General features: G+C 47.7%; 1 protein-coding gene and 1 long non-coding RNA gene across 10 annotated transcripts in view; both read right to left on the minus strand.

Annotated features, from left to right (window-relative positions):
• Positions 1 to 2,903: 2,903 nt before the first annotated feature.
• On the minus strand, positions 2,904 to 17,400 carry POU3F3 (POU class 3 homeobox 3). Of its 2 annotated transcripts, XM_063338946.1 has the most exons (2): positions 16,291 to 17,400; positions 2,904 to 4,259 (listed from the first exon to the last, which is right to left on the minus strand). In XM_063338946.1, the coding sequence occupies exons 1-2, from the start codon at positions 17,347 to 17,349 to the stop codon at positions 3,981 to 3,983; spliced, it is 1,338 nt and encodes a 445-aa protein (XP_063195016.1). In that variant the 5' UTR covers positions 17,350 to 17,400; the 3' UTR covers positions 2,904 to 3,980. The 2 variants fall into 2 exon arrangements, with proteins under 2 accessions (XP_063195016.1, XP_063195026.1); XM_063338956.1 differs by lacking the exon at positions 2,904 to 4,259 and having other exon boundaries at positions 14,285 to 17,400.
• Positions 17,401 to 47,818: 30,418 nt separating this feature from the next.
• Positions 47,819 to 70,993, minus strand: part of LOC134517507 (uncharacterized) — a 199,618-nt gene continuing 176,443 nt past the window's right edge. For 7 of the 8 annotated variants that reach the window (XR_010071653.1, XR_010071652.1, XR_010071655.1 and 4 more), the window contains one exon: positions 67,084 to 70,153. This is a non-coding gene — a long non-coding RNA (uncharacterized LOC134517507). Of the gene's footprint in view, positions 49,484 to 67,083; positions 70,154 to 70,993 lie in introns of those variants that run through there. The other variant, XR_010071654.1, reaches the window with a different exon arrangement.

Below are 70,993 nucleotides of genomic sequence, written 5' to 3' on the forward strand. Positions count from 1 at the left end.
GTTTATGTCCGGAAGTTTCGGGGCAGCCGGTCGGTGGCCGCCGCCGGGACCCGCCGGAGCGGGACGGCCCCGGGGACGCGGCGCTGCCCCTCGCCCGGCCCGGCCGAGGAAAGGGAGGGGGGACGGGGACAGGGGACACGGTGCTGCGGTGTGAAAGCAACCGACACGCAACTTCTTAAGGCGGTGACCGACTCGCCATCTCTCCCCCGACCGGTCCCGAGCAAAAAGCTGCCGGGTCTCCCCAGCGCTGCCGCTGAGCGTGCAGGCGAGCGCCTCGGGAAGGGGTTAGGGCTGTCCCGACGCAAAGGCCACCCCCGCACCCCCGCCCCCCCGTGCCTGCCGCCGGGCTGTGAACTTTCCGGTGGGGTAAGTTCTTCTTTAAGAAAGCGAAGTGTTCTTCCTTATGCATATTTCAGGCCGCTTGCCCGCAGTGCCCAGCTGACGCCGGGGCTGGAGGCTCACACGCCGGACCCGAATCGCAGGGGAGTAAATCATCCACACTTTAAACGCACCCTCTGCCAGGGCTCCGCTTGGGAGCCCCTTGCCATTGCTCTAAACACATGTAAGTCAGAACCCGGGGGGGCAGGAGGGGGAAGCTGGGAGGAGTGGGGGGAGGCTGAGTCTAGTTAGGGAGAGGGGCAGGCTTATTTTGCTCATTCCCATCACAAAATAAAAAGAAAACAAAAAAAAAACAAAAAACAACCCAACCTGATAATACAGTTTCCTTGTCCTTGGACTTTTTTTAACTTTTTTTCTTTATTACTTTTTTATTTTTTTCTTTATTACTTTTTTCTTTTCCCTTTCTTTTTTTTCCTCTTTTCCCTTTCTTTTTTTTCCTCTTTTTCCTTTCTTTTTTCTTTTCTTTTTTCCTTTTTTCCTTTCTTTTTTCCTTTCTTTTTTCCTTTTTTCCTTTCTTTTTTCCTTTCTTTTTTCCTTTCTTTTTTCCTTTCTTTTTTCCTTTCTTTTTTCCTTTCTTTTTTTCCTTTCTTTTTCCTTTCTTTTTCCTTTCTTTTTCCTTTCTTTTTCCTTCCTTTTTTCCTTCCTTTTTTCCTTCCTTTTTTCCTTCCTTTTTTCCTTCCTTTTTTCCTTCCTTTTTTTCTTACTCTTTTTTCTTTCTCTTTTTTCTTTCTCTTTTTTCTTTCTCTTTTTTCTTTCTCTTTTTTCTTTCTCTTTTTTCTTTCTCTTTTTTCTTTCTCTTTTTTCTTTCTCTTTTTTCTTTCTCTCCTCTCTCTTTCTCCTCTCCCTTTTCTCCTCTCCCTTTTCTCCTCTCCCTTTTCTCCTCTCCCTTTTTTCCTCTCCCTTTTTTCCTCTCCCTTTTTTCCTCTCCCTTTTTTTTTGTATTATTTTCCGCCCAGCCCAGGGGCTCCTGACTCCCCTCAACATGCGTGTGCCCCTAAAGGTAGCCGAGAGGTGGGGGTTCGGGGCTTCCTCCCTCCTTTTGCCCTCCACCAGAGCGCTTTGTCGGGTGCGCAAATGTGCGTGTGAGGAGCGGAGAGGGGCGCTGGGAGGGTGAGTGAACCCCTTGCTTCAGCCGGGGGCGGGGTGGAGGGGGAGGCCGGAGGGGACCTCTCCTGTCACCGAGCATCAGAGGAGCCCTCCGATGGGGCTGAGGGTGGGATCCCGAGCAGCCTTTTCAATCTGCGGCGACTGGGGGGAGCCCCCCGGGGGTGCGGGAGGAGCCTCCCGGGGGTGCGAGAGCCTCGGAAAAGCTCCCCGCCCCCCTCCCTCCACGGACAGCCCTATATGCGTGTATAGTTCTGTACGTGTACCGAAACAGAGCGTATGGGAAGGTCAGACGGGGGATCTTCCACTGCAGCTCGAAGTGGGAAGGAGCAACTTTCAGTGCTGTGCTCTTAGCGGTTTCCTGCCTTTTAAAGTGAACTTGTTCGAGTGTGTTATTCAAAATGTGGTTCAGTAGTTATGCCTTCAAATTAAGTTGCTTCTCGGTCCTCATTGGGAAAAGCAGACATGTGTCCTCAATTGTATAGTATAAAAAAAAAAAATCTACTAGGTACTTTATGATTCCATCTGGAGAAATTAAAAGCCCAGAGCTGTAATGTTTATTCTTACATAGTTTACAAAAAAAGGGGGAAATGTGTGAGACACATGTCTCCAAATATAACCAAAGTGCTTTCCCTTCTGGTTAAAAAGTTGCATGCAAATGTTTTCATTTTAGCACTCCCTGCCACCTGTACTTCGCAGGGAAACTTTTTTTGGCGTTAGTGATGGAGCACCAATAGTACTTATTAATGAATTAATTATTATTATGGCTGCTGAATTGACTTAAAGTGCTTTGGAGGCCAAACTAATCCATGTTAATCAGTTACAATTAATTGTTTCAGCTGCTGTTTTAAACACAGTTTCAAAGACAGAGGCGAGAGGCTGTGCATGGGTTGCGGGGGGTGTGTGCTCCGGGGGCCCTCCCCGGGCCCCAGCCCTGTGCCCAGGGATGTACTTTTGGGTTGCGGGAAACCGGCTCGACTTTGTCCCGGTGCCCGCGTCAGGTCACGCACAAAGGTGCGAGGGGCGACTTGGGTGACAAACTCCTCTTTCCCTTGCCGAAAGCTGCGAAGATTAAGGGACTCCCGGGCTCAGGAGAGCGGAGTCCCGGAGGGAGATTTCCCTCTGGAGTTCGCATTGTGGAGAAGGCGGCTGCCGTGGGCTTCACACTGCGCCGGCTTTGCTTGGGTCGGGGGCTTTTGTTTTGCCGGCAGAGGCGAGGCGACACCGGTGGGCAGAGGGGCCGAAGGGTGCTCTGCGGGGAGCTGAGCCCTCCCCTCCCCGCAGGCTCTGCGGAGAGGGGAGAGAAGAAAAAAAGCCCCCCCGAGGCGACAAGCGGCAGCTGGGCCGGGCTCTGTGCGTGCCGGGGGGGACAGAGGGGCGGCCGAGGGCAGGGAAAGCCAAGCAGGCAGCCGAGACACCAAGGGGATGGTCACCGCTTGCCCTGCCGCTCCCCGGCCGCCCCCGCCTGGCCGGCGGCGGGGGAAGAGCCGGGGAAGGGCAAGGCCGGGGCGGAGGAGTTGGCCAAAGCCTGGGGAAGCCCCCGGGGGAAGATGGTCCGAAACGGGGACGGGGGAGCGAGGGCCGGCGTTTGGCCAGGAGGTCGCAGGGCGGCCCGTTTGTGCCCGGCACGACGGCTGCGGGGAAGCATCCCCTCCCCTGGGGGTGACAGGCGACAGCAGAAAGGGCCCTGGCTCAGGTGGACCCGGCGATGGCTGGGGTCTGCCCTGCGGGGCCGGGGGCCGCGCTTCCCCGGGGGGGAGATGGCGGCGGGGGGGCCTAGGAGCCCAGCTGCCCCTCTTCTGCTAGGGAAACGGGCTTTTCCACAATAATAACGAACCCCCCTCCCTCCCGAAGTTAGGGGCGGGAGGGAGGGAGAGCGGCGGGTTTCCCTGGGGGAAGCCGGTGGTCCCCCCCCGGGGCTGGGCGCCGCCGCGGCGGGCAGGGGCACCCGCGCCGGGAGGGTTCCTGGGCCTCCGGCGGCCTCGGGGGTGCGAAACTACCCGGGGGGGGGGCACCAGGTGTCACGAAGGACTGCTTGTCGTTAGAGACTTACGCTTCGCAAAAGTAAAACTCTCCCCCCACCCCCAGCATCAATGTGAATTTTTTATTATTTTTTTTTATGTCAGCCCGCAGAATGGCAATTGGGAAACTGTACTGCCTCCCATCCTCTCTGGAATTAGGTTGCTGGGATTTTTTTGCGGTTTGATTTTTTTTTTTTCCATCTCCCACTCCGTCTCTTTCTCAAAGATTGACTTTTTTTTTTTTTTTTGCCTTCATCCCATTGACTCTGCTCAGCTTTTGCTTAAGACGGGCAAGCAAAAAACCAAACAACCCTCCCCCCATACGTGCAAACAGACGTTTCCTGGAGAGCAGTAAAACAAACAAACAAAAAAAACTTTTACCTGCAAGAGAAGATAAGTGTACAAAATTATACACACACGCACCCCCTCCCGTCCCGTATCGAATACAGCTGTAATTCAATGGAAATTGAGGGAAGAGATGCATTTTCCACGTGGGAACGGAACAAATAAGGTGGCAGCGGGCGGCCGGGTAGGTAGGACACCTGGTTCCTGCCCATCACGCGTGGAATCGTTTTCTCCAGCTGGGACGGGTGGTGGTGTTCTCGCAGAGGTGCAGGAAACAAATCCTCGGCTCTCGTCTATCACAAAAGCAGGCTGCCTTTGATGCAACATGCGTATTAACCAACTTTCTCCCCTTCCCTCCCTGTTTTTATTTGTTTCCCTTGGTTGCGGGACCTAGGTGGTCAAAAAAAAAAAAAAAGAAGAAGAAAAGAAGGACTTGCGTTTGTGGCGGCACTTTGTCGTCGGGGCAGCTCACCCGCATTAGATTATTGCCGGGGATTTATTTGCATGCAGCTGCAAACCCACAACCCGGCTGCTGACCGCTGCGCATAAAGGGCTGCCGGGGCCGGCCCCTGCCCGGCCGCCGCGGCTCCCAGTGGGGGTGGCAGGAGGATTTGGGGGTGGGTTTGCTCCCGACACAGCCCGGGGGAGGGGGGGGTCACAGAGCCGGCAGCGGCCGGGTCCCCAGTGCAGGCAGAGGCTGCAGGTGCGTGGGCGGGGGGCAGCAGCCCCGTCCCGCAGCCCCCCTGCCCGCCGCCCGGCTGGTGTCTTCCCCCACCCCGCCCCCGCCCCGCCAAGGCAGCCGCGGCTCCCGCTGGCCTTTGCGCACAAACACCTCCGAGAAAAGCTTTCCCTAATGCCTCTGTCCCGGGTAAAAAAGAGCCGGTGGCAGATCCTCGGGATTTCTTAGGGTTATTTTCAGTGCTTTGAAATTTGCACTAATGCTGGTGTTCTCCCCCCCCGCCCTTCTCCCCTCTCTTCAGCCCAGTAGCGTCTGGCAGCGTTTGAGGAGGTAGCCCTTAATCTTTGAAGCAAGGGCTTTACGTTCAAAAAGCCTCCTTCGCTACCCCCTATATCCCCCCCGCACACCACCACACGCACCCCCCACGTTGCGAGGACGGATTTGGCTGCATCTGGGATGGATGCATCTGTCTCCTGAGGCCTCCGTCTACCTCGGGCCACGCCACCAGCTCTCCTTCGTCTTGTCCCGGAGAGCCAGGCGAAGGCACGGGGGTTGCCGGGGCTTGAACTTGCTCACCTCCGAGCGCAGCGGGAACAAAAGCTGCCCCCGCGGCGGGGCCAGTTCGCTGGCGGGGCCGGCTCGCTGGCGAGCCCCGCGGCAGCCCTGCCGTGGCCTGGCCCGGCTCCCCCCTCACACCCCACGCAGGGAAGGACGGGGGCACACCGGCCCCCCGCAAACTTTGAGTGTGGGGGGGGACATCCTAGCCGTCCCTCTGCCCCGACGGCCAGCACGGGGACGTAAGAGAAGGGGGAGACAAAACTGGATGAGGGGAGCTTAATATATTTTTTTTTGGCAGAGGAAAGAGACGTTTTCACTCCACGCAGGCTCCTTCGGCCGGGCGTGAGCAGGGTCGGGGGCGCTGCTGCGGGCGTTTCTGCCAAATAGAAGGGGCTACGGAGAGAGCGGTCGGGAAGGGCAGCACCGGGTGGGCCCTTCCACGGGGAAAACCGCCCCTCCAGGGCGAACCTGGAAAGACAATGGGGATTCCCCACACACACACAGACACGCTCGCCCATCACCCCCGCCTCCCTCGCATCCCCACGGCGGTGCGTGGGGCTGTCGCGCTGCCCCCGGGCCAGGCCACACGCCGCGGGGAGGGGGTGAATCCCTTCTGCCTGCTGGACGGGGAGGAGGGCAAGGGGGAGGGCAGCCCACCCCGCCGGGCCGCCCCGTCTAACGCGGAGCACCCCCGCTCCCCGGCAGCGGGAGAGGTCCGCCCGGGCTGGGCAGGCACAGGGGCGCTCGGTCCCCTCGCCCTCCCCTGAGCACGGGGGGGGGGGGGCGGTCTCCAACCCCTTTTCCCCTGGAAACTGGGGACCTGGGGGTGCTTGCGCAAGGTGGGCCGCGCCCGTGGGTCGCAGCGGTTGCCGGGGAGTCCCACGAGTGACCAGGAGAAGTGGAGGGAAAGGCAGGAGGGGATGAAACCATACGCAGGCTCCGTGCGGAGCTGGGGGGGGGGGGGGAGGGGGGCGGGGGGGGAGATGTGCGTTGTCATCTTTGTTTTGGTTGTGTTGTTTTCCACGGGATCTGGGACAATGGCCGGAGTGGATTATTCATTCCCGTAGGCAACACTTCCCTGTATGGGCTTCAGGACGCAGTTGGAGGCTCGGGAACAAAGCGGGCATCTAATGTCAAGGTAGCTGGTCCCCGTCCTTTGTTTATGCTATTGTTAATGACGGGGCTCACTCAGCCCTGGCCTCAGCCGTGCTCCGTGGCGTTAATATTGGCTTGAGAGAATAGGCAGGACAATTGAAAACCCAAACCAAAACCCCAAACAACAGCAGCATCCAGCTCAAGCGCAGTTCTTCAGGTGAAACACGCCTCTTCTGGGCTACTGAGAATTATATTGTCATTTCGCCTGGTATCCACAGAAATACACGTACCGTTCATAAGATTAAACACGTCCGTATCCATCATTAACACCTAGGGGAGACACTGTAACCCTGTCCTTCAGTCCAAAATCAAAAGGGAAAGAGCATTATTTTCAAATACCCACTAGTAGAGCACGAGGGAACCCTCACCATGCTAAAAAAAAAAAAAAAAAAAAAGAATTAAAAAATCTAACAAAATAATTCTTTTAATTACGATAATCTGAACGTGGCAGAAACCTGAGCGTTTATCGACTCATTTTCTTCTTCTCGAGGTAGCGGATGGTATTTAAAGTTCAACATTTCACGCAGCTCCTTGTTTCGTTTAATTTCCTCGACAATCTAGGCGATTTCAGCAAACTGAGTTAAGAATTTTGGTACACACTTGAGTATGTATCTGCATAAAATACAGAAGGCAGCAGAACTGGGGAGAGGATATTTTATTATTTTAGGAAGAGAAGGGAGTGTATGCTTGCATGTGCGTGGGGATGCGTGAGAGAGAGAGAGAGAGAAATGGAGAGCCTTGCGCCTTACATTTGGTTTGTGGCTTTAGTGTGGACTCTGGAACAAATATCTATTAGGTTTCTCTGAGAAATGTCCCACTCGGGCAGATGGGCCCCTGTTTTCAATGAGAGCTCCAGAAGACGAAAGAAATGTATGTTACTCCAGCTCAATTCTTCACCAACCCATTTTTTTCCCCCCTTTAGAAAGATTAGTTTCAGCTCTGCTATCCTGGGCCCATTTTCTGCCGGGGAAGGAATATAATAATGATCAATGCCCAGCACTTCTCATTTCTTTTGTACTTGGTAAGTATTCCCAACGTCTGGAACTTGGAGGGGAGGTGGAGACATGAGCCCAAAGTCAGCTTCTGAGGATGTCCCCATTCTCTGGCTCTCACCAGCACTCACACAGAGGGGGGAAAAAATCCAACCAACCAAAGCAACCCACACAGAAGACCCGCCAGCCCCCACCTCCCCTACAGCTACACACTTGCTTTTTGTATTTTAGCTGCCTGCTCGGTGAAGTGGTTTCACATGCATCGGGCTACCTGTGTTTATGCGACCAGCTCAGGGTGTACGTTAGTACTCCAATTGGAAATGGAGCCTGGAGTTGTTGAGCAAACAGTTCCCGCTCGACTGTAGCATGGACTGAATGCTGTATAGTCAGCTCTATGGAGCGCTGGCAGGGAAGTAGCACCAAGCATTTCCAAAACTAATAACAAAAAGGTTACTATATATAAAACGTTTATACAGCCCACACTGCCTCAAGTTGTTTAAATTTCGGTTTGATGCACATAAATATAGCAGCCATGTGGTTCCCCATTAGCCAGTCCCTGCTTTTTTAAATCAATTCATTTCAATTTGAAAGGATGGCCCCGGACGCAAGACAGTCAACAACCTTTTGGCTTTCTCCACTCAAAGTGGACCTCAGGAAGAAATAGCGTCTGTCTTTGTCATTTCACACGCGTATCTCGGTGCCTTGACATTGTGTTTAAGAGCAGGCCTACTGCCAGTGAGGGTAACAGTCCCTAGCTGGTTTCCCCTTTCTAATCCATTTTCCCCCTTCTCGTTTCAGGCTCCTTCTGAGGAAGAAATAATTCTGCTGGGACCCCATGTCTGGACTTTGGAGGGCATGGTGCAGCGGTCTCATCTGAAAGCACCGTCCCTGCAGGTAGAAACTCTCCTCTGTATGATGTGCCTCACAAGAAAGGCAGTGAGAGGATGCTTGGAGTGACCAGGCATCTGGCATCAAGGAGCAGCGCTCCACGCTACTGCGGATGAAAGTTTGTTCTCAAACCAGACCCTTTGCAGTACTCGTTACTGGTGCCGAAACGGTTCGAACCATCCCCACTCTAAAATAAAGATCTCCATTCTGGTATGCCAGCGAGCTTGTCTTGCTAAACTTTCCCTGTTTGCATTGAAGGTATCGAGCTGATGTAACGCTGCCTTTTCACCCCACTGATGTGCGCAGTAGGAACAATTCAGAAAAGTTCTGTTTAGCTTTTTTTCCCCTGGTAGAAGAAATGCAAGCTATCAGAAACAAGCCTATGTTTGAAGGTACAGTTTTCAACATGTGAGTGGGAAACATATGTACTGGCACAATTCAACCACTCTGTAAGGGCTGTGCTCGGTTTTTGGCTTTTAATCTCAACTCTGTTAGAGAGAGAGATGCAAAATGGAAGGGAATGTGATTATTTATGCTGTAGCCTTGTGATACTCATCCTATAACCGTTGAGGAGAGAAGCAAAACACTCTGCTGAAGCTTTGGGTGAGCCTGAGTTTCAGGGGGACTCTAGTCGTCACAGATTCTCACTTCACTGCCTTTCTTCCCTTGGTATTTGTTATACGGGATTTTTTTTTTAAATTTCTTTTTGGTCTGCTGTTCTACGTTTTAAAGTGAGTAGAGACTAAATCCTGCTGACAGACCGAGATCCCTCCATCACAAACTCACATTTGGAAAATGCCTACCCCCCCTCGACCACCCCCCTTCGAGCCATCCTCCCCCTTTCAGGGGAGAAAAGAAAACCTTAACAGAGAAAAAGAGAAGGGGTGGGGAGGAGGGGGGATGAGGGGGGACCCCCTGATTCCTCAGTGACCTGCACAGCTCTGAGTTCCCTTTCCCCTCCTGCAGATAAACCCCGTCCGAAAAACAAACAAACAAACAGAACAAAACCAAAAAAACCCAAAAACACATGGCTGAACTTTTAACGTGGCTTGGGGTTTTTACAATTCAGGCTCAATTCTAGCGCTTTCAAGGGTCAAAAAAAAGAAAAAAAAGGAAAAAAATTAAAAAGAGGGGAGAGGGGAGAAGAAAGTTTGGATTTAACTCTTTGCTGCTAAAAAGAGCACCACAACTAACATACCAGCCATCAGCCAAAGCAACCAGCGGCCCCTGCAGCCAGTCGGTGCCCGGTCCCAGGGGCGGCCAGCCCTTCCCGCGGGCAGTGGCCCGCACACAATGGCGGGCGAGCAGAGGCGGCTCCGGCCCCGGCCCCGGCCCCGGCCGCCCGCACCCTGCGCGGCCGCCGCGCCCGAGGGCTCCCTGCGGAGCAGGGCCCGCATCCCTCCAAACGCTGCGGGGGATGTCAGCCCTGCCTGCAGGCTGCGGGGCTGGCAGGACAGTTTTTTGGTACTGCTAAAGGCATACACACACACACGCAGATATATATATATATATATATCTCATACACACACATCTTTATATATAGATTTATATGTAGGTGTCTAGTCTATGTTTAAATAATCCTATCTATACACACAGTCCTCCTCTGATGAGGTCATTCTCCCATATATACGAGATTGGGTGCCTGATGCCAGAATCTAACGCCAAGATCTTATCTCCACCGATCTAAGAGCAGTATAAAGTAAACGTTAGCAGAAGGGGAAATAAATTTGGGAGAGAAACATTCAACAAGGTGTCCCTGAAGGCTTCTCTCCTGCCCTCCCCAGCCGAAGTACCCACGCACTTGATGCCAAAGAGAGCCATTTCGGCGCAACAGACTCCTGCTTCAGAGCAAGGACAGGCTGCACCCCGGATCGTGGGGCTGTGCCCGGCTGGGGCTGCACCTTGGCATTTTTAATTCCCCCCCCGCCTTCCCTTTCCTGAGCGATGCTCGCCTCTCTAACGCTCTGGTCGTCTGCAGCTTATTTATTTTTCTTTCCCCCCCTCCCCTGTGGCTCCAAATGTCTTAATGTTTTTTGATTTCAGGAAACTCAAAACGGAAGGGGGGATGCTACTTGAAAGTGTGACTCGAAAAAAGGTTTCGCTTTACAGCCATCAGTAGCACCAGGAGACAGCTCCATTAAAAAAGTAGTTTTCCACTGCTCTTGAAAAGCCGTTATTTTTTACATCGCTTTTAGGAAGATAGATTAACAAAACATCACATTTCAAGCCACTCTGATCTGTAATTAAATGGAGGAGCCGGTTTGTATTCTCCTATGGCTTTTACAGAAGTTGCAGTGATCCAAAGTCAGGTTGCTGTGTCAGAGTGGCATTTTTATTAATGAGAATACAAAAAGCTTGCATATTCTTAGCCCGGCTTGAATTTAGTTGCTAAGCAACCGCTGTATGGTAATTCATCCGCGAAATTTAAATCTTGGAGAAAGGATCCTGCGTTTTGCTGAATGGTCGCCACGAGGAAAACAACTTGTGGGACCCGCAGCAGCTGCCGCCGCCGCCGCCGCCGCACCGCGCCGCCCGCCCGCCCCGCCGGCTCCCCCGGGCCGCCCGCCGCCCCGGGACGGCCCGTCGCCCGCCGTCACCACCGCCCCGGCCGCCCCTCCGGGGCCGCTCCGCCTCCCGGGCCGCCCCGCCGGGGAGGGAGCCCGGCCGGGCACCGCCAGCCGCCCCGTCGGCGCTGCTCCGGACCGGTCCGGCCACGCGTGGGGAGACGCGGAGTCTCCCCGTTTCCCCTCGCCAGGCGCGGCCCGGCCGCCCCCGGGGAGGAGAGGGGGGGACCGGGTCCCGGCGCGGCCCCGACGGCGCGGCCCCGTGGGCGCCCCCGCGTCCCCGGCTGCTCCTTTGGCGTCGGGGAGGACGGGACTTTCCCCCGCTCGGCCTTCACCCCTTCGCTTTTTTTGTCTCGCCAAAGCCTCTCAGCCAAAAAAAGCTCCCCACTGCTGTGTCATTGACACCGCGGGCCCGCCGGCTGCCCCCCGCTCCCCTCTCTCCCGCCGCCCATTGAAGGCTGCCCCCCGCTCCATTATTCCAAACTGCAACTGAAAATACCGGTGGGGAAACCACCTCCCCGCAACCTCCTCCTCCTCCACTCGCTCCAGCCATCCGCCTCGCCACAGGCCACCAAGCTCCGCTCGCCATCCCTCTGCTTTTAGCCAAATCCGTCCCTGTCCTCGAGCGCTCGCTCCGCGCCTGCCTCCGAGGCCGCGACTTGTTGCGTCCCTTTTAGAGTTTGATTAATTACCCTGGAAGTTAAGCGAACTCAAGTACATGTGGCGAAGAAGCTCACGCCTACAGTTTGGTCCAGCAGCCTGCCGGTTACGCGGCTTATCTTTACCCTCTCGTGCAAATCGCAACAAGCATCTCTGCGCCTCAAAAAGGCGCATCCCTCTGTGAATATACAGAAGTATCGCTTTGGCTGTAGCTTGAAGATGTTGATCATTTATTACAAAAATAAACGAATAAATACAACAATATATTGTTGCTTTCAACAGGATAAATATTTTACAAATATATAATTTAAAAAAACAAATTTAATTGTTAAAATTATTTAAAATATTACACTTATTGATAAAATTATCAATAGTATATACTGCATTTCATATTAGAACCAATTATTCTCTAAACGTTCCATTGAAAACCATTCATACAAAACAAGTTATGAGCATTGTAATGTGCAAACACGAGTCACTACATTAAAGCATAAGAATTCTGTAAAGATCCGATAGGAACCGCTGCGTTTTTGAAACCAAGGTAGAGCTCTTTCCTAAATTCCGGAAAATACGCGGATCAACAGCAGTTAGATGACTGTTTTAAATACACCTGAAAATGATTTATTGTGTACAGACTCGACGGGGGGAAGGATGGGATGTGAGTGAGAAAACTGGGGCGTAGTAGAGGACCGCAGGATACGAAAATGTAAACTAAAAATAATCACATCTCGGGATTACCCAGACTGATCAAACATAACTTTGTAAAACATTTGTCTTTCCTTTAGGCAGAAAAGAAAAGAAAAAAAAAAGAGAGAGAAAAAAAAAGAGTAAGGAAAAGGATGCCGACTCAGTTACCAAGCACAGAACACTGATATTATAAATGAATACAATTACTAAATTCATTAGGAGATCTGGCGATATATAACAATATTTTCATTATTTACACGTGTAACAATATAACCCTTAGCGCAAACCCTCTCTCAGTTATTATCTACCTCTTGTTATCTCACAGACTCACAACCCTGAAATTCCTAAATACATTCAAAGGATTCAGTTTCTCGGGAAGGGGCGGGGGGGGGGGGGCGGGGGGGGGCGCCCATGGCCTCACTTTTTTTTTTTTGGTGCAGAACAAGTCCAGGGAAGGGGCAGGTTTTGCCGGTCCCTCCAACCACACGTTCCTCCTCCAGCCTGAACCCCAGCTTTCCTCAGGCAGCAACCCGCAAAGGTGGCTTTTTTTTTTTTTTTTTTTTTTAAATAGAAACCAGCCTAACGTTATTTAGCTCTTTGTTGCCATCCCTAATCCGGCAACTAAATCCCGCTCCGAAATTTAAATAGACCTTCTGCTCCGGCTCTCCTAAAACCGCTCCCCTTCGCCTGTGAAGCCAAGAGGATCCCACCACGCGTGGGGACGGTACCCGGGCACCCGCAGCGCAGCCCGGCGCTGCCCGCCGCCTCCCGCGCCCGGCCTTTCCCCTCCCCAGCTGCCAAATTAGCCAGGAGCTTTTGCTAAAACGAACAAAAGAAAGAGCGTCCTTTACCCTTTCGGGTTTTCTTCCCCTTTGTTGGGTTGGTTGTGTTTTTTTTTTTCCCACCCCCTCCCCTTCTCCCACCCCTCCCCATCGCCCTTTCCTCCGTGTCAGTGGGGCCTTTCGGATTTCACAAATCAAACCGACGGGGATATTTACTACGAGCTGGTGTTAAAATAATGCATCCCGGTGCACGGCTCTCAGGTTGGCTTTGATTTATGGACTGACACAAGGCCTATCTGAAAGGAAGAAACGTTTGTTGGTCCCTACAGCAGTTTTCTGGGGGTTTAACCCCCTGCCTCAATAGCACGGAGATAAGCAAGGCGCGGGGGGGGTGGGGGGGGGGCGCGGAGGGCGCGGAGGAAGGGAGGGAGAAGAAGGTGAGGAAGGAGCCATGGACGAGACGGATCATAAAAGAAAACCTTATTCTCCGGTAGACTATCAGTGGGGGCGGGTGGAGGCGTTAGATGGCAGCTCTCAGTTCCCACAACCTCCGCGCTTCAAAATGAAGAGAGTTGGAACGGTCATTCACTTGCCCCTATATCGCAATAAATTATAGCGGGTAAATATGACAGGCCAGCTCGGGCATCTATCGGCATCTCCGACGTTACTAACACACGCATGTGTTTGCAAAGAAGGTATGGCAGCGCTACGGCAGAGTGGAGGAGAAAACTACACTACATCACTTCACACCCCATAGAAAAACCCTTAAAACAAGAACAACAACAACAGCAACAGCGACAACAGAAATGGGAAACTGGGCGGACCGCACGTAGGATGCTGAAAGTGTTATTCTATATATCCTTTTTTTGGGGTGAAAAAAACCCCAACCTTCTCCTTAAATCATAAAGATAAATTAAATACAAATATTTATACAGACATAAACCGCGTCAAAATAAATTATAGCTTAGCCCTCCCCCCCCCCTCCCCTCGCAACCTACCCCCCCCCCCAAGCCTCAGTTTGGAAAGAGAGATAACAAGACCGAACTTTTGGAAACGTCCCTGCTCTCAGCATCGGCCCTTCGCGATCGGCGGGGAGGCTCCGGCATCGCCCTCGCCGCGGGTGCGAGCCTGAACCGAACCCACACGGCCCTTCCTGAGACAAAGGTGACCTTCGGGTTGAGCCTTAATCTCGCCTTCCTCCCCCGTGACACGGGGTCCCCGGGTGGACGGGAGAAGGGGTGTCCCGGCGGAGGGACGGGCGCGGGGGGAGCGCCGCGCCGCGCAGCCCGCGGCGGGGATGCCGGAGGGGCGGCTCTGCCAGAAGCAGAGGGGTCGGACCCTCCGTATCCCCCCCCTCTCACTTCAGCATTTGCAGTATTTCCCTTCAAAGAACTTTTTTTTTTTTTTTTTTTTTTTAAGACACAAGTGTTTATGCATCAGACACAGACTATTTCATTCTAACAAATTTATTTTCTCAATCAGCTCTTACGGAATCACTACTCAAATTAAATTACAATCAAATTATCACATCAAAAGATACCCTTATTACCTAACAACTGTCCATATTTTCATTTCATTTTGATTTGTGCTCGTCTGAAAAAAACACGTAATACAAGATCTGGGGAAAAAATAAATTACCGTTTTGCAGCAGTTCATAGGTATTCTGAATAAAATATTAAAAGAAGTCATTTAATGAAAATATAAAGCAAATTTTTTTTAGATCAACAACGGATCTAACAATTCTATATTGCCGTCTTTTTGAAAAGTCTGTTTATTAAAACCTACCAAAAACACTGCTTGGAAATGGCAGTATTATATAATCACATCCACAGCACCCATTCAATCAAAGTTGGCAACGGATTTAGGAGAGGAGAAGTTCAGATAAGTGCAGCTGCAGATGCTCAGTCCTTCTAAATCCCTTTATCTGAATCAGTCCAGAAATAAAAAATAAAAATATTAATAAAAAAAATATTAGCAGTGGATTTTTTTTTATGACTCTTCCATGATGATTGGCAGCCGTCAGGAGCAGGACTTTGACAGCCTTAAATTATTTCCCTTTCTCTCGCTGGTTCCCTTAATTCATGCAAAGTCCTTCTACAGAGCTCGAACTTTAGGGACCAACAACCTCTCCTTCTCCCACCCTCCCCCCGGCGTCTGTCCCTCCCCCCTTTCTCCTCAGGGTCAGTTTTTCGGCGTGCGGGCATTTATTTCCATATTTTTGTTCTATAGCTATACCTATATATATAGATAAATATATATATATGTATTTGCTTCCCTATGCAGTCTGCTTGTTTTTAGTGCTGTGTGCATATTTTATTTTTTTTTTCTTTCCTGGAAAAAGTGGCCCCTTTCATTTTGCAGAATATATAGATATATAGATATATATGTTTTCAGAGTGGATGTCTGCCTTGCACCAAAATTCTACGGTTTGGCCAAGAAAAACAGGGTGCTGGAATGCAGCAGGCACCCTCTGATTAACCAGATTATTTTGCTTCTGCTTCCCTTTTTATTTTTTTGGATAGCTCCCATTCAAAAAAAGAAAACAAAACAAACAAACAAAAAAAGAAAAGAAAAAGGAAGGGGGGGAGAGGGAGAGAGAAAGGAGAAAAAAGTTTCCGTGATTCATAGAAGAGAGCCCTTTTGGGGATAGGGGGGAGAGTGCGGGGAGGGGGGGCGGAGGAGGGGAGAGAAGAGGTGCAGACATCAATGATGTTCCTCGCTGCGAGAGGGGGGCTAATTTGGAGAGTGAAAAATAAAAATAATAATAATAATAATTAAAAAAAAAAAAAAAGCCCAAGCCCACCCACCCAAACCCTCTCCCCGCAACCAACCCCCCCCCCCGGCACATCTGCAGTTTTGGTGCATTACGCATCTCCACCCCGTTTTCCCAAACACGGTCTAAAACGCTCTCGCTCGGATCGACCTTCTCCACCGCTCCCTGTCGGTATCGATCTTATATATATATATATAGATGCACGCGGATATCCATATATATATAAACACAAGCAGTCTGAACGAGCCTGGATCGTGTGTGTGTGTGTGTGTGTGTGCGTGCGTGTGTGTGAGTGTGTCTGTGTCAGCGTGCGGCTGTGCGCGGCGGCGCCGGTTGCCGGTGGCGATGCCGGTGCCGGCGGCGGTGCCCGGCCCGGCCCGGCCCTGGCTGCCCCCGCGCCCCCGGCCCGCCCGCGGTGCCCCTCACTGCACGCTGGTCTGCAGTCCGTGGTGAGGGGGCGGCGTGTCGGAGTTGACGGTGCCGACCTGGGAGTAGACATCGTCGGGGGTCTGCTGCTGGATCCCCGGCGGGGTCATCCGTTTCTCTTTCTGCCTCCGATTGCAAAACCAAACCCTGACCACCTCCTTCTCCAGCTGCAGGCTGTCCGCTAGGTTCGTAATCTCCTGGGCGGAGGGCTTGGGGCATTTCAGAAAGTGGCTCTCCAAGGCCCCCTTGACACTCACCTCGATGGAGGTCCGCTTCTTCCTCTTCCTGCCCTGGGCGGCGATCTTGTCGATGCTGGTGGGGCTGCCCGTGGAGGAGTCGGCTTCCTCCAGCCACTTGTTCAACAAAGGCTTCAGCTTGCACATGTTCTTGAAGCTGAGCTGCAGGGCCTCGAAGCGGCAGATGGTGGTCTGCGAGAAGACGTTGCCGTAGAGGGTGCCCAGCGCCAGCCCCACGTCGGCCTGGGTGAAGCCCAGCTTAATCCGCCGCTGCTTGAACTGCTTGGCGAACTGCTCCAGGTCGTCGGAGGTCGGCGTGTCCTCGTCCGAGTGCGGGTCGTGGCTGTTGACGCCGCCGTGGTGCGGCGGGTGGTGCCCGGGGTGCTGGTGGTGGTGGTGGTGGTGGTGCCCGGGATGCTCGCCCAGCTCCGGCGTCTCGCCCCGCACCAGCCCGGGGTGCACCAGGCTCTGCCCGCCGGGGGGGGGGCTCAGCATGCCGTTCACCGTGAAGCCCCCGGGCTGCGAGTAGAGGAGCGACTGCTGCTGCTGCTGCCCGCCGGCCATGGAGGGCAGGTGGGCGGCCGCCGCCGCCCCCCAGGCCGCCGGGTGCCCCTGGTGCGGGGGGCCCAGGTGGGGCGGCCGGTGGTGCAACGCCGCGCCCGAGTGCAGGTCGTCGCGCCCGCCGCTGCCCTTGACGTCGGGCGGCGGCGGCGGCTGCTGGGGGCTGCCCGTCATGCCCACGGGGCTGCCGGACCAGGGCGAGCCCGCTTCGGCGGCGGCGGCGGCGGCGGCGGCGGCGGCGGCGGCGGCGTGGGGCAGGGCTGTCACCCACTGGTGGGCATGGCTCAGCATATGGCCGCCGTTGCTGGCGGCCATGGCGCCCGGCATGAAGTCGCTCTGGACCATCTTGGCCGCCGGGTCGCCGCGGTAGCCCCCCGCCACCGAGGTGACGGCCACGCTGCCCGGCTGCATGCCGCCGCCGCCGCCGCCGCCGCCGCCGCCCGAGTCGGCGTGGACGATGGAGCCGGCCGCCAGGATGCCGTTGCCGGGGAGGTAGGGGTTAGAGGTGGCCGCGGCCATCCCGCGCCCGCCGCCCGCCGCTCGCCCCCGCCGCGCCGCCGCCGCCGCGCCGCCGCCGCCACCGGCTGCCGGGCGCCCGCCGCAAGCGCCCTTGCCCGGCGCTGCCGGGGCCGCCGCCCGCGCCGCCGCCGCCGCCGCCGCCGCCTTCCCAGCCTCGCCGGGGCGCCGGGGCGCGGGGTTCACCTGCTAGCGCTCCGCGGCGCGCTCTCCTCCGCCCGTCCGTCCGCCGGCCGTCCTGCCTCCGCTCCGCGCCGCGCTCGGTGCGGTCGCCGGCTCTCGCTTCGCCTTTTTTTTTTCTTTTTTTTTTTTTAAAAAAAAAAAAAAATCGCTTTTCTTTTCCTTTTTGTGTTTTTTTTTTTTCCAAAAAAAAAAAAAGAAATATTTAGCTGTACATATATTTATTTCCTCCGCCGCCTTCTCGCCCGAGTTTGCTGCTCGCAGGGAGGAAACCAAACAAAGGCTAAAAAGCGAAAAAGAGGGGGGGGAATCAAAAAGCCCCCGTGCCTTCTCCCCTCCGCTCCCCTAGGAGTACATCTCCACCTCTCAGCCTTCCCCTCTCAGAGTGAAACTTTTCCTTTTCTTCTTCCTTTAAGGCTTTGTGTGTGGGTATATTTTCCTTTTTTCTGTCTCTCTTTCTCTGTCTTTCTCTCTCTCCTCGGCTCCTCGGTCTCCTTTTGCTCTTTTATTTGCAAGTTTTGTTGGTGTCCTAAGAAAACTTCCTGTGATGATGATGGTGGTGATGGTGGTGATGATGCATTTCTCAAAGTTGTGCTGCTGCTGGAGCACTTTGTCCCCTTTGAAACAAGAGTCCTGCCGGAGCCTTCTTGCTAGAGTCACGCTCTGGATAAGACATTTTTTCTCTCTACCTTTCCTTTAGGCGGTTGGAAAAGGAAAAAAAAAAAAAGTAAAAAAAAAAAAATTAAAAAGTTGAAATTTCTCGTTACCTCGCGAATTGTCTCTCTCCCTCTCCCGCTCGCTCGCTCTCTCGCTCGGTTTGTTGTTTTTTTTTTGGTGGTTGCTTGCTTTTTTTTTTTTTTTGTTGGATGTTTGTTTTGCTTTTTTTATTTTAATTCCAGCAGTTGGTCGAGGGAGGAGGCGGAGGAGGAGCGCCTTGGCGGAGAGGTGTGTGTATGTGTGTGTGCATATATGGTATCCTTTATACACTAACTCCAGCGGGGAAGTTGGCTGCCGGGCTGGCAGCGCGCACTGGCGGTGCCGGAGTCCCGCCGCTCGCCTCTCCCCGCCTCCCTCCCCTCTCCCGGGCCGTGCCCGCTCCCTCCCTCCTTCCCTCCCTTCCCTTTCCCTCCCCTCCCTCCCTCCCCTCCCGCCGTCTCCCCGCCGCCGCCGCCACCGCCCGGCCCCGGCCGTGAGGAAGCCGGCCCCGTCCGCCCCTTCCCATTGGCTGCCCGCCCCGTGACGGACAGCCCGCCGCCGGCCGCGCGGCCCCCCTTCCGGCCGTTCCGATTGGCTGCTTTTTAATTTAGGCAAAGTGGCGTCGTCGCTGCTCCGGCGTTCCGTCCCCCCGTCTCCCCCCCCCGCCTTCCCGCATCCCTCCCTCCATCCTTTCATCCCTCCTCCCATCCCTCCATCCCTCCGCCTCTTAACTCTTCCCGCCCGGCAAGACACACACGCACCTCGGCAGCTCTCCCGCCGCCGGCTCGGGCAAGGGGCGAGCGGTAATAATTAATAATAACAACAAAAACAATAATAATAATAACAACAACAACAACGGCGCCGGGCGGCGGTGGGAACGCACACACGCATCCCTCCCCCCACCCCCGGCACTGCCCGCACCGCCACCCGGACCTGCCTTCCCCCCCCGCCCCACGCCGCCCCGGCTGCCTTTGTCCGCCCCCGGGGCCCCGGCAGCCCCGGGGAAGGGGCCGCCCCGTCGGCGGGGGAGGCGGCGAAGGGGAGAGCCCGTCGTCCGGGGCTGTGTCGCGGGGAGCCGGCCCGGCGGCGTGAAGCGCCGCGTTATTCTTTCTCGTCCGGCGGAAAGAGTTAAGGGGGGCGGGGGAAGGCGGGGGAGCGGGGAGAGGCGGAGGGGGGGGGAAACGCGGACTCGGGGGGGGATGCGACCGAGCGGAAACGCCGCGCACAGGCAACCTCAGTGAACCACGGCAAAAAAAAAAAAAAAAAAAAAAAAAAAAAAAGAGAGAGAAAGTGGCAACAAAAACAAGGGCAAATTGAACGCTCCTTGGGGGACTGCCGGTGCAATAACACCGCTCGGACATCCAGGGGACGCGGCGCTGCCGGCTGACCGCCACCGCGCCGTCCCACGCACGCCGCCCCGCACACGCGTCCCTCGGGGCGCGGCGTGGGCATTCAAACGGGGAGTGTGGTGTGTCGTGTGTCCCCCCCTTCGCCTGGCCCTGCCCGCCACGCTCCCTCCCCCCTCACCTCCGCCTCACGCCGGATAATTCGCCCCCCGGGAGCGACGAGCCGCGTCCCTCTGGCAGCGCCCTCCCTCCGCGCCCCTCCGCGCCCGCGGAGCCAGCCCCGCTGCCCGCCCCGCGGCCGGTCCTCGGGGCTCCGTCCAGCCCCCGGCTCGCCCAGGCAAAAAATACCATGGTGGGTAGGTTTAGAAAAACCATTAAAGTGTCGCGTACGGATCTGAAGGGCACTGGTAACTAAACCCCAAACATAACGATTTTTTTTTTCTTTCTTTTTTTTTTTTTTGTTCCCATGCGTCCTCCAAAGGTTTCTTTTTTATATATAAAAGATCCAACACAGATTTCATTGAATAAATCTGAGATCTCCAGGTGCAGACGTTTGAATAGTCAGTGCCAGAACCCCATGTTTTCCTTTCCAGCCGATTTTGCTTGGATCAGGCTCAAAAACCGAGTGAGTCTCGTGGTTTTGTTTACACTGAATGGGGAGGATAGGAACGGTGCCATGGGGCCGTCTTTCATTAATATACAGTGAGGATTTTGTCTAAATTACTGCTATGAATTTCACAGTACACGCTTTCAAAAGCCGTCTCAGGTGGCCTGATGAAACGTGATAGCGCCTCTGCAAACAGATCTACTTTCTTAATAAAAAAGGAAGGGGGGGGGGAGAAATCCCCCCAAAATAAAAAAAAATAAAAAAATGTATACCCTCATAACAGCGACAACAAAAAATAAAGCTCGAGCTGGAGTAATGTCTTTTATTTAAAAAAAAAAAACAACCAACACACACAACCACAACAACTTAGTTCCCCAACTCTTCCCACCCCCTCCCTTGCAGAGTGTGATTGTTTTGTCTGGAAAAAAATCCAAAGTATAACAAGGGGAGAACAGTTAGTGCTGATTTTCATTTGCATAAATTTTCATATATTTTGGTGAAAATAATAGACTAGTGGAGAGCGGGGCTTAGTGGAGTCAGTGCAAAGGAAAATCTTAACATGGATCGTTTCGCTGGAGTTGAGAACATGCTTTTTTCCCCCTGTCACCTTATTAAAATCAAAAATTAAAAAATAATTCTCTAAATCCTGGAAGTATGATCGGTAAGTGTTTTACATTTTTTTATCTACTTTTGTTTTCTTTAAAGTCTTCTGGATATATATTTTCAAAAGCTTAGGACAAGACAGGGAAACCCATGGCAACTGGCTGGAAGGAAACAGGCTTAAAAAAAAAAAGGGAAAGGGAAAGGAAAAAAAAAATCCCACCAGCAACAAAAAGCACCTTAGTGAAATATTACATAAAAAGCATGGAATGAATCCAAAGCTCAAGGCAGCAAAGCAATTCTTCAGCGCTGGAAAGTCTTTCTGGTTACTACTTCACTTTTCTGGGCACTGTTAATTATTGTAACACCATGACTCGGGAGTTGGGGGGGGGGGGAAGGAAAGCTCTCGAAAATATTACAGATTTGTGAAGGAGAGGAGAGGCAGAGATGCGGGCTGTTTTCAAACGCTGCTTCTCGAAGCGGTGTGGTGGGGGGGGAGTGGGGGGGGATGTCTGCCGGCGGGTGGGGAGGGGGCCCGGACGGTGCGGCGGGAGGGAGCGGGGCCGGAGCCGAGGCGACCCTGCCCCGGTAGCCGGGCACCTGCGGGCAGCGCCGGTGCGGACGGACGGGCGCGGGGGGCGGGGGGAGAGAGGCCGGGGAAGGTGCGGAGCGGCGGTGCACGCAGAGGGTTAATATTGTAACTAGGGAACAGACGGTTAAGCACAACATCTAGAGCTCTGTAGTGAAAGTCCATCAGAAAGAGTATAATCAATCAAAACTAACCAGGACATCCCTTCATTTTATTCTCCAAGGAGATTGGGGCTGGAGGATTACAGACCAGATTTCACTTTGTTTCTCTCTCCTGACAGTCTTGCCTGTCTCCCCGCTTTCCCCGAATCCCGTCTAATTGAGAGGTATAGGCTAATGATCTGAAACTCTTTTATAGCGTTTGGGTCAGTGTGATAAATAATGTGATAAATAATGTAGGATGAAATTAGTAGGCCAGATACCGCTCCTGAAAACTTTACCGAGGCTTAAATATCCCATTACGTGACTTTCATTTGTTTTAATTTTGCCTTGTTATTTGCATAATTTTTTTTTTTTTCCTCCCCCCGCCCCCCGTCTCTGTTGCTGCTCTTTTGGATACACAATAGCTGGTGATCATTGTAATTTCCTAGAATTAGTTACTTCTTTGGAAACGGTCGATAGTCAAATCAATAAAATGGCTTGTAAAACTAGGGAGGTATAGGTTTCAATTTGGGGGGGAGAAGAATCGCTCATTTTCCACTTCTTGTTGACGTGCCCAGCGTCTCTTTTGACTGGGGTTAACTCTGTGTGCTCCATCGGAACAGATGCCGTATAGAGCTGCTCCCTCAAGATCATTTGTTTCCTTGATGGGGGAACATTTCTGAGCAGAACATATTGGTTGCCATAGAGAAAGAAATAAAAGGAAGAACACTAGTCACATTAAGCTATATGTTTGTGCACTGGGCTTTAGATAAAAGGACCCCAGTTCAAGCCAGAGAGAACGGGGCCAAACCCGAGCTTCTTAGCTTCACTAAAACTAGCTTTATTTTGTTTTGGACTTTTACGGTTGAAACATGTAAGCTAATTTTATTGGCTGTCGTTAATTTTATACGATACGGCTTGCTGAGCAAAATCAACTTTCGCCGCGCTTCGCCAGGCGCCGGCCGCCCGCCAGGGGGCGCCCTGCAGCACCCCAAACTCTCTCTTCCCCCCTCCCCCCCCCCAACTCTCCCCCTCCACCCCAGTCCCGTCCGCGCCCGGCCCGGGGTGGGGGCAGCCTGGGGCTCTCCCTGTCCTCGGCCCCCGGTCCTCGGCCTCTGCCCCGCCCCCCGCCCGGGAGAGGGAGCCCCGAAACTCCCGGGGCCGGCGGGGCGGGAGCGGAGAGGAGCGGCGGGGAGCGGGGGGTATCGGGGGGGGGGCGCTGCCAGTTCAAAGGCCGCCCCAAAAGTGTCGCAGTTGGTGCGATGCCTCCAACGGACCCGAGGCCTGCGAGGGAGCGAGAGCAGCTAACCAAACACAGGCACGGGCACGCCGTTCGGGGTAACCTGAGGTGCCACGCGGGTTTTATTTTTTTTTTTAATTTTTTTTTTTTTCCCCGTCCAAATAAGGCGCTTAAAGCCTCTGGAGATGCAATAAAACGACTCGGGTTTTTTTTTTAGATCATTTAATATTTAATCGCCGTATTAAACTTGAAAAAATAGCTGCTTTTTTTTTCTTTTCTTTTTTTCTTCCCCCCTCCTGCCCCCCCTCCGCCCCCCTCAAGCTGGCCACTCCCCCCCCCCCCCCTCTTTCCCCCCCCTCGACTTCTCCATCTGCGGGAGCCAGAGCCGGGCTCCCCCCGTCTCCCGCCCTGGCCGCACACCGGCCGCACACCGGGCACAAGTTGTCGCCGTCCGGGACACCGGCAGGCGTTAACCTCAACTGAAAACCAAGAACATCGACGGCGACCACAGCTGAGCTCGGCACAGCTCGGCTCACTGTCCCTTCCCCAAACACGCAGAGCCTCAGCCCCTCATCCCGAGCGCCCGCTCCTTTTCTCCCTTCCCCTCCCTGAGTGGTTGCAAGAGTGAGAAATTTAGGGGTTTTTTGTGGCATTCCTGCCCGAGCACGGCTGCTTCTCTCCCTCCTCCTCCTCCCCCCTCCGCTCCCGCCGGCACCGAGCTGGGCACGGGCGGACAAACGTGGCTGCAGCATCCCCTTAACGCACCTGCAAGGGGGATGTCCCGGGCAGCCCCCGGGGGGGCTGAGGAGCAGGGGAAGCGGCAGCTCCCCGGGGGCGGGGGTGGTGGTGGGGGGTTGAAGGCACTTTGTTCCCCCGCGCTGGAGCCCCAGCAGTTTCCGTACGACTGGGAAAGTTTTATTCCTTGCCTCCATAAAGGAAAGACCAATTGGAGCCCTGGAAATCACACAGCCCATAAATATGATAGATTCTGGCAAGATGAACTCCCCGCCTAAAAACCTAACACATATACACACACCAAAAGAAAAAAAAAAAAACGGGGGAGGGGGGAGAAAGAGAGAAAAGTAATCAAAGAGAGAAAACGACTTACAAGAATATACACTTTCCATTTAAAGTGTCCGTGGGTCTTCATTTGGAAAACGGAGTCAAGTCTCCGTGTGTATTGACCGTGCGGGGAAAATGGTTGAGATATTTACATGAACAAAACTTTCCACCTACCGCATTTGGCGAAATAAAACCCTAGCAATATTCCAGACTAGTAAAACACATTTCCAGAACGCAATGCTCCTCAGAAACGTGGTCGCTTAACTTGAGATTTACCGTAGTTCAGCGAACATTTCCCTCGCCTCCGAAAAGAGCGGGTTTCGGAGTCGAAAGAGCCCGGCAAAGTTCAACAACCCGGATTTGGGAATGAGCGCGTTTCCCCCCGCAGTTTTCCTCTGCCTCCCCCTTCCCCCAAGTGTAACCTGCATTATATTTTAAACAAAACAGGAGTTAGCAGCTCCTCTGCTGTTTTCCCGCATCAGTTAGCAGCGAGCGGACCTCGGGGTACCGCAAGCCACCGGACAAACTAACGCTAAAACCAGCAACAAGTTAATTCGGCAAAACTTAACTTTGCCGCCTGCCTTTGGAAAAGTCCGGTTCGGCCAGGATTGCCCGGTTTGCGCCTGAAATGGCACCCTAATCGTAACAGTGTTACAGAGAGCATATTTTCCCCCCCAACACCCCCCCCCCCCTTTCTTTTAATAAATGCCTATATTGTCCGAATGGACGCCTTCGGAAAATGAGTGTAGAAGCGATACTGTCGCGGAGGTAGGGAAAAGAAAGTGAATGTTTACCGTATTTAGTATTCATTTACTTATAGTGGGAAATGATTAGGTATCTACTAATATAACCGTGGAGACCAACTGCCTAATTAGCATTTACAAATTAAAATGTTAAACATAAAGACATACTCCGTATACAGTCTGCTATATGTAAAACACATTCGTGCATAATACAGCAGTCAGCTGAAAACGTGAAGTTGACTGGCTTCCAGATATGTAGCGTTCTTGGCTAATGTGATCTGCTCTGGGTTTTTCAAGCTTACCCATACTGTAGTTCATAGTTCTTATGACCACGTTGATAGCTGCACTAGGCATATTACACTACCCAATCTGGAGGAAATAGGAAAATACACAGATTACTTTTAAAGGCTGGCGATAATAACGATAACCACAATAGGCAGGCGGATCATTTATCCATACCTTTTATTCTGAAGGCTTCACTCGGAACCTTATTTATTGTTTTGAGCATAACAAAGCATATCGGGTTCTGTAATAAATTAGAACAATAATACGGAACTGCACATGCAAAGCAAGATAGCTTTTGAAAACGGTGTCCTTTCTTTCCCTGCTGCATAATTCTGATATTACCCAATGTGTCATGCTTAGGGTTCACCTCACACGGACTGTAATGAAAGTTGCCAAATGAATGGAACAATCTATCTGTTGACTTGAACTCAACGTGGACACGTTACATATGATGGAAACCTAATGCTCCCACCGACGTTAAAATCAGAGGGATATGTAGTTCCAATCCAGCTTCTTGAACATGTAGATTTTTATTTATAAGAATAATTGTGCATGTAGGGACATAAAAAGGGGATTTACAAGTTGGAGTCTTTTAAAAGAGACTGTGAAAACCTTAGTCCCGCTTTTATTAGACATGATATCATTCTGATTTGCGTGCTTGCCATCTCAATAGCGTTTCACATGTGAAAAAAAAAAAAAAAGAAAGATCCATATGCATTACATAGATTTTCTTTTACGCGCATAAGGACTGGCAGTCTCTTAGTGGATAAGAGGGTGAATAATTGTGATACACCAGAAAACAGTTCGTGCAGTTTGGCAGCTCTGTTTTTTATTATTAGATTTTTTGACATTTGAACTTGTCTATTGTCTGAGGAGCTCAGTGCAGATTGCAGTAGGTCAACCTTAAGGCTGCTCTTTTTGGCATTGCACACAAACATGCACACGCTGTCTGTTCTCCTTGCGTGAATGCAGCAGCTACAGTTTTACCGTCTTTTTTTTTCCGATTTTTTTTTTCCCAAATGCACATGTATTTATATTTATCTAATCCGCTTGGGGTTTTCACGGTCGTGTGGTTAGTTTGTACGCGTGTTCCTTTTACCCCCGTTCCTCCAATCTATATATTTGCCTGATGTTGGGTACTTTTAAGTACTCAGTCGCTTTTACAGCGGTGTAATTCCAGCATCACGGGTGTTTGATAAAAGGGACTTGGGTAGCCCTGGGATTAAATGACATATTTCCCCGCAGCTTCGCTCAACTCCATCATGACTCCTACAGTCCAAAGTTAACATTATTCATCATCTCCTCGCATTTATTCCCTCCTCCTCTCTCTAAATTCAGCCCCGCCATCCGACTACTGAAACAATTTCTTGCCGCCTGCTAGAGCTGGGGAGGGAAGAGAAGGGAGGGAACGGGGAGGGAGGGGAGAGGCGGGGACCCGAAAGCCCGGGGGCGAGCTCGCCGCCACCCCGCGGCCCCGGGGGCGGCTCCCGCTCCGACGGCCCTTCCGCGGGCGCGGAGCGGGCCGCGGCCGCGCCGAGGTCCCAGCAAACGGCAGCCCAGGCGGGGCGCCCCGGGGGGAGAGGGAGCCGCTGCCGGGAAGAAAAATGCGAGATAGGGATGGATCCCCCCGGAGTGGGAGGGGGGGAAGGGAAGCGGGAAAACTGGATCGAACCCGGGTAGGAGAGTCACTTTGCGCTGGGAAAATCCAGAGATTGCGCCTAAATAACTTTTCCCCGGAGTGATTTGCACCTCTTTCTCCTCTCATTTGGTCGGTGCTGTTTTAAATTGAGACGCTTCCCTCATCCTGCCTGGGCGCAGGGACTCAGGCCGAACAACAACCCATCTCCTCTTCTAGCGGTCTTTCATTTAAATATGTATCCAGATCCATATAAAAGCAGACGCGTATATAGATACACGCACAGCCAGGCATGCACAGACGCATATACGTCCAGGTTTGTTCCCCTCTTCGCTCCCCCCTTCCTTCTTTAACGAGCGCCTGATAACGCGTTTAAGGCTTGTTATTTGAACTCTCAGATCAGCATGCAGAAATGTAATTGCATCGTTTTTCATCAGGAAAGAAAAGAAGGAGGAAGGCGGGGGGGGGGGGGGTTCGGGAGGGAAGCCCCCACATTACCCTCCCCCTACACACACAGACACCCAGTGCTCTGTAATCGCTGAGTCACCGTATTGGGGGTCAGTGGATAAAGACGAAGGAGAGAGCAGCATCTCATTGAAAACCCCGGCGCAAACCGCATCCCTCCTCATCTCCAGCCTGGAGATCCCTCCCCTCTTCCTTCCCCTGGATTTATTAATCCGGATTTGGAATAAAGTGGCCCAAGTGCAGCCAGAGCCCTCTTTTGGGGCTGGATGTCCTCCTCAGGCGCAGTGGGACCTGCTTTGTTGCGGCGGGGCGGGGGGGGGGGGGGAGAAAATCAACATTAAATTGCTATTTGGGCTGTCGGTGATTGGCGTCCTTTTTGGGGGGAGGAGGAAAGGGGGAAACACCGGCCAGTTCACCTAGGGATATAAAGAAAGGGAAAGCTTTCTCTGGGGCTGGGCTCTGATCTGGGCATGTTTATTCCTGTTTGAACGCTATTGTTCCTGCCAGCCTTTGACACAAACAGAAGGTGGGGGGGGGTGGAAGAAGGGGGGGCGGCTGGAACAAAGCTACTCAAACCCAAGCAAGCTCCAAAGACGGAGGAACAGTTTCTTTTTTTTTTTTTTTCTCCTTTAAAAATGTATGTGACAAGACTTTTCTGTTTGAGGTTGTTTTCTGGGTGTCGTCGTGTCCGGCCCCCCTCGCCCCCCCCCCCCCCCCCCCCTTTATGAGCTGAGAAGAGTGCCTGGCTGTGATTCACTTACCAGGGCCCATTTAGAGAGGTACATGTCCCCCCAGGTGGGTGCCAGGGAGCCTTGCAGGGACAGCTTCTTGGGCCCCTGGGCCGCCGCTGGGGTTGAAGGAGCAGACTTGAACTCGGTCTGCGGCAAGGCCTGCAGTGGGAAACAAAGAGGCAGAAATGTTGGGAGCCCAAGGAGAGCCTGAAATACAGAGAGGCATTGAGCTTCCCAGAGATGCTTCAGCTTCTCAGTGGGGGACAGAGCAGGATCCTTTTTGGGCTGGCTCTGTGCAGTTGAGGGCTGGACTGTACAACCCACACTGAATCAGAGGCATTGTGTGCAAATGAATAAGCGCACATTGTTTTGAGATGCTGCTATTGTATTTGGGGCTGGGGGGGAGGAGGGGGTCATATTTTGTGTGCGTGTGTGCGTGCGGGTCTGTGTGCTTTCCAAAGGTGAGTGCAGATTGCAATAGTTGCTGCTCTGTTTTTGTTTGTCAAACAGGGCCCTTCTCTTGGGAGAGGGGCATGTGGCGGATCCCAGCCCAGGATTACATTAATCAAAGCATTATTTCCCCAGGGATGCGCAGCACAAATGATAGTAAATCCTAATAAAATTGGATCGCTGAGAAATTGAGCGCTTAAAGTAATCTGCTCTGCCTGATAAAAACTTCAAATTTATAAGATATTATGCATCCCCACCCCCAAACACCTTAGGTATCATCACTATGTGTGTGTATTATACATCTATCTGTAGGAGAGAAATCACTGCTCAGTTTAACAGGCCCATCACTGTTGAATATATACATAGATATAAGTGTGTGTGTGTGTGCACGCACACATGTACCACACACACACACACACTCAGAGCCATAAAATAAGCTGAAATCTATATGCACGTAAAAATAATGACTCTGGTCAATATTTCAAGGACTTTGCATATGCCACTTTTGCTGTGGCAGGTGCTGTTGAAGGCTGGGATGAGGCTCTCCATGGTTGTGTACCAGCACTGTAATCTTGCCTGGAGATTTTCTTGCTTTTTACTGACGTTTACCATGGGCCTCCATGACGGCACCCGTAATCCCAGCCCCACTAAGAGCAGCTTTGCTTTTTGAAGCTGTGGCCATGGGGGTTGTAGGAAAATTAAGAAAAAAAAAAAGAAAAAGAAAAAAGAAAAAGAAAAAAAAAGAAAAAGAAAAAAGAAAAAAGAAATACATGGACATGAGCATTTGAAGCTGAGTTTAGAAAGCCTCTGAGGGCATGAGCTTCAGAAGGAAACTGTCTTGGACTGGGTAGGCATATTTGAAAGAAGGGACGGTGTTCCCAGGCCAGTTATTTTGCCATGCATGCTGCATGGAGGGCCAGGCTACCACCTCCCCTGCTCCTTGGCTACGGCCAGCGAAGGCCAGGGTAGCCACTGGCCACTCGCTGGCTTCAGACCCTCAGTCTCAGCTACTTCCTCTCTGCAGAAGGAAAGTTTGTTTATAATTGCAGCCATAGGACACGACAGGAGGCTCAAAGAGACCCACTGTCCAGCAGGAAAAAAAAAAAATAAAAAAAAATTGCTTTGTCCCTCCTTCTTCCCCTAAATGACCGCTGTGCTTCCAAATGTGAAAGGGGCAGACGGCATTTCCACTCCCCCAGCCAAAACTCTTTGAAAGGCTGCGAGTTTCCCCCGCAGTTATAAATGCCGATCATTCCTCCTTCCCCCGCCGTCCCGGGACCCCATCCGGCCCCGGGACCCCGTTCCCCCCGCGGCAGCCGGCCCCGCCGAAGGCTCCTACGCGCGACCGTGACCGGTCCCGCCCGTTGCCCTCGGGCGGACGCGTCCCGTACGCCTCTCCCTGCCCCTTTCTGTTCTGGCATCCCGAGGCAGAACGAAGGCGGCTCGTCCCTTCCCCTGGCGTGGGATTTTCCTGCCCCGTCCCGGCCGCGGGGGCTTGCGGGGAAGCGGGGTCCTGTCCCCGCAGAGCCCCATTGAGGAGGGGGGGTGGGTGGGGGGCTGTTCCCTGACGGTAGCTGCCCCCCCCTGCGTGCGGGCAGGGAGGCGGCGGGGAGCGGGGGGGGGAGGCTGAGCCCTCTCCCAGCCCCGAAATGACGCAGCCCCTGCTCCAGCATCGTCTCCCGTTTGGGCTGGCTCCATTTCAGGAGCTCCGTCTCCCCCCACCCCCTTCTTCCCAGCCTTCCTCCTTCCTCCTCCTCGCCTCACCGTCACTCTCAAACATCCCCCCCACCCCACCCCCCCGCCCGTCCCCCCCCCCCCCCTTCCCCCCCGCCGCCCCAAACTCCTTCCTCAGGACCGTGGGATGCTGGTGCGCTCTGGTGAGAGTTGCCGGTCTCCATTTCCAAGCGGGGAGCCGCCGGGAGCGGTGAGGCAGACGCGGGGGGGGGGAAAGGGGGGGATGTGCGGGCCGGGGGGAATGGGGGGGTGGTGGCGAGAGAGGCGATGAATGAAGGAGGGGGAGAGGGGGAGGCCCCGCACCCGCGCATCCTCCCCCCCCCCCCAAGGAAGCACCTCCGCTCCCGGCAAGGGGCAGCCCCCGCGCTCCCCGCCCGCCGCCGACCCCGCGCACCGGCAGCTCCGCACCGCACCGCACCGCTCGGCGCCACCCCCGACGGGGCTCCTGCCGGCTCCGCACGGCTCCCCTCGCCCCCCGCCCCCCCCTCCCCCCCCGCGGCGTGTGCGGAGCGGGCGGGGACCCGCTCACCCCACCACTGAGGGTGCCGTTTTTCCTCTATCTCCCCTCACCCCCGCCCTTTTCCTAAAAAAAAATAACCCCAAACCACCCCCCCCCCCCGACACCATTAATTTGCATACCATTTGGCAATACCATCGCTCGGCATTCCCCCCCGCCCCGCGCTCTTTTTTACCCCCCCCCCCCCCCGCGCCAAGACCTACCCTTCTCCCACCACCTCCCCCGCCCCGCATCCCGGGTGCAACCGGATGACCGAAAAAAAAATAAAAAATCAAAGCTGGTTCCAATTTACCCCAGTTGTCCTCCTTTGAACACTCCCAAGGTAGGTATGGCTCGGGGTGGGATCCTGCGCTCCCGCTCCCCATGTGTTCAGCAAGGTGCCTTCCTTCCCTCCCCACCCTCCCCTCCCCGCTCGCTGTGCCTTAATTGGCTCTATCTTGATGTGCACTTGTTTTGTTTAGCCTATTTTACCATTGCGGACGAGATAGGCAGAAAAAGGAGCGTTTGACTTGGTATGTCTCTCTGATTTTTTTTTTTTCCCCCCTTCTCTCCCCCCCCCCCCCCCCGCTTCCGAGGTTAATTTGCATTTGAGGTCTAATTCCTATTTCAAAATCCCGGTGTTTCAGGACCGCATAGGAACAGGGCATTCACTTCTGTTTCTGAGGAGGAGACTGTCCTGTATTCGCTCTTCTCCGTATAATTTCATTGTGTTCGTGAGCGACGGGGATTTACATCAGTTATTCTGCGATTAGTTTTTTAAAGAGTTAGATCAAATTTAAAGAGAAAAAAAAATCTTATTCTTTAAATGGTAAAGGGAGCAAAATACCAGGCATTAAAAAAGGAGCATACATTATTAACAGTGTTGCAAACTTAAAGTTTAAGGCACAGACTTTATATTCATATAAATGTATTAATCTGCATTCCTCGGAGTTGGATTTCTAGCTCCCGAACATCTGATTTTGATGACAGTCAGAGAAAGTCGACCATAGAAATACCGAGGTATATTTATATTTCCTTACCTCTATTTACAGGTGATTTTACTGCTGTTTGCTACTCTTGCTCCAGCGCTTTGTAATTATTTCACTCCTGAAAGGCATTTGGTAGGATTAGATGCTGCTTTACTCACTAAAGATTTTCAGCCTGCCCAGGTATAACTTCCATCCACATCTCTGGAAATAGTTATGTGGCCATGTGGACTTTATGGAAAGATTATAAAAGATACATGGTCATATAAAAAGATTCTGGTTTATATCCACGGTTCTTTCAGTTCTTTGGAAGTGATGAAGAATCCGTCTACGTTTAGGCCTTTATAGGTCTGTTAAGGACTTCCTTCACATATTTTATTCATATATATAAAATGAATTTTATTTATATATGTAAAGATTACATGAATGGCATATGTTGCATAATATGCATATGGGGCATTTTGAGTATTTCTACACGCACACAAATTTATTTTTCACAAATGTATATGTGTGCGTACATGCCTGTTTATACACGTGCGTGATGAAATACATGCTGGAAGAAAAAACTACCCAAAATAAAAAATGTTCATAAAGGAAAAGCTGTTAAGGTAGTTCACTGGGAGTTTGCGTCTGGTGCCTTGCAAAAGTCACTTAAGTTACAGACTTTACTGTCAATATCTACACACACACCCATCTCAGCACAAAAATATTTGTGCATGTATTTGTCCTTCTAGCACTAACTAAACAGGGCTATGAATTATGCCTAAAAAGATGCTACTGAGATAAAAAAACCTTATAAAATAGTAATGGAAAATGGAATTTTATATAACGCCAACAACTTTAGCATGATTCTTGGCATAAGCAATTTAGTGCAATTTCATTTGTCTGAACCAGAGTGATATTACAAAGTGAATTAATAGAACATTAGTACTGAAAAAAAGAAACACTTCTTCCTTTGAAATATGAAGTGCCACTAACTTGAGATGAAACCTGAAAGTCAGTGAATAATATATGGGAAATATTAATATTTTAAATGTATCATATTTAAAATTGCTGTGAACTTAAACAAGGTTTCATATCAAGAAAAAACAAGTAATTCATTTGAGCCTCCAATTTTATATGCAACATTTTACAAATGAAGCAATTCACTAAAGAAGTGAAGGCAGGTATGTAAGCATATTTTGGTATTTTGCACATGAAATACGGTCATTATGGAAGATGAATTTAATTTGGGAAATGATAAAAAAGAACATTTGTTTTATTTTTCTAGTGCGCTGCAAGGAAAACATTTTTAAGTAGCTGATTAATGAGATGAAATGAACTGATACGCCCCATAATACCTGCGTGGGCTTTTATACCTCGTGAAACCGCACCACAACGGGACCTTTATAAAAAGTATGAAGTCAAGTAATGCAATCATATTTTAAATTTAGAATGGGAGTTGATACGATTCAGCTCGATGTCGTAAAAAGCGAGCCCTCTGGCACTTGGCATTACGTTATTTAAAAATTACTCCTGCAAGGAAAGTTAATAGAAGGAGTGCAGCGGGGTTGAATCCCAGCGCTAAAGCTCGGGGGCAAATTGCGGTGCCGCCGCCTGCCCTGCTCTTGGTTGTAGTGGGCAGAAAGCGTAGCCCGCGGTCCCCTCCTCACCACAAGGTCTATTGACTCCAGCGTTTCACTGCCCTGCTCCAAGGAGCGGTGCGGCTCAGCCTCTGGAAGCCAACCCTCGTGCTCCTCAAGATGGGCCAAATCCTGCTTGTCCTGTTCATTGAAGCCACCTGGAGTTTTGTCTCATTGGAATGAGCAGGATCTGGCCCTCAGTCTCCCCTCCTTGGTGTATCTCCATTGGACCTCAATACCAACAGAGGGATTATTTTTGTGTTTGTTTGACGTGGACGGAGTTAGGTCTGGCGGCCACAACGACCTTGCCCGTAGGCCTAAGCCCTGCAAGGGTTAGATCCTACCCAGTTTGGCTCTGGTGAACCAGGCCAGCAATAACTGCAGTTGCTACGCATGATACATAGGATACACAGGATACATGCGACCGGGCATTTTGAACAGTTGGGCAAAACCCCATGTCTTTGAACTGATGGAAAGTGCTGGATGTGTATTAGCTTAGCGAAAAAGGGCAGTTGCATGTTCTGGGAGAGACTCAGGCTGTCACGAGGACTGTAAGCACTTAGGAACTGTCTTGTTGAAGGACAGCAAAAGTCTGGTTAAGTCTGTAACCTGGTTCCCACCAGGAGCTAGTTGCAGGCGCCACAGAAGGAGGCAGAAGTTGGGGGTGGTGGTGGGCAGGGGGCAGGACACGCTTCTCACCTGCCCCACAGCAGATCTCTTTCTGGCCACTGTTACCCAAGGCCCTGGGACGTTTGCTATACTTCCCCCGCGTACCTCCCATTAATTTCAGTAGCTGGTCTTTTCCTTCCAGATGCCCAGTTCCCTTCTGGAACTCACTGTAGATATTTTAAATTCAAAATAACTGTGATGGGGAAAAAACCCCCACCTTTTCCTTTTTAAACAGTTATACTGTTTTATCACAATTTGTTTAAAAATACATATCTCTGCTGTGAAATAACCTTTCATTCCACATTTATACCCATATGCACAATGCTAACTCATAGCAGAAACAACATTTTAAAACAGTGTCATGCTTATAGGATAATTATTAATCTTGTCAGAATAAAAAGCATACTAAAAGTACTCCATACAAAGGTTTGTGCCTTAACGTTTTTGAAAGTTTTTTCTTTAAAGTAATCAGAGATGTCATAACAAAGGGAGAAACTATACGATATATAGCACATAGTAAAAGTATATGACTCCTACAGGACTATTTAGAAATATACAAAGATTATCTTTTTTCTCCTTTTGGCTAGCAGACTACTTGATGAAAAGGTATGGTTTTATTTTTATTCCTGCTTGTGTCTTACAGTTCTATGAGGATGATGTGAAACTACAAATTCCAAATTTTAGTAGCTATAAATGATATAAAAATAAGGAAGAGAAATGTTCATGATACGTATCTGGAGGGATAAATACACAATAATCGTGCAATCTGAGAGCAGAAAAAATAACTATTTGACAATAAAACAGATGCTAAATACAAACAGAATAATATTGTTCTAGTGAGAAATATAGCAAATAAAATGGTACAAGAAAAAGACATTTTTGAGACGGTCTCTGTTTAGATCTTTTCCAGTTGAATGTTTGTTTTTAATGTTTTGTGACCACCGAGGTACGGTTAGTGGACAAGTTAGTCAAAACTTTTCTGTCTTGGTTTTCATACCCTCTATCCACAAATCCAAAAATGTAACCTGCAGCAACCTCACTTAAGGTTAGGGAGGTGGTTTTGCTGTTCGTTGCCTGGGATTTGCTTGAGGTCGGATTTTGTACGCTCTTGACTGGTGCGCTAAAATTGCTGGGGCACGTGAGCTGGGTTTGGAGGGTAGCTCCTGGTTCTGTGCAGGAGGGCCCGCTTTTTCGGACAGGGGGTTCATATAGGCACAGGAAAGGGATAACTGCAGGAAAGGGACTTACCTGGGCACTTACCCCTTCATTTGATTTCCGCAAGAACGGTGAAAACTCGGTATTTAAAAAAAAAAAAGTGCCCACTTTTCTTTAGGAAGTCGAGCGTGGACATAGAAATCCGACTTCTGGTATCTCTGGCTGAAAAAAAAAAAGGTAAAATGCTATCACTGGAAATTTCTATTTTTATCTTTGCATAGGTTTAGCATCAGCCCTACGGATATAAAACACAAACCTACTTTTCCCCATGCGGTAACTGTTTGCTTTGCCTTTTCCTTCAGAGAGGTAGGAGAAACGATTAAGCTGCTACCGCCCTGAAAAAAGCAGACATCAATAATAGAAATTATTGTTCATTACTCAATTAAGAAAATAAGAAGTGTGGAATCTGCATAGGGTGAATTATGATTTTAAATGCTGATGGTTTGACTTTCTGAAATTCAGATCTTGGTGCTAAACTCTTCCAGCTATTTCTCACTACCGTTAGGAAAGAATAAGATGCAAATTTGAAAGGCCCGTTAGAGGGACAGCCTTCTGCACTGTGACACGCTGAAACCTAAGGAAAATATAGCAAATGTTTTTCAGAGCAGCCAATGGCTGGGGAGAGGAGAACATGCCGCAGACGCCTCTGCACCCGTGAACCCCGAAGCAGGTCGCGTGCCCCTGGGGTTACGGGCTCCTCTTTAGAAGAGGAGAAGCAGGAGAACCAAACCCCACGACTGGCTCTCGGTCATAGTCTCCTCAGTGCAGCGCCATCCATTTTTGGGATCAATTTTGGCCGGGCGGTGTCGAGCCAAAAGTGGGGAAGGGGCCCAATCCAAAGCTCTGCGCGCCCCCGGTGCCCACGCTCCAGGGATAATTTCTTTGTCTGCATGCGATGGGTGAAGCCATGACCCTCCTCCCAGCAAAACCAGGGACAAGCCGGCCCCGCAGCCCCTGGCAGGAGCTGGGGTCCCCGAGTGCAAGTGGTGCCCCTCTTTGTTGTGCCAAATCCATAAGGATGGGGGTCCCCTCCGCATCCCGGCCCCAACTCCGCTCTTTGGTTTCATCTCGAACCGCGCTGCTAGGTTTTTATTTTATTTGAAATCCTGGCTTCGCCTAGAAACGATTGGGCTGTGCTCAGCACCGCCTGTCTTGATAGGTTCGAAATTCCAGGGAAACCTCAATACTGGCATTTTATAAACACAGTAAGCAAAGCACGCTGGAATACTAATGGGTGAAACGCATTTTAAAGGGGCACCATCGCGTTGTAATTTCGCCTGTTAAAATATATCAGCCAGGGCAGTTTGGGGGAGTTGCAGCAAAGCCACAAGTGTTCTTCGCAATTTAAAGCTGCTGCGTTTTAATTCTTTCTTTTTTTTTTTTTTTTTCTGCCACTGTGAAAGATCCCTGGAGACAATGGGGGCTGTGACACTGAGGAACAGGTTATCCTGACTGTGCAGGGAGCGCCGTAAAAACCACAAAATGGACACACAGAATAAAATACGACACCGTCTTTCTTCCCTGTTTTCTAATTTTTGGCATTTATAGTAGTTATGTTGCATCAGCTGCGGGTAAAAAGGGGAAAAAAAAAAGGAGTCGGAAATATGGTCCCTAAACTGACAGAGCCTCTTTAAATTTGCTTGAAGAACATCTCAGGGAAAAAAAAAAAAGACAAAAAAAAAAGACATACTACACTGTTCTGGATTTTATTTGTTTAAATGCAAATTTATGGAGCTGGCCACACACCAAAAATTGGAGAGTTTGGTACTGCAGTTGCTTTGGTGTATTTTTCAGCATTGTAATGGGCTACAGGGAGACAAAGGAGAATATGAATATATGGCAGTTGATATTTAGATTTGGGTGACATTTTTGCTTGTTGTAACTGTCATTTTTAAAAATCCATTTTCCTTCTATCCTGCTATTGAATTGCAGCAGACGTTGATACGGAAAAGCTGGAATTATTTAATAACCAAAATTAGGAGTGATTTTTGTACTATATTTCTCATTACCAACCTCTCGACTGATGAGGAATCCCGAGGTCCAGACTAAGCTCTCCCCTCGGGCAGAGCGGGCCGTTAAAGAGTGAGGTGATGGACAGACCACTTCCTCACCCCCAAAACCTGCTTCTTTACAAAGCAGTAGAAAACAAGCCCTTTCATAGAGCATGGAAAAGCAAGCTCAAGCATGACGCTACTATCACACCTTTCATGGTATTTTTTTTTTCCAGGAGCCTGTCCCTGATTTTAGTCCAAAGGAGCTGCTTTTGGGAATTGTGTGTCCGGCTCCGGCGTTTGCCTGCTAAGGAAGAGGTATGCCCTTTGTCCCTCACCTGCAGACGGCTCGGATGCTTTTCCTTTTCCGAGGCGAGCACTTCCCAGTGGGCTGCATTCAGAAAGTGCTTTTCACAGCATTAGTACAGAACCAAGTTACAAAAGAATATTAATCTAATACATTCCAAAATTCAAATATGTGTGATTAATAAGCATTATTATCTATAAATAAGGCTCTAATGATACTTTGGCAGTGTTGTAAACACAAGAATCAGAAGCAATTATTGTCATTATTGTTCTGCAAGTACTTTCCATGAATACCAAATGGATATTACTGTCCAGCTCCTTGGCACATAGAAATCCTGTAAAGAAACAGTTGTCAGTCAGTAAGGTCTGGCCGGCTGCTGTTAACTACGTTTGTCTAAAAAGCAGCGTACCTAAAGACAAAGCCCACAAGTTATTGAAAGCAGGACGATTGTTGCTTTAAAAATTCTTCTTTGTCTTTTGCAACCCCCCGAATGATGTTAAATAAAGCCTGTGAGAAAGTTTTCACATCCTGTGAGATGAACTGTTTGTGTGATGGCTGTGATTAAAAATGGAAACGGATCGTCTGCCAAAAAAGCTGCCCTTCTTTGTGCGAAACCCACAAAGGTGAGAACGTCCCAGCTGAAAGGTGGTGTGAAAATAATGACAAGGACCCCCCCAAGCCGTTAGAGGTAACCCACGGCTAGTTTTCAAGGGTGCGGGATGAAAGGGGCATTCATCCCCGTCACGTTTACCTCTGCCTGGTTTGTACAGGTCCCGTAGACTCAAGTCACGCTGGTGGCCGGGTCCCACTCGCTGTGACACCCCCACTCGCCTTCCTTTGGCAGTCTCACCTCCCTCACCAAACCTCACCGCTTTAGATGGCGCCAGCCAACAGCAGCATTTTGTGGTGGGTGTCATGTTGTTCTTCAGATGCCAGGGTGTCATCGCGAGCGGGAACAGTGTGGGTCTGACTCTCCGAATCTGCAGGAAGAAAAAGAAAAAAAAAAAGCCAAACCCCAAACAGTAAGCTTTACTTTCCAAATGTGTTCAATTCTTCTTTCCTCTCCTTGATATTTGGGGCGTGCGGCACCCTATACCATGTGGTTTAACATTTTGTTCTCTATTTGTAGGTCAACATTTCCATGATTAAACTTCATCCTTTATTCAGCCTGTTCTGGCTAGGCTTTGCAGCACATGTGATATAAGCTGTTTTCACAGCTAGTAGGCCAAATCTTACTCTGGATAAGGGAGCCAAACATATGTGACTGAGTCAGACACTTAAATCAGCTCCCTGGTAAATGGGAGATAACTCCAGGTGCAGTGTTGAACACTGAGAACCAAAAAAGTGGGAAGGGTGGCCAACGTTCCTCCGTGTGGGAAAGGAGACATCCTATGCACACAGACAGTGAAATCATAGCCCTGCCCAAATCTCTCTCTCCCACGTTTGCCTGAGGATACGGAGCCCTCTTTGCTGAAGTCACTGGGAATCTTTCCATTGACTTTGGTGGGCTCGGGATCAGGCCAGCCTGGGGCAGGCTCAGCTGCGGCTGGGCATGGGGTGGGCTTGCGCAGAAGCGGGACGAGGAGGGAGGAAGCCAGGCTCTTCTTGGAGAGCCCGCCTTGCACTTGCAGCGTGCACAAGGTGGTTGCTGGGAGGACATGGAGCATCCCGCCTACGGCATCCCCTTTCTTTCACTCGCCCTCTCTTCATCGCCCTTACGTGTCCGGCTTATTTCCTGACCGGGGCTGGTGACTCTTCTTTCGCCTGGTGGCAGGTATCAGTTGTTCTAATGCAGGGTTGGACTGGGTGACCTCTCCTCATAAATCAGTGGAACAATTCCTGGAAGTGCTGGGTGCCCAGAGTGAGCATTACCCAACCCAGTAATCCTCAGTGCAGGGGACTGGCATTAAAAGACTCTCTGGTTTCATGGCCAGCAGCCCTCCTCCTCCTGCCCTTCTTTGCCATTGCCTGGTAACTACGGTAAGTACCGGGAAGTCTACAGGGCTCGTTAAGTGCAAACAGAAGACCCAGATGAGCAGGCAGGTGTCATTACATGCCCCACCCCTGGAGGTGTTCAAGGCCAGGCTGGATGGGGCTTTGAGCAACCTGGTCTAGAGGGAGGTGTCCCTGCCCATGGCAGGGGGTTGGAACTATCTGATCTTTAAGGACCCTTCCAACCCAAACCATTCTATGATATATGATCCAGAGCTGGTATGCCATTGCTGTGTGGCATCCCTAATGTCAGCAGGGTTGGGCCGGTCCTGGCTGTTGGACTGCTACACAGCAAGTACCTGGGTTGACTAGAGAGAACAGCAAAGGAGAGCTCCTGCAGCAAGTCCAGGGAAGAAACATTTTCCTCAAGCGGGCAAGGCTGTACCCATAACGTTGCAGAGCGAGGACTATGCTCATCTCTTACTTGGTGACGAACTGCGTCATCACACAAGGGAGCTGGCAATGAACCGTTTCCCTCGGGAGTAAGCCCTTCCAGAGCTCCGCTTGGACTGACTCCCTCAGCTAAAGAAAATACTGGGAATGTAGATAGCAGGACTGTTGCTTTTATTTTTTTTTTTTTTTTTGGAACCCATCCTTTAGCTTTTGTCCATTTGCTCTGATTTTTTGAGTAGCTTTTTTTTTTGTTTAGAAAAAGCATCTCCTGCCCAAAATTGAACGTACTTGCTAGATCATCCGTAGATAAGCTCAAATAACGAACACCATGGCTGTGTGAGCACTGCGTTCTCCACTGTTTAGAAAGTCCTGTCCTGATAATACACATGGTGGTGTGTGGGATCAAGTGGATGCGCTACTCTGAGGCTCTGAGGACCTGCCACGTGGTTGGGGAAAACCCTGGGCGTGTGTGTGGGCATCTGAGTGACTTCCCTGCCAGGGTGTTGGGAAGGAAAGCCTGCGGGCTACAGCAAGAAAGTTGCTGAGGATTTCATAGAGGGCAGGTGCCTTCAGTGCTTGTCACACGGTTGGGGGACGCTGAAGTGAGGCACAGAAGTATATGATCTGGTGTGATGTGCCCGGGGACATGAAACCGTGCAAGGCAGAGGGAGGAGGAATCACATGCTCCTGGAAAGCAACAGGGAGAGTACCACGATTCTGCCCTCCCTGGCGTGAAAGTTAATCAAGAATATGCTGGAATAAATCCATATGTGCTTCAAAGACACATCGGTGTCAGATTAGTGGAAAGGAGACGGGAATTCAGGCCAGGAAGATCTGCTGATAGGGTCAAGTGGCCTCCCTGTCCCTGGGTCTGCCTTTTGGAGGCACAAACTGCACGTCGGTTTCACTTTTAAAAGTGTAAGCCAAATCGTGATGCTTACAGAAAGCAAGAGGAGTGGAAGAAGGTGGGAAAATCCTGTGATCAGGGTGTGAGAGCATCACACCACAGTACGGTGACATGAAGTTGAGTAAAAGCAAATTAAGCTTTTTCTCTCTGGTTATTCAGACAAAGGAAGTTAAGCCAACGTTTTCTTATGCTTAAATAACAGTCTCCCTCTTCCACGGTATAAAAGATCTTGGGATCACACAGGAATGAATTAAGACTGTGGTACCAGAAGTAATTTGAAGTTAATGAAGAGATAGTGTATTTTGTATTATCTTTTCTCTTGTTTCTGGTTGTCTTTTTTGGGGGTTGATATTACTGTAAGTAAATACATTTGTCTTTTGTTTCATTTTCCCCCTGTGACCTATTTCATTTAATTAGAAGGAAATGTGTAATAGGAAATGAACAGCATCACACTGGGCTCCATCCAAAGCCTGTGAAATCATCAGGAATCTTTCCTGTGCTTTTTCACAAGCAACCGGATCCGGCCCCGCAGAAAAGAGGGGATATTTCCACCTTATCTGGAAGAATGTGTGCTGCCAGCGTAAAAATATTACAGTCCTGGTTTTAAGATCTGGCCCAGATACTGGGGAAGGATTTTGCTACTGCATATGCCTCTCTGTGCCACATGTTTCACATCTGCGGCAGCACATTAAAGGATAAAGGTTCCTAAAACCTTAACTCCGAATATACATATAAAAAGAAGATACAAATTAAGGAAAAGATAAAAGATATTGATGGAAGTAGAGGAGATGCTCTTTAACATGCATATTATTGACTCAATAGATTGTTACGGCTTCAGAGCTATTAGGGTCTGCTGTGTCAATGTGTACTTAGGGACTGTTTAATATGCAGATGGTTGACATGACAGACCGAAGCCATTACAGTCTATCATGTCAGGGGGGATACATGAATACGCACTTTGCCAACACTGTAAAAAGTCCCTTTAAAATACAGTTGCTGTGCATACTTAGCTGCTTTTTAAAATAATTTAATAGGTTTGGTTATTCGGGTGCCCAGAGACTCCAGAGTCTGGATTTATCAGTAACAAAATTTACTTCCAAATTAAGCCATTTTCCATGTGGAATGTGCAGTCGGGAGGACAGGGTGTAATCTCGGATACGCTGCTCCTATCAAATCTTGTAAAATTAGCTACTGCACTTGTGCATGTGTAGAAGAGATCAGAATCTATCTGTCGGCATGTGTCTTTTTGAAGAATATAGTTTTGTCTTTTTGAGGGGTAAGGGAGAACGTTGTCTCTTTTTTCATTCAAATAATCTTCAGTAGCAATTAAATAGCTTATGCTACCTAAGAGATCAGTTATTACAAGATAAGCAGCATGACAGTTTGGAAAAACTGAATAAGTCTTTGATTATTTACTAAGTTTTGATATCTGCTATTTGCCTCAAAATGCTAAAAAGTGAAGTATAAGATACAAACATGAAAGGCTCATTTGATCATCATAAGGAAAGGAATCAGTAGTTTTGCTTTTCTTTTCCTCAACAACTTATTTTTTATTAAAATAGCAAAGCCAAGTGTTGTGTTTAATAAGATATATTTTTTTCATTTGAATATCAAATGGAAAAATACAATTAAAATATTTCTGCTGTTACATTAGTCGTAGGCTATATTTCAGCAACGCATATATCTAAGAAGCTCAGCGTACACATTTGGTATATATTAGATGCTTCTAACAGATGCCCAGACCTCTTCCCCTGATTTTTAATGTTCTTTTTTATGGCAGCGGTCCAGGGACATTTTAATTTGCAAGCCTGTGAACTTGGAAATAATACTTGTAGCAGGGCATTACATCTAGTCCATTCCCTCTGAGTTTATTGTCGTGTGTCACCTAGTTCTGATTTTAGCTGATTTGCTGGACTGGCGTTGCACTGTGCAACTCCAGCACGAAATTCCCAGAGCAGAAAGCACTCTGCCTTGAGAAAAACAGTAACATTATAAAGGCCTTTCCTCTTATCAGGGGGACAGCTGAGGGGCGACTCTTGCAAAGGAGAAGTGCGCTTTCAGGCAAATGCAATGGTTGATTTTCTGACGGCTCCTTTTACCGCCTGGTGCCAACAGGGAGACCGTCAGGATGCGGTGGTGGCGATGGGTAGGGCAAGTGCCAGGAGGTGGAAAGCGCGGAGAGGATGTTTCCCATAGCCCGTCACACACGTGCTCCTGGGTCTTCTGTGAGATTTCTGCAGCGCACAGGAAAGCAAGGAAAAGCCTGGGGGGGGGAAGAAAAGGGTCCAGGAAAGCCCGGGAGGTGGCTGCTTCTTATAGCTCAGTGAAATCACCCTTCGCCCCAGGAGAGGTCCCCATTGGGAGATGCCTCTCGCTGTGCTGGGTTACCTCTGCAACGAGAAAGGACCAAGCAGCAGGAGCCCGAGCTGCAGGAAAACGTATCGTAGCCTCAAACAACATCAGTGCGGGTGGGAAAGGTGTGCTTTCCTTCCTCCCCGTCCCTGGGAAGATGGGCGCATCCTTGTGGTTGTGTCTTGGCAGTGGATGGTGACCACGGCTGCAGGAGGAGCAGTCCCCGCACCCCTTCCCGCTCCACCTCTGGCCGTCTGGGGTGGCCGGGGAGGGGGGCACATCTGGCTCTCCAGGGCTCTGCCCTTCTCCTTCCCCCAGGGAGCCCTGGGAGCTCCACATCCCTCTCTGTGTACCCACGTGCAGGGAAACATCATCTGAAACAGGCACGTATGAGCGTGCGATGCAGGGCGCTGCCTTACCTGGTGCTAATCAATAAAGTGAAAATGTAGCTTTTTGACAGCACTTGTAATTTTGACTATTGCAATGGTGTGCCATTTCTTTGAACGCAGTACGCTTCTGTGCCCCATTAAAGCATGGCTGGCATCGCTTTCAACTATTCACAAATGCTGAGATGTTGAAAAATGTAACATTTACAAAAGATACATCTGGTGTATATTTACAAGGCTCAGGAATCATTTAAATAGTGCCTGTGCCATCACCATATTAGGAGAAAAGTTAGTCCCAGCCCCATATGTGAAATCAGTAGTCAAATGTGTGCCGGTTGAAATTCCACTGATATGATATAGTATTTTGGGGTATTAAACGTGAACATACCATACTGGGTGTAATACCCAAATGAGATAAGTATAGACCGTCATGACATGTGTGTAATTGCCCATATGCACCTGTTACAAACTATGTGGTCAAAAAGAGGATTATGGATTTCCAGGGGCAAATGCTTAATTTTTTTACTGAAGAAGAATCTTTGGCTTCTCATTGCGAGAGGTCATCATATTTTTTCCTGTTCTTTGATGAGAATTGTAAGACCTACCGAGGAATCGAGGCAAAAGACATTGAACAGCTTCCTTTATACCACATAACACGTTGAGGACAAAAAAAGCATTTGTCTCCTCCTGCCAGTGCAATACCACTTAGGCTACATTTGAAAACTATTTTTTAATTAATGCGATGGGTCATGTTTTCACCACACTAGGGCAGGAAATTCAAGGTAAACCAGATACTCCCTTTCTCAGCCACACAAACATGAATTAAGCATGTAGCATCAGACTTAATTTCAATTTCTAGGTCTGCAATTGAGTCTAGCTCAATGTGAACTTTTTTTTCCTGCACCATCACATTAATATCTGGATGTTAGTGACATTATTTAAAGCAACAAATCAACCTATAGGACTGTGTTCATCTATACTTTCTCGATGTCATTTGACAGTAAATGGAATAAAAAAATGTTACTTTTCTCTAGGGGCAGATTTGTTAAAGGGTTTTCATCTTTTGTCAAGATATTTAATCTTGGAATGTTACAAAAAAAATGCAGTTTGTACAAGCGCAGATTTCTGCATGCACTGTTTGCCTGATTGCTAATTTGGATGAACGTGCTTAGGCTGAACACAGGCAAATGAGAGAGGAAAGATAATTTTTGCATATATCCTCTGAGTCAAGTGTGAGTCCCCGGACTCCAAGGGAAGGAGGTATCCACTTTTGGGGGCTGAAGGCTGTCACTCTGGATGGCCCCATCCCTCAGTCTCAGTTTGTGCAGGCCGGTGAGCACAAATGCTAACAATGAGCTGTTGAGTGATGCCAGCAGAAATGAACGTTTCTAAAAGCTTCAGGGTTTTGGAGAAAGCAGCTGAATCCGAATCCGTGGCACTCACCGCTGCCGACTAACTGAAGGAGGGTGAGATTTTGGCGAAAGCCTCCCATGTGATGGACAATTTTGAACACACCTTTGTTTTCCAACGGGTTGGGTAAAGCTGATGCGGGACTATAGAATTAAGCCAAAATACCCAACCATGTTATTTCCTCAGAGGGGTTACTAAAGAGTGACGTATCCAAAATTATTAGCGCTCCTAGTAATTATTATTATTAATTCCTGTTGGTAAGCTTGTCCCTCCATCACGGTAACGATCACGTGCTGGGATGTCTACTGCTCAGGACAACATACGCCTTTGGAAGCGGATGATTATTTAATTGATAGATTGTAAAGATGGGCTGACCTATTACCTTTTCGTGTTTTGCTTTGCTTCAATTGCCTGGGCTCTCGCAGATCCTTAGTAGCATTTCTGATCCATCATGTCAGGCTGGCAGCTGCGCCTCTGCACTCTGCCTGCCTGCCCACTGCTAGCCAGATTTCCATCTCAGACGCGTGGCGTACCCTCCTCCCTCCCTGTCCTCTCACCAGAGAGCTGGTTTTGCCCGCACCTCTATTATACGGCATGATTTTAACTGGAAATACTGCTTTCTCCCGCGGGTCCTCTCAATCCAAGGCACTAGGTGTGCAAGGGCAGAAGAGAGCACATTCCCAGATGTCCCCAGGTGTGTGCTACGCATCCGAGATCAGGCTCTGGCCTGACATCTTCAGGCTGAGCCCCCCACTCACCCCAGCGAACGGTCCCGCTCAGTACCGTGGCCATTTTCATTTGGAGGTATTTCCCCCATGCTGCGCAACTCCTGCCCTTGCTGTGGACTCCCCACTTCTCTCAGGCTCAATTTCTCTCTGGCGTGCAGGCCTACAAAGGCCAGTGTCTTGAACGAATAAATTCCATTTTACACCGGTCCACCTGGAAAAATTGTCCTCGGAAGTTTCCCCCCCCTCCCAACACTAGGAAAAAAATGAATGGAAAATGTTTGAAATTCTATAAGCAATTTTTTTGAGAAGGAGTAGATTTTTTTCACTGCCAAGCTGTATAATAGGTGTTTTTGAGAGGTCGTTAACTTCAACAGTATAGTCATAAACAGTGTTACACCCCAGACTGCATCCTTCGTTAAGCAATTAAGTTACTGATAGGCTTTTACATTTATTTACCTTGATGGAAAGATATGTTTACTCAACCTGAGTACAAATCAACATGAGAAGGTGGAAGTTCAGAGTAAATTTGACTAATGATGTTGTGTTTTCATCCTTAAAAGAAAGAAAAAAAGCCTCCTTGCTTTTGATGCTATTTTATCTTCATTGGAAAGGATCCGAAATGATCCCAACTGTCATGTGAGCGCTCAGTTAGGCTCAGATCCTCTTTGATTGCAGCTGAACGTCTCTCTCCGTTGGCTCATACCTTCCCTTATATGAATACAGTGTACAGCACTTCAGGTTGTTTATTGAACAGCGCTTTAACTCTTCCTCTCTGGATGCTCTCACGATTATATCTTTAAGTGAAATACGGGCTGCGGCCACCTTTGCCTGGAGAGATGGTAATGTGGCCGCATCGTTGATGTGAAGGAAGAATTTCCTCTCGGTTTCAGAATAACTTATAAATACAAACCTGACTGGTACCAGTCATATTTCTTTCAGTGAACCTTAATTATCTTTCCTTTTCTTTCAGGCCCACTCTGTTCTCCAGTCTTGTTACGTGGATTTCTCTCTCTCCAAGTAATTCCTCAGCATCCCCTTGAATGGCATCTACCACACGTGAGCATCCTTCACCGTCTCTAAGATACTTTTGTTGTTTTTCTTTTTTGAACATTTGTTTTTTTGAGATGACATTGATAGACGTGAGGCCTAAGTCTGGAGATGTTCTGTGGGTAGAACTCACATTTATTTCAGTATGTCGAGCAGCTTTAGGATCTGATCCATATTGAAGACTAGCATGGCGTAATGAGGCCCGGGCATATAAAACAATATGTATTCTAACACGGCTCACTCAAAACAAATATGTTGCCTTCTCTTCGGCTGGTGTAAACAAACAATCTCCATTGTGTTCGGCATGGCTGTGCTGTGCTGCTTGTACACGGCAAGAGCTCGGCTTCCCAGTTCATCTCCATCCTTGCCCAGACAGCCCTATGACTTAGGACACCGGTCCTCAAAGCTGCCATTGGGTCTGGTGTTAAGTCGTAGGTTCTTTGCGGGGAGAACTTTTCTCGCTACAGATATACTAAAAGGAGTTTCCTTTCTGAACCCCGCGCTCCTCGGTCAGAAAAAGCTGACTCTGGATTTCATGCCAGTTTTGCAGAGTGGGAAGGCAAGAGGACCGGTGTAGTAGTTGTCGTGAGATACTCTCGCCCTGACCTGCGCAGTCTTCTCCACTGATATCTAAATTTCCTTGCAATGAAAATTGGCAGCCGCATGAAAAATTTGTGATGACTCGAGAGGGAAATATTAGCAGTTCAAAACTCACGTGCAAGATCCACTGTCTCTGTGGGCCGCCGTGAATTTGAGGCCAGGTTCCTTCTGCGACTGAGTCCTTCTCAGACTTCTCTGCTGTTCTGCAAAACCGCTACACTCTCCTGTAACTTGTGCTGGAAGCGGAGTGAGCTGTTTTGGCGCTGAAATGATTTCATTGTTAGGCTAAGTGTTACACAGATGGCATTCTTAAACGTAAAATTCTTTTTATGATTCTTTTCGATTTCATATTTATTTCATTAGATCATTATTTATGTTAAAGAGACACCATTAATATGAAACGTGCTCAGCTTGAAAGAAAATGTTGAGAGGAGTTTCAGGTATCTGATCCTCAGTCCTTCAGTTTTTGTGTTTCTCATTTTCCTATTTAAAATGTTTTTTTTCTAGGTGCTATGTGACAGATCCACACAAACAACAGAGGGGAAAGAGCCTCACTTAACTGATTAGAGGAGAGAAGCAGAGAAAGGGAATATGCACAAAGCGCTGCCAAGTTCACAGAGCAAAGGGAAAGATAAAAAATAGAATAATTTCACCAACCTTTTTTTTTTTTTATGATTTAGAGTAAGGCGAGGTATTTCTTATACTAGCAGCAGGGAAACAGTTTTCAGGCAAAAATGTGATTTCTTAATCAAGGGTCTCTAATTCAAAATATATTTATTTAATAAACAGTAATTATGATAGCTGCAACTACTCATTCATATCAATAATTCATTCAGAAGTAAACCATATCAACATATTAGCATTTATTTTTCCATTTAATAGGCTGTGATTTAAAATAAATGTAAATCGTCATAATCATTCAGCTCCATATGCTGGGAAAGGAAAAGTCACCTTAAACCAGATGCATATTGTGAAAAAAAAAGAAAAAAAAAATAAGGGGGAAGACAAGTTGTTCTAAAGAAACAGCATATGGGGGCAGATCTTAAGCTGGGGTAAAGATGCTCTGCTTTGTAGACGTCAACATAGCGAGGCTGAGTTACGCCAGATGAGATTCTGGTCAGTAATTTTGAAGAACTGGATGTTTTAGAGGGTTTTCCACCCAGTTACATGCTGATTTCTTTTTTTCAGAAAAGGGATAAATACGATTTCTTCCAGTTTCAATCAGGAAAAGGCAATAAGTGCGATCAAGACATTTGAGGAGTTTTATGGGTGGAAACAATAGGCTGTTTGCCTGAGTGGCAGGTTGGCTCTGCACGTGTACATGCTGGTGTGCGTGGAGCCGTATTTATTTTTTCCTGTCGCTAGTTAGTTAGCCAAACCCTCTCCCAACTCGTATCCCTAACTACCCACCTCATTTTGTCACCTGACAGCTCCTTTTTCAGCTCCCTAATCCATCAGCCCTCCCGCAGCAAGCTCTGTTGAAAATCTTCCTTTCTGTCCCCTGTGTTTGGAGGCAGCGGTTGCACTTGTCGGAAAAAATCTCTTATTTAGCTTCGGGCACAGGGAAAAAGCGATGAAGGGCTCGAGCCCCCGTCAGCACGTGCTACTGCTGCTAGCCCACCTCAAGCCCTCGGCGCAGAGCCCGTCTTGCAGCTTTTTCTGTTGCTTTGGCTTTCAGTAGGTGAGGCTGGAGCCCATGATGGGGAACGGGCTGTCACTGTCCTGCCCGTTCCGCTCCCACGTCCGAGCCGAGCCGGCGCCGACGGCACACCCTTCGGGCCTGGCCACAGCCACAGGGCCCTCTTGTCCTCCGATGAGCTCAGCAAAGCCCTTTTCCTCCCCCGGACAGAGCGCCCTGTGTTCTGGCTGGAGAATATGGCCACGCACCCCTTCTTCCCCTCAACTCGGGCAGTGATGCTTTCAGGGGACATCTCGGGGGGGCGGCTGCAGCCACAAGTGCTGTGAGCACAGAGCGGGTTAACCCTGCAAAAAGGTGTTTTCAGGTGAGTTTTGCCGCCCCATGGTGTTATCGCGTTACTCTTCCAAGGCTGCCGGTGCTGTCCCAGCGGTGACTGCCCTGCACAGGGACATACGGCCACAGGGCAGGCAAATTAAGGTGGTACCTGACTTTTGTTTTTTCCAGTCTCTGCCATGCTGTGTGCTGTTAACATTCCTCCAACAGTTTTAAGGAGAAAAAAAGTGAGTCACATTGTTTAATTTTCCCCATCCTAATAGAGAGGAGCTATGCTTTTTCCACAAGTTATTGCCTTATTCCTCTCTCCGGTGTGGCTCTGATTTAGTGCTGGATGAAGCTCAAAAGGAGGATTAGTGTAGATATACTCCCATATGTTTGGATGCATTTCTGAACTCTGTCTGTACCATCCTCACTGCTTTTGATGGAAAAAGCTGGGCTATAAACCTGATGAGAACAGGCTTCCATGCAAGATGTTTAGTATTTCCTGCTTCCATTTGGGCCAGGAATATGGCACATCCAGCCCCTTTTGGCCCTGCAGCTCTCGGTCACTGGCTTGCCTGAAATTCAGAAAATCACAGCGGCAGAAAATGAATGGGGGAATAAAAGGAAGCTGATTTTTCTCCACTTTAATAAAGGCTAGATTAGGGTTTAGTTCCAGCTTTGGCAGAAAATTTGCTGGGGGATGGGCACAGGTAGGATGTTTTTATTTTAACGGAATTGGTTCATCCATCTTTTAGATGGTCGCACTGGAGTGGGAGTCCCTTTTTATGGTCCTGAGTAAAAGAACCTGTGACGCTTTTTAAGAGCCGCGCCTTCTGGGAAAATTAGGGCTGGCTGTAAAACCCCGACTGTATTGTATTCAAGCAAATTGGGAGCACAAGAAGAGGGAAAGAAGAACAGAAAGAGCGAAAGAGGGAGAGAGGGGAAACTTTCCCACAGATATGCTGCTACAGTGAGTCGTGCTGCTCCTTGGTGTCACACATGGGGGCTTCACTATATCTAATACCGGGTCGTTTTTCTAGCTGGTGATCAAAATGTTAAACAGTCAAACGCCAAGCCACATTGAACTTGATCCTAAAACTGCTGTTCTGCTGCCGTTTGGGGGCTTTCTTCTTTAGTCTTTATTTTTTTTTAAAGAATTTCCCAATAGTACTGCAATCAGCTGATCATTTTTGCTGATTCTCCTCTCTCCATTACAAGGGTTTCCGAGTTTATGAATGAAAGGCTATGTTTTCTCAACCAAATCCTCCACCCCTCGCTCTGTTAGTAAACGAATGTTAACTTACAATATTTGACTGAAACCTCAGGCTCTGCCAGCTGGATGCTCGAGGAGGACAAGCTGGCTAGGTAAAGGAACACCTTTTTCACATGCCCTGGCCAGGCTCCCGCCTTGCCCCACAAGTTTCTCTCAGTACAAAGGCTGACATTGTCTGCAAGGAGCAACTCGGATTACGGCCCCCTCCAGCTGCGTTGCCCCTCACCCCCATCCTGCCCCCAGGGGCTGCCCGTGCCCTCCCCGCACCCATGGAGGCTTCGGCTGCATCCCGCTGCCCGCCGGTGCTGAGTCTGGTCCTGAGGGTGGCCTTGGATGCCTCTTAAAAGGCAGCGCAGACGCTCTGCGGGGATAACACGGAATGATTCTTTTAGGGCAGATTTTCCCCTAAAAAAAAATATGAAAAAATAATAGTTCGACACGCATGCAGTTTGATCTTTGCACAAAGGATTTATATAAGAACTCACTTCTCCCTGTCGGTTACAAAAAAAAAAATAAAAGCGTGCTGGCGGGATTTAGGGAAGTGTGCAGGCTAGAGGATAGCGGCAGACAAAAGGGAGTTTTTCTTCTAAGAACGTCTGCACAGCTGGAGCTCTGGCAGCACTGCGGTTAGAAAGCCTAGGTGTTGCCTGGCTGGGGCAAGGGACAATGTCTCTCTGGCACCCTCCTGACACGCAAATTTGGCCAGCGGTTCTCAGAGCAGTCCTCAGCTTGAACCCTGCCATGTACACACAGGTGCACGCACGTTATTTTGCCATCAAATGAATGTTTTGGGGAATCTGCCACCCCGGAGGTAAACTGAACACAAAGGATCTGAGGGGTAAGGGTGAAGGAAGAAACTGTGACTCCTTTACATGCTGAAGTAGATCTAAAGCAGGCACAAAGTTCACCTGGTCTATCAGGAATAGCGTTGCTGCAGTGGCTCTAGACCAGCACAAACCCAGCATCCCAGCTCCTAGATGCCCTCCAAAATGTGCCTATAGCTCGGGGTGGAGAGACTTAACAACAGGTCTGCTAGAGAAACAGCCCTGGCAGCCTAGCAAAGATCCAACAGGATAGGAAAAATGCTCCCTTTTGGTACCTGCACCCCCAAAAGTCTTTCTAAGTTCAGGTCACCACCAACAAGTGTAGCACTGGCTGACTCTGTCTGATCTGCATCATGGCATGAAGGAAATGTCTGCTTGCATCTGAAGATGCTCAGATGTTTGTCTGTCTTTGGGCTGGCCCCATTCAACCACCTCTGCCCTCCCCGGGGAGTGAGCCCCAAATCCAAAGACAGATCCTAACAATACAACCTGTGCGCTTGCATTTAATATATAGCATGATGCTTAAAACTGAATATAAACAGGGATGAGGCTTTAGATCTTTCTCAAATCTCAGTGTAACTTTGAGGTTGTCAGACGGTACTGAAGTGAGAGATCTGGAGTAGGAAAATTAGCGAACACAAAAGTCATGATATTTACTCAGTTTATGCATTTTCCCTCTTTTTTTCATAAAACCTGCATAACTGGCGTGTAATTGTTTTGCTAAGTGAGCCTTGAAAGCAAAAGTCTTGACAGCTGTCACATATCTTCTTTGTAGTACAGTGTGTTGTCCTTAGAAGCTAATCAGTAGAACTTGCTCAGAAGAACTTAATCAGCAGAACTGAGCACATTGTCAGTGCTTAACAAATAATAAATTATAATAATAACAACAGCAGTTCCTTTTGACACAACCTATCAAACTTTTGCTTTATTTCCAGGAGTGCCTTACCTGCCTCCAGTTAGGATTTAATACCTACTACAGCTCTGCTTACTATGGTTGAGAGGACTGGTGATGTGACCTAACAGGGTGGAAGCATTGATCGAAATGAAATTTTGACAAACGGCAGAAAAAGAATCTCAAGAAAGTTCTTGGACTATTCCTTTTCACTTACTGGTGTTGCTTATAAGACTTAAAAATTGAATTCAAGAATAGATTTTATTCGTTCAATTGTTAAAATGCAAAATGCTATGCTTACAAGTTAATAGAATCACATTTGAATTTCCTGATAGTCTCTTTTTTAAAAGACAGACTCATTAGGCTTTCCTTACAGAAAGATGAATGTATCCAGGAGCACCTCTGTTATTATTAATTATTTTTATTATAAGGAGCTTGGATAGCTCAGAGAGTTGTTAACATAGCTGGGGCTATCACTTCTTTGTCACCATTGTAATTTGGCCTGGGCTGGGAGTTACTGACAATCATTTCATTTTCTGATTGTTTGGTAGTTTATACGCAATTAGTTGGTGGGTTTTATTCACTTTCAACAAGATGTATATCCACGCTATAAAGAAAACCACTGGGTCAGCTCTAAGCTGCCGCTAATTGTCACAGGTTTAAATGGAACCGTGTCAATTTATCCCAGCTGAGGATCTGACCAATGATCACAACCGGCATTAATTAGCAGATGTGTTATCAGACTCCACGGAGATGCCCTGGGTTGAGTGACAACAGAGGTGCTCAGCCGCCACGGCTGGTGGAGCCGTGCCAGTTTGGCAGCTGACGGCGCGGTGCCTGGCGCTGGAAGGTGGAAAGTCCAGGTCACCCCCGACGGAGGCACAATGGTGGCTTCCGCCACCAGTCCCCACGCAGAAGGAGCCCCAGAGCATGGGGCAGGCGGTTGTATTAAAACACGAGCAGCACAAGGCACCTGGGAGGGGGGAAGGCAAGGGGGGAAGAGGGGGAGGATGCTCCAGCACTGAACTGACTTATCCCTGGAGCATGGAGACTTATCTCCAGGTATGCATGAATGATTGCGTTGCTAGGGTGAAGCGAAAGCCACCAGCAAACGTGTTGTGGCTCTGGCTTTCTGGGTGCACCACCTGAACTGACACTGCAATGCCAGTTGCGTCAGTTGCAGAAGGGTGGGGGAGACACCTCCTAAAACAGGGGACCCTGAAAAGCAGCAGGATTTCACAGCGGCAGCTACCGACACCCACAGTGCCTATTATGACTGTAAACTAGGGGTTTGACCATGACTAGAGAAGTGTCTTGAGTAAGTCGTGTGGGTGAATGAAGAGCAGGAACGTGACAAATTTGAGAGGCTGCACTTTTACCAGGAGAAAGGAAGAACATACCATCCTCCCGTTGCATTTATCTGGGTGCAGCGTGGGTTAAAACCAAGCCGATAACCTGTGCAGATACTCCTTGCTCAATAGCAGCCACCCCATTTCCTTTCCCATGCCCACCTGCCGCCATGGGGTGGTGGAAAGGAACATGCTGCCAAGTTAATGATGTGGGACCTTTGTAAAGGTTACCGGTCTCCACTAATATGGGTACCCAAATGTTCACAGGACAAACCTGGACCTCAGGTAGCTCAGGGAGTAATCTTGTCAGCCTTCACCAGCTATTGACACAGTTTCAAAATTAGCTCACGTTAACTTAACAGAATCACAGAATGACAGAAACTTGACCCCACGCTTTTTGGTGCAGTGGAAAAAAAATTCTCTTCACTGAGGGATGATTTTGTTGTAACCCAGGAACAGGAGACAGCAGGAGAGTGAGAGTTAAATAGTATGGGGAATGCAGAGGTCTTTAGGCTGGTCCCAGGCCTCTGGCAAAACCGATGGGAAGATGTAGAATATCTGCAGAATGTGCAATAGTAACTACCACCCGCAAGTCCTCTGTCCCCCTTTCTGCACACTTTCCCCACCATTTTAAGGGAGATAAGAAAAGCCGTTTAGACACCTATTTGCTCTGACAGATCTGGATCCTTCTCTGAATAGTCGTCTCTGGGCCCAAAGCCACAAAAGGAGATGACTGAGACTTGTGTGGGATGTAGATGTCCAAGTCCATGATCCCAATCCACACGCCCCCTAGGTTCATCACCATCATTTTTGCTAATAAAGATCTTAAGGCATCTAAAATGCTTCTGCTGCTCGTACCTCTTGGCCAGGCAGTCCCCAATTCAGCTGAGCTGAGCTTCTCAGCAGCTGATCCTGGTTTGCCACCTCAAACTACGCATTGCTTTGCCCACATCTCTTCAAAGAGCGACGTGGCAAAGCACGGGTAACGCATGATCAGGACTGAGCAGCACACGCAGGACAGCAGCTGTCTTCATTGTCATCCAAAGTGAATACCTTCAAAGTCCACCTGAGCTTCAGGGGGTTCAAGCCCTTATCTCTTATCTGCAAAGAGAGGAGGAACCCTTGCCAGGAAGCTACAAGCTAAATATTCATGGGGGAAGATATTTTCCGTACTTCCTGCAGAAGTGGTGCTGATACGCGTAAGGTTCTCTGGGAGGAGTTTAAGGCAATAAGGTGGAGAATAAGATACCTTCTCCAGCCCTCCCCTGCTGCATTAGCTTGATCTACACTTAGCTGTTTTGGATTGGTATAAGACGGAGGATCTTGTTTGGTATATATTGCTGCGTAAGGTGTTTCTAAAATATTGTCTTCACAGCCTAATGAAAATACAGCAATTTTTCAGAAAAGTCAGTAGAACATATCCTCAAAGGATATACAGACGTGCTGATTATTGGAGTTTTAATTAAAATAGCAGGTAAAATCAGTATTATGGTGTGTTATTATTTCTAAGATAACAACAGAATAAAGGTGCCCATTTCCTTCTTGAGTGCAATTTTCTAAATGAAAAAGTAAACATTAATATCTTCAGAGATCTTACTGATCTTGTACGATAATTTAGAAAAATATCTCTATTAGGGATAGTTATATATGCTTTTTGTTGGAAATGCAATCACAGGATATGCACATAGCTGCAATCTGTAGACAGATTAAGTAAATTAAATCACTCAATGTCTTTTTTCAATAGCTCTAAAGTTAAAAGTAATTTGCAAAGAAAATACTCAGTTTCAATTGGTTTGTAATATCTGTTAATGATCTTTGGAAAAATTTCTGATAACATGCGGGAATTCCCTCAGGGACAGGGTTGTGAATAAGTGGATTTTTTTAAGTTTGAGATGTCATTAGCTAGTGATTTCTTTGAAGTAAAAAGCTGTTACGGAATAAATTGCAGAGGTATACAAGTGAACGGGACAATCATTTTTATGAATAATACACATTTTTTCCACTGTGCTTTCTGCCCCCCAAAGAAATAATTTACAATCTAACTTGCCATTACAAACATACTGGAATCACAACTGCGTGTGCATTTTGTGCTTACTTTATGTATGTGTTCTGTCTTTGTATGGAAGTGCAGGTTGCTGGTGTAAACCCATTGGTGTAAGGAGCTGATTTGCTCCTTTTAATTTTTTTTTTCTTTTCTTTTTTTCCCCTGGTAGATAACTTTTCCAACCCACAAGGCTGAAACAACTTCCCATAACTGAAATGTTTCCAGTCCAGCTGTTCCCTAGAAGACATCCTCCCTGATTTCTTGTGGGGCCTGTAAGATGACTGAAGTTGTAAGTGCGTGCAATCATGGGAAAAAGGACCTCTATTCTCTTGGTACCTTGTTAGCATTAACATCTTTCTAATAGTTGAGAGAGGAACCAGATATCCATCACACATCACCAAAATAAGGTAACACTTGTCAGGACAAATGAGATATCCTGGCTTCTGCCCCCATCTGAGGGTATCTGAAGAAGAAAAGAGCACCAGAAGCATCATAGGTTACACCTGCCCATGGGGAACATTGTCCTGCTTCTGAGGTTCAGCTGTACAATTCAGCCATGGGCAGCTGAGGATGGGCCTTATGTCTCCATAGGCTCCTGTGGGTGGGTCTGGGTTTGGACAGGGGCTGGGGACACTCTGAAGGAATGCTGGTCTGGGTGATGGGGCACTAGGACTCCAGGATGTCCTGTAACATAGATCAAAAGATAAGGCTAGTAGCAGCCATCGAGCCTTTGGTTTACTCACCTTCCTCTAAACCTCCTTTGCCCAAGACCTTATTGATCTTGGTCTGTTTTTTCCTCATCTACAGACAGAGCTCTTAAGACATATCATGCTTGCATTAATATGACTGCTGCCTCCAGGGTTTCCGCACAGGGTTGGATGAGAAAGGATTTGTCCAGCTCTGGTAAGAGAGGTGAACAGCCACCAGTTTGAAAAGCTTCCTAGTCTTTCCTGATCCTCTGAAGGTCCGATGTAGGAACCCATACCTACCCCGATAATCTGTTAGTAGGTCAGACAGCCCCTCACTTCCCATACGTAGATGTTCAGTGATGCTCTGCAGTTACTCTGAGAATAGTGGGACTTCCTTCTGGCTGCTCCTTAGTGGTCACTGGCAGTGCTCAGTCCTAAGATGGCTTGACTTTGACAGAGGCCAAGGCCAGACAATATGGGATTGACTCTCCCTCCTCACTGAGTGTTTAACAGTCTGTTTGCCATGGACAAGGATGCCTTCCTGACCCTGTCTATTGACTAGCATATGCCAAGAACTGCTGGGATGATTAGACATTATTACATAATACCAACTAGCAAAACTCTCACAGATTTTTTTTTTTTTTTAAGGCTAGGAGCAACCATTATTATCATCTAATCTGATCTTCTGCATAATACATGCTACTGAATTTAACCCAATCTGAACTTTGTGTGAAGATTTGCTTTTATGCCTAAAAATGCCTCCTCATTTACAAATATGATGCTTTTTCTCTCAGCGCTATCCGTGCAGCAGCAAGTTCCATTAATTAACTGTACATTGTTTGGAAAAGCAATACCTCTTATCCGTTTGAAATTTGATACCTCTTCGTTTCACCTTGCAGGATAGGAAAGGTTTTTTTTCCTTTGCTGCTAATTGGGTTGGAAGATCATGAGGACGAAATGTTATTTATATTATAGTCATGCTTAAGCAGAGCTCTGACGAAGCCTGGGGACCCCGTTATGCAAAGTGAGGGAGACTGCGCAAGTTCTTCGGGGCTGAGAATATTTGAATAGACAAATGGTACATTTTCGAGTCAGCCGAGTGATTTAACTGAAAAGATTGCCAGGCAAGTCAATGGCTTTGTACCTCTACGCTGTTCTGAAAAACTCATCCAAAGTTTAAAAGAAAGGTATGGAAATGTGACGTTTCTAAAACTAAAACCAAAAAATGAATTTGGGATATAGTCAGCAATGGAATTCAGGTGTTGCTACTATGTAGCTCTGTGGCCTGTCCACTGTCCATAGGTCACATTGGCCTCCAGTGGCTGAAAGTCCTCTAAGAGAACAGGGTACATTGAGGAAAATATCTGTAATGGGGGCTTCGTGCAAGGGCCCAAAGCCTTCCACAAGTGCTAGGGTCCAAGGACATCTTCTAGATTATCTCAGGCAACAGTGCTTGTTCCAAGTTTATGAAGAAGGTTCACGTATGATTTGCAGTCCCGTGAGGATGAATCTTCCCTGAGAGACAAGCTGGTGCTTGTGTTCTTTATCTGTTCTCAAGAAATTTCCCGTCCTTTTGACTTTTATCATTTTTATTGCCATTCTCTGGACTTGTTCTATTTCTACTTTCTTTTTTCAGGGATGAGGTGACCAAATTTGAAGACAGTATTCAAAGTGAGGATGTGCCACTGATTTATATAATAGCATTATAATATTTTCCATATTATTCTCTAAAACTCTTTTCTTCATACAAACCCCATAAGATTCTTTTTAATTCTTTGAACTACAGTGCCTTTTAACATCTGTAGTTTACTCTGATCAGATTTTGACAAAGGAATAAAAGGCTCCATTTTTCACATAGAATTTTATTTATTGTTTGAACTTTAGAGGAGAAATTGGTTAACTTACAATTTAAAATTCTTGGCAATGTAGACCATTGGGCAAGGATTTCATTATCAGCCCTTCTATACCTTCTGTAGAAATGTGTGAGTCTGAAAGTTGGTGTACGAGGTCTTGGCTTAATAGATTTGTCTTTTGTCTTATAAACACAGCCAAAGACTTAATTTGGAGCTGCCAGCATCCCCAAAGCTGTCAGAAATGTCGTTCCCCTGTACCCCCTTCCTGACAAAACATGCTGGGGCCATGCCTTTACATGCCGCTCCGTCGGGACCACGCGCATGTGTGAGTGGTACCCGAGTTCTGCGGTCTCCTGGTTACTGTACCACACACCTCCACGCCAGGTCAGGGAAAGACCCCTTTGAAAATGAGGTGCTTGATGACTGCGGAGGGTGAGGATCTCACTCTTGCGTCACAGCTGGGCATTGTGCCTTCATCAGGGTATTAGAAAAGGCTCGGGGAAAATAGTTACATCTATTCTATTGCCTAAGACACTTCCTGCAGCTACTGCCTTTCCTTAGAGTTACCAGTCCAAGTGCTGACCCTGCCTGACCCTACTTATCTTGTAAAAGCTGACAAGATCACAGCCTGAAGCAGTATAGCCACAGGCTCAATACTGGCTACCAAAATGTCTGCTTAGTATTTTCAAGAAACGCTGCTCTAAAGATTTACAATACCAGCTGCTAGATATATGGGCAACACCAACACACAGCCCTGACCCCTGAACATTCAGCCCCACTTACGTGGAAATTTGTGCCTCTCAAGGGGCCAGCACTGAGCTGCCACAAAATAGTGATTCCCTACCAGCAAGTGAGCTGGAATTTAAGTATCATATGATTACATATACTCAGATATCGGGTAAAAGTATTTGAAAACTACAGTCTTGAGTTCAGAATTCACTGTTAGCTTCTTTCATCAGTGGCATTACTTCTTTAGCAAAAGAAAGAGCTCTGGCACTCCTGTATATTATTTTTTTTAAATTTTGTGTAGAGAATTGTCTTAATTCTTCTGTGACCAAAGCAGTTTTTCATCAGAAGCTATTTTTAGATGAACTGTAGGTTTCTTCCCTAGCAAACATTTTATCTCCACTGCATGAAAGCAAATGCACATTTTCCCAGGTACTTCTAAGGATAAACACAGGTTTAAATATCCAAGAAATATTAAGGGGCCGATCAGGTTTAGTAGTATATACGTTCATACACAATATACATTAGTGGTGGGGTTTTTTTAGTTTTCTCTTTAGAACAGCAAAGACATGGAAAAGACATTGAGGTCCTATTGCTCCTGTCGGAAACTTCTGCTGACTACAGCACGAGTTGGATTGGGCCCAGAGAAACCAAATACACACAAGTAACGATGAGTTGGCCATACAAGCAAGGAAAATCACAGATAACAGGTGCACACAAATTAGCAAGGTACCTTTTAGGTCATCCAGTACAGCTCCCTGACACCGTGAGATTATTTCCTATGGCATATTTTTGTTTTTTTGTGTGTCTAGATTAAATGTCCTAAATCGTGCCATGCCCGTAGCGAGAGACTGTGCTGCCTAGAGTATCCTGTTGTCAGAAGCCTTTTTTCCCCTTTCTTAACATCATCATATTTCTCCTAGTTATGCCCCTTTGCAAACCTCCTTCTTTTCCTTCATTGGTGCTATTTTCCTCCGGTATCTTTTAGCTAGTGTGATGTTGTGCTTAGTCAGCATTAAGCCAGCCCATAGCTATTTAGCTCATTTAATCTTCCCTGAAAAATCAGTCCTTTCAGTCTCCTGGTTATTTTTCCTCTTCTCTTGTCGCGCTCCTGCCTGTCTGTATCTTTTTGAGTTATAAGATTTTAAAAGATGTGATAGATTTCTCTGAACTAATGGCAGATCCAGTATAGAGCTGAGGACCCTCAATGTCTTCTCATGGAAGAGCCTTCCTGACGTCTCCAGTGGAAACCTGCTGGCGCTCTGGACAGGGATACAGGTAAAGTATCCTGCTCAAATCACTTCCTTGGTGCCACTTATTCTATTGGCCAGCAAAAACCTATGAAAACAGTTAACCTAGTGGTTCGAAAAGCAAATACATGCAATTACAGATTTATTTTATTTTTCACAATGTTGGGAGATAGAGTGGCACACATAAAAAGATCTTTGTTGCTGCTGTTGAGGTTTTCTGACTCTTTGTCATGGGCATCACAGTCTAAAATTATGGAAGACATTGTCTAGTAACTATATCTGAGGAGAGTCCATTGTAGAAAGTAATTATATACATAGTCACAAGCCTGGCTGTTCACTTCAGGCAATAAATTCTGATCAACAAACAACACTCCTTTAGTGCTAAATGAGATCTTGGTTGTAATTGAATGTCTTTACCTTTGTGTTCTGTTGGATTGGAGGAATATCATTTTAATCTGCTCTCTTTAAATTTTCATTAAGGAACGTTTCAGCTACCTGCAGCCTCATCTGATGATGTTTAATGATACCAGCTAGCTCGGTCTTCCGTGCACCGGCAGGGTCTTCTTTAAATTGGTCAACTGTATGGAACATTGTTTTCAAGTTTAATATACTTGGAATCAAGCTTTTAAAATAATGTCATCTCTAAATAGAGTTTATATATACTGTGCGCAAGCACACATGTGTGCCTTTATATGCGTGTGTGTGTATGCATATATATATGCGTAAGTGCACACATATGTACAGAAATACTGATCCTGTTCACCTTCTTGAAATCATTTCAGCTAGTATTAACATAAATGTGCTGTTAAATTGGCAGTGTTACGCGTTTTTGTTGGAGTTTACTTCTGTAACATAAAATCAGAAAGATAAGCTGTGAAACTCATGCAGCTGATGACATAATGCTCGGATCTCGTGATGCTGAATCTCATATTTCTAAGCGTGTGGGATGGATGTTCCTTGCTGGAATAATTATACTGCCTATCGCAATATATGTTTCATTCTTTTCATGTGGGCACTGAGATGTCCAAACCATTAAACGTATATGGTATAATGAGTCCTGTGTTCCTTATTTATTCTAAAGAAGGCATTAACTTTCTACGGTTGTTTTATTGTATAATAAAGCCAACTACTCTAAGAATCTGTGATGCACACAGCAATAATCTGTGACAACATGCATATTTACATTTAATAATGATGTCCAAATGTACATATGTGCATATAAATACGCATATATGTATATACAAACACACATAGAGAAACGTAGACACAAATTAAATGAAACCAATTAGAATGTGGCATAAATAGATTCAAAGCTTACCTGTTATGGCTGTGCGAAGGGATAATTTGAGCTACAAAGACAAGCAGGAAAGCCTAGCTCAATACACTCCATTGGCTCGTTCCCATTATGCTCAACAGCGACAGGCTGTATGCTAAGACGGGGTACCAGCAGACATTCGTAATGACAGCTGGTTCCAAACAGAGCTTTCAAAATAGTGCAACACCCCTAACTTCCTTCCAAATCTTGGTGTTTGCCAGCACTTCACTGAGGCTGGTTCTTAAGGTCAGATGTTCAGATAGAAGTTATTCGGAAAGAATCTGGTTCTTTATATTTGAACTGTAAATCTATTCAATGTATAGGCTCTTTGTTGCCCATGAATTTGCATTTGAGCTCACGCGTGGATTCTGCTTGGCTGCTACCTGCAAAAATGATGGATGTTTCTCCCTGATACCATGCCCTATTTGCCTGAGATTGTCCTCCATCGAGTTCTCCACTCCATAAATGGAGATCCAGACAGTAGCTGTTTCTTTTTACTGGGACAAAAAAATCCTTCAGCCTCTCTGTTGAGAAACGGAGGAAAAGTGGCTTCCCTTTAACATCACCCACATCACACCCACAATGATCAGCCAACTAGGAACACAGCAAAAAAAGCCCTTTGGTTGTCCTGTGTGACTTTTCCTGGTGGACGAGTATAGAAACTGGAAATAAACACGTTCCTCTTTTGGAAGGAAATGCAAACGGGGTTTATCTATTTGCATTTGAACTCAGTGAAAAATAACCAGGCACAGAAAGCAAGCCTGAAGATAAGACATGAATATAAGCAAAGCTAAATTTCACTAAGCTAAATTCAAGTGAAACGCACAGCATTGTTATAATTACTACACGGAACATGCGCTAATTAACTGTTACGCTGAGCTGGTGACACAGTGAAGTATTACATATGGGGCAAGTAGAGGAGCTTACCCTGGGATGCTATTGACTTTGCTGAGAAGCCAGTATGTGGGGAGCGTGCCATGAACAACCTTGTGAAAATGAGGCTGGTGAACAAATTTGGTCTTAGCAATGACTTTCAGGGTGGTTAGAAAAATATTTTAAATCTATGATAAATTTTTGTTGTAGCACTGGCCTACTAAGTGTGTTCAAAAGCAATTTTTCATCGACCATATCACCTGGGGACCCCAAGTGCTACGCGTCAGATCTTGAGAGGGATTCAGAGAGCTGAAAGCGCTGCCATTTGGGGATCTTCACAACTGCCCAGACACTTCTCTCCAAATGAAATCAAGGAGACCTGGGCTTCAGGGCACTTCAGAAAAACATTGTCAAGGTGCCTATCGGTCTCTCGGGGAGCTGTACTCATTCCAGGAGCATTGACCCCGCTTCAGCTGGAGATGCCTCTGGGGAGACACTGAGGGGAACAGGATGAGTCTGTGCTCATTTCTGGAGGAGCTATGGCTCTCTTGCAAACCAGAGGCTTGTGCAGGGCTGCCTTTGCTGAAGCAGGCTTGCTTGGCTTATCGACACGCGTCCTCTGGCTCCAGCATGGTACGTGTGAGCAGTGTTGGCCACGCACTCTGGCTGGCGACGCTCCTGTTTGCCATCAGCCTTCCCTCCTGGATCAGGGCCGCTACCGATTGCTGAGGGGTGGCCAGGAGCAGCTCCCTCTGGTGAACCTCTTTTGTGCTTTTATCTCCCTCTTCTTGGCAGTAAGCTGCCACTGGCTCCCAGCCATGGCCCTCTCGCCCTCCCCAGTGCCCAGCTTGCATGCTCAGCCAGTGCCTACATCTCTTCCAGCAGCTGGCCCTACTTTTCCTCCACAGCTGGCTGCTGCCCCCTACTGTGGTAATTATTATTTATTATGGATATTCAGTGTACATTATGTGTCCAGAGTCCAGTACTGTCTGAATCACAGTGTCCCACTGTGTGGGCAGAAGCACACAGCAATACACAGTTGTTCCACATCACTATTCACCCGACTCTCACGCAGGGAGAGACGGAGGGGGAAGGCGTGAAGGTGGCTGTTGGCACCTATTAGCACTATCTGATGTGACACGTACTCTCTGTCCTGTGTTACATGACTCCAGCAACAGCACAGCTGAGTGCAGAACTGCTTTTTCTCCACCTTGCTATCAATAGCATGTCTCCCGCTATTCCTGCTATCTGGCAGGAAACACCTGAGGTGTTTTCCAAAAGTCATGGTTGCTGCTCAGTCACAGTTTAACTCCCCATTGCTGTGAACGCAGATATTGCTTGGTTTTCAGTTGCTGTCAAGAAGCAATGCCCTTAGTCCACAACATGACTATGTGGGACATCATTTTCTTTCCTGATTCTCTCCCCCACCTTCTTCTTTGGGATTTTCTGTTCACGCCTGTTCCTTTGTGCATGTGTCCTTCTCCTTGCACTTCACCCTTCCTCCTCACCCCGCCTCCCTGAAGACGCCACCCTCAGTTTAAAACAGAGGAGCTTTAACTCCCACAACTTAGTGCACAGGCAAAAGCACATGGAGGAAGAAGCAGCTTCTGTACGTTCGGAAAAATACAGAATCCTAAACATTTTTCACACATACATGTACATGCATGAGAGTCAGGTTCTCAGCTGTGGTGGTTAGGGTTAGCTCTGTTCAAGAAGATGGAGCAATTCTGCTCCATGGCAGCTGAGGATCTGTCCCAGTATGTAAATGTAAATATCTATTTTTACAAGCCCTCCTACAGTTTGCTTAAAAAAAAGAGCTTTCTTTTTAGACACTGAAAGCATACAAGCCAGTCAGAAATGTCCCACTTTCTATATTTTGTCTAATTCCTACCTCTGACTTCCTTTGAAAGCTTTCAAAATCTAATGAATTCAAAAAGAGACAGAGTGAATTAAGTGCACTGAAGTAGCTTTGCCTTCAGTGCACTGGGCCTGCAGGAACTGAAAAAAAACAGGAGAGAAACTGAAAGGGTAAGAAGCCATGTAAATCCAGATAATTTAAAATGTTTGATTATACGCGGGCTCACCAAACCCAGCAAAATTTTCGCTGTCCTATTACTCGTAATCTTCTGCCCTTTCAGCTAGCTGCAGCAAGTTAATGTCAAGAGCAAATACTCACGTAACGCAATCTCTACATCAGAGCACTTTCTGCCATGAATCACTTCTTAAATTGTTTTGAGTTTACATTTAATTGCTTCCTTTGCATGCTATGTGTACACATGCACTCCTACCGCCCCCCATATTTCATACGTAACTGACATGTAGGCTGGAGCTATAGTCTTTGGATATGGAGTATTCAAACCCCAGAGCTCAAGGAGTTTGAATCCAGGAACTGATTTGTCCTCTTTTAAGATGGGAACCACATGTGTGACTTGGATCCAGATCTGGGGTGGATTCTGGATACGCTAATTTGAATGCATTAAGATTTCGCATTCGTACTCGTTTATTTGTTATGACACTAGTTCCTAATACCCACTACTGGGTGTTCACCTTTCCCCTCACTAGAAAGAGAAATGCTTCCCATATTCACTTCCTCTGGAATGATTTGTAGTTCATTCCAGGAACAAATAACCTTCAAGATATTTTTCTCAGTTTTATTTCTTAACGTCCTCTATGACGATGGCTTATGAGTGACCTCTGCAAAAACTTCTGAACGTTTGGATCACTTGGTCACCTTCCTCTGAGAAGTCCCTGTTACCCTACTCTCCCTCTGAAGGCTGCTCTACTGGTTTTTCAAAGTATTCCGATCCTACAGGGAGGTACTTTTCCCCCTTGTAACAGTCTCAGTGGTTTGAGAGACTGAAGATCACCCTCATGGGGTGTTCCTGTCCAACAAACTCTCTCTTGAACTTCTGTTCAGAACCGGTTTCATGGGCTCCCTAAAACTGTGGTAAACTTCAAAGGTCTGCAATTCCCAGGATTTTCCTCATCTCCTTTTGAAGACAGGCAACATAATAGGGCTTCCCAGCCTTCTTGTGCTGCTGCATTTTTCAAGGGAAGAAGGCATCCCCTTGTCAGTATCTTGGCTTTTTCTCACTTTATTTCCCCTCAGAACTCCCAGATGAACACCATCCGCTTGTGGTGATTTACTGCACTTGAGTTTCTCAAGTTACTCTACAACTTCCTCCTTAGAGACTTCAATCTGTATAAAGGCCACACTCTGATTTTCTTTGCAAAGTGCCTTTGGCACAGGAATTTCTACACAACTCTCAGCAGCAGACATGATGCAAGAGATTCATTTAACTCCTCTGCTATCTTGTTGCACTCTTCTCCTGACCCACTTTATACGGATTTGTGGGGATCTCTGGGGTGTTTTGGTACATAACCCAGCCTAAGATTTATATTCACCAACAGGTGAGGCTTGGCTCTCAGCTGGTATTCTCTCGCTGCTCCGCTGAAGGATATTTCTGCGTGTTACTGCAGCCACTCTCATCACATCTTATTTGGCTGGCTTACTAAGCCCAATAGCATTCCTCTGCGCTACATTTGTCACAGGTGCGTTGAATCCTTGCTGACACAAACTGGCCCTGTCCCTAGGAAGATGCTCAGGCGAGGAGCTGGTCCTGCAGGAGCCCCCTCCTCTAGCGCTACAGCAAGGGACCCCCCGGCATGTCACGACAGAGGGCCGGGCTGGGTGCTCAGCGCCACAAGCCAGGAGAAGCGGGGCCCCATATCCCGGCCCATATCTCAGCCTATGGCCTGGCCCTCTGCCAAGTGAACGGCCCTTTGGTCTTTTACCTTTCATAAAGGGAAGCCAGAGGGCTGCAGCAATTCTTTCCCTTCCCCCCCCCCATCTTTCTTTTGTATATCTTTATTTCCGTTGCTTCCCACTCCCATTCTGTTTTAAGACAGACATAAACTGCTGTACGGCCAATCCCGTCATTAATGGTTGTGAAGGACAGAACTAGATCATCAGAAATGGGGCAAATATTCTCTGTGTCCTGTTTTATTCTCTGAGCAGTGTAGGCTGGCCTTTAGTCCAGATGTTTCAAAAAAGGGTCAGTTTTATGAAAACACGTGTTTGCAAACAGTCCCGTGCTTTGTGACATAATCATAGAATGTGTTGCGTTGGAAGGGACCTTTAAAGGTCATCTAGTCCAACCCTATAAAACTTATTTCAATGAACTTTGATGACCACTACTTGGTCTGTTTACAGAAACAGACCCCAGATACTAGCTTAATTTGTATTACAGTCACTAAAGATATATATGCCTGATTTGAGACACAGACAAACATCCCTTTGATATGGGATAGATATGAGATCAATATTAACTATAATTGCCTAAGGCACAGGTATGGAAACGATACATGTTGCTGAGGTTGTCCTAGCTTTCAGAAAGGGTGGTGGGTATCCTTATTTCACTAGCTTTCTTATTTCAAGTGAAGAAGAAAAATCTTACACCAAACAGCTCTACTTTCTCATTGGATTTGGGGAATAGATAAAAAGACCCTGAACTTCCTCACCTTTCTAGGTTCATGTTAAATATGTCTTAAGATCCTTAATTCTAGAGCTGTCAGTCGAAGTCCAGTCGAAGAAATCTATGTCAAGATACAAATAGGCTCATTCCTAGCACATCTGTTTACATAAATGAAAAAAAATGAAATTAATTAAGTCCCTAATTTCCTAAAGTTTGGGAATTCATATAGAGGGCAGGCAACTTGCTGTAGCTGTCTTAGAATTAGCTAGCTAGTCTGAGGTGACTCTCTTCTTTCTCTATCCACTGCAGGAGGCATCTCCAGATCTCACTCTGTTCGAGTACTTTATGTGGCCGTTTTAGGATGGTATGCCAGATGACCGTAGTAAAATAGGCCTCTCTTGCTGGTGGAGCCTCTGTTTCTCTCGCTTGACTACAGAAGGAACACAGGCAATTGCCTTAGACCAAACCACTAAGGTAACATTATCCCATTGTTAGTGTCTTGGTTCATTGTCATTTTTAATTTAAGTTAATTTAGTGTTATTCTGATTTGTTATATTTTTTTTTCTTTTACTGTATTCCACAATACTGTCGATGCCTCCCAAACGTCCCACTTCTTACCTGTTTTTACTGAAATGATTTTCAGATTTTCTGCTTTACACGATGTAAAGAGAAATGCTACTTTCTGGGTCTCATTTTCATCACCTATAGGGTTTTTTGTTTTAACTTTCAATATTTTGACTGAATGTAGTGATATGCTAGGATCCCACTTAACAGTGCATGAGCAAATTCTCAGCAAATGGCCTTGTAGTGCAGTACAAAGTTAAAATACAGAGAATAAACTGTAGAGAGGCAACTTTTAAGATGTTTCTTCTAACTGAGAGAACCAATTTTGTGCAGTTATAATATTACATTGACAAAATATATCACAATACATTTTCAAATTGGTTTAAAACTGTCATCTCAATGACCACAACAAACATAATGTGCGGATATTTATGAAATATGGTTAGCAAGAACTACGTGAAGCAATTGAAATTATACTATACAGCACTTAAGGCAATTTCTATTTCCCCATTTTTGCACCCTGCCTTCTCACAAAACAAGCAGGTTACACAAACCCCTAAAAAGTAAGTTTCTGAGAGAGCAGAAATCTTTCAGAGACCTTTGGAAGGGACACCCAAAGGTATACAAAACACAGAAAGAAAAGTATCTGTTCATGTTAGTAAAAGGAAGACAAAAATCCTAATAAAGAAGGAAGGTAAGTCTTGGCCCTTTATTTTCATCATGCTTCCAGGGTTTGGAAAGTCAGTTACATGGCCCTGCCAGTGACAGAAGAGCACCTCTTATCGCTAGTGCTGTTGGCAAGGTGCAAAAAGTAGCAAAGCTTAGCCTTGGGTTTTGGGTTATGTTTGGAGTCTGCTTAACCTGTGGAATGTGTGCACTTTCAGGACCCAGGTTGGTCATCCTTTCTCAAAAACTCCATCACCAATTAATTTTTCTTGTTAAAAGTTGTGTGCTGTTCTCTTTCTCTGTTCCCTCCCTTAATCTTTAAGATACTCAAGCCATTGTTGCCGGCTCATGTTCTGGTTCACCTGTTGATGATCTGATCACTCTCAAAAGAAGCTTTTTGAATACCATTGCATACCTCGCCTTCTTACTACACTTTATCCAGGAACATGCATCACCTCCCTCTCCTCTTCATGGGATTTTTGCCAGGACTTTTACAGAGTATTGCCTGCCAACAGGACAAGGCAGACAGTGCCTGGAAGCACTGCCTCCTGTGTCAATCAGGCTTCTAGTCTACCTTCTCTACCATTCCTCCATGCCCCGCAACGCGGAACTACGTGAAAGTTAGGCAGAATATTTTTTGGAGAGTGTCCTCTTTACACTGATTTCCTTGCACATGTCTGCATAGGCCCATGCACTAATCCATATTTTTGTTTGGGATATATAGGAAGTATCCATAGGTAAATAACAAGTAACCACTATCACCATCTTCTCTGTAGGTATCAAACAGTGTTGTGTAGGTGAACCAGGACAGAAAGCTTCTTGTAAAGTGGCAGGGATTTCTTTCAAATTGAGTAAAAACTATGTTGAACTATCCCCCAACTGAGAACATTTGCAGAAATGATTGCCTTATCGCTTCACAGTACTCACTATACTGCTCACTTCTATCAGGAGGAGCTACCTTCTGGGGGACTACTACCAAGTGGAGAAATTCTCCTGTGGCGTAAGCATGATCATTAATGCAAAATGAGTGATTAGTAAACATCTTTCAGTTGGTGTTGAAAACAGAGATGTGCAAGAAAAGAACCTTGACCACAATTAAATTTGGTTAGCTTTCATTCTACCAGTGGGGTGATTCATGGTTTTCTTGTGTCTGCTGAATTTTCATCTACACAGGAAAATTTTGCCAAAACTAAGATGATGTCAAGACCTTGGCAGAAATCTGTTACTTGCTTATGCAGTTGAGTCTGGACAACAGTTTCTCATTGGGTCACAAAACATTTTCTAATTTATCTATTAACTCTGGGCTCTTTCAGATTTTAGGAAAGTTCTGACACAAATTTGGATGTGGAAATTAAGTTTTAATGACAGACGTACATACCTCTGTGAAGACTTATGATGCAACCTCAGCTCTGTTCTAGGAGGAATTCTGATTAAACTTCAGATGTGAATGTCACATTTTAGGGCCATTTATAAAATCTGTGAGTCTTGCAACTGGCTCTGAACATTAGTGTACTTGGGGGGACCCGTGACACACTGTGTGATCTTAAAGTGGCATCTTGGAAGAGCAGTTTTTGTTCTTCTTTTTCTCCCTATAGATCCTTAAAAATATGCAAATCTATGTGATCTGCTTCTCATACAAAGAGTTGCAAATTCAGCTACGGATCAAAGATTAGAGCATATGCCTATTCTTGTGGCTGCCAGTTAACCAATCCAAATGTTTAACTCTTTAAAGAAATAGAGGGTCAGCAGCTTTCTGAATAATTGTTTCCAGACAGTCTTCTGCTGGTTGGATTTCTATATCACATTCAACTTCAATTGCTGCTGTAATTTATCTCCACTCCACAGACTCTAACTTTACTAAATTCACATGTTAGTATTTGAGTCGCTTATGCTTAGACAAATCCAGAGCATGCTCCATGATCATTGATTGTTTTTTACGGTGCCTTACAGTTTAAATGAGAAAAACCAGTGCCGTCCTAACACCTGCCTCTGGCTTTTTGTTGTTCTAGGAAGTGCGGAGAGGAAGAAACTGGGCCAAAAATGACTCAAAAATAAATCAAGTCAGGATGTGCACTAACCTTTTTGTAAGCTTATCTTCACTTGGGTGTTGACAGTCGGAATGGGGGGGTGTTTTGCTGACAGCCACAGTTGCCAGCGTAGTGCCACATTGTGACAGTACGCTTCTTCACTGGGTCGCACTTCCTTGTCTTTCAGTCTTGCCTTGTCTTCATGAAGAAAAGCACTTTAGAGCTGCTCTGATCATGTCCTTTGTCCCACTCCGGTGGACACCGCCTCAAGGGATGTTGAGGTGGGGTCAGCAGAACCAGCCACACCTTCAGTGCTTCTTACTGGAGAGTCACCGACCGCCGTCTGCTGCACACTCTGTGCCGCGCCAGTCTGCTTCGCCATCCTCCTACTGACTCGGTGCAGTCACAAACCAACCAGTCATTACCTAAAATCATGGCAAAAATGGTGTAGGGATTTTACTTTTAGCTGATGTTAGACTGAAAAATGAAACATATTGCAACTCCATTGATACTGCAGTTTTGGTCTGGCCTATTCAGTGCCAGCGGGCCTTACTTCATCAAATGACCAAGCCTCAAGTAAAATATTTTCCTCAACGGGCACTTGATTTTGATGAAAAGAGCAATGTGTGAGCTTAAACTGAAAAGGGCTGAGGAGACAAAATGGTTAAGGATACGCTGTAGGCCCTTAGCCTCTCCTCAGAAGGAATGATAAACACCTCTCTTTGGCCAGGTCTACTTTCCTACACCTTTCTGAGGAGAAGTAACGGAGAGTGCTATTTATTATGTGTTGGGATGAAGGTAGGGAATGTTTTCCACCATTTAAAAAAATAAAATCCAGAATTTATGAGAGTTTGAAAAGCAATTTCCTTTTAAGGTGCAAATTCCTAATTTGCCACATAAAAGTACAGGAATTAAGTGCTAAATCCTTCTTTGCCAGTGAGACCTGTGAAAGAAGGTACGAAAAAAGAGTTACTGTTAGGTTTCTATTCATGTCTCCTGAAAGCCAATGTATGCAAAAGTGCACTGAAACAGCCCTGATTTTTTCAAAGCCTTCCTGCCGTTCTGACTGACTTTTAAAAAATGAACCCTTGTCCAGTTTTATTTGTGTGGTGGGTTCTGATTTTGTTCTGCCTGTACTGTATCACTTTTCTCTCCTCACCATTAATCTTCCATGAATGTTCCCCAGGGCACAGTTCTCCCTTTTCTGCATGGAGAGTTTCTATTGAAATTAATGGACATTCTTCTCGTGGGTGGAGGGAAGAATA

Source organism: Chroicocephalus ridibundus, chromosome 1 (genome assembly GCF_963924245.1).
Source record: "Chroicocephalus ridibundus chromosome 1, bChrRid1.1, whole genome shotgun sequence".
In the NCBI taxonomy this organism is placed as follows: domain Eukaryota; kingdom Metazoa; phylum Chordata; class Aves; order Charadriiformes; family Laridae; genus Chroicocephalus; species Chroicocephalus ridibundus.

What these genes read in the sequence shown, in the direction of transcription:
- POU3F3 (XM_063338946.1), bottom strand. Translation starts at nt 17,349, where the DNA reads ATGGCCGCGGCCACCTCTAACCCCTACCTCCCCGGCAACGGCATCCTG. An exon ending in AGAAGCGGACCTCCATCGAG is followed by an intron (nt 4,260 to 16,290) that starts GTGAGTGTCAAG and finishes TTGACCACCTAG; the next exon opens with GTCCCGCAACCAAGGGAAAC.